The sequence below is a fragment of the Pelobates fuscus genome, chromosome 10, assembly GCF_036172605.1.
Source record: "Pelobates fuscus isolate aPelFus1 chromosome 10, aPelFus1.pri, whole genome shotgun sequence".
Lineage (NCBI taxonomy): Eukaryota > Metazoa > Chordata > Amphibia > Anura > Pelobatidae > Pelobates > Pelobates fuscus.
In genome coordinates this window covers 119474509-119546597 of record NC_086326.1, presented here as the reverse complement: position 1 = coordinate 119546597, position 72089 = coordinate 119474509, and the positions used below count along the sequence as shown (strand labels likewise).

Here is a 72089-nt window from a genome sequence, read left to right as displayed (position 1 = left end):
AGCCACCAGGGATGGCGGGTGTCGAGGCGGCCGTTCTGAGATGAGGCGTCCGTGCTCCCGCTGCAGCTCTGAAGAGTCACTACGGTCTGCCGACGGAAAATAAACTCCCCCTGATCCCCTCCGGTCTCCAGCCTTGACAAAGAGCTATCCGCTCCCTCTTTTAACCAAAGGTTAAGGTAACTCATCGGAGGAAACATTCTGCCTATATGCCCTCACAAGGTTGCTGTTGCCGCTTCCCACGTGGCAAATGCTGCTCCTTTGACCAAAGATTTATATTTTTCTCTACTTTTGTCTATTCACATACCTTGAATGGAAATTCACACTATCAATGTGTAACTAAACCCCACTAATATCAGCCAAATTACTTCATACATCTTATTTTGTGGGGGAGAACGAGCAGCTGTATATTCTTATACATACTCATATTTTTTATATATATATTTTTGTGTGCCAATTTATATATCTACAGGGTAATTGTATACCACTGTGCAATTCCAAGTGCAATTTTAAGTTTGCCTATACAATCATAATCAAAGAGTAACCAAACATACTGGTGTGCAACTTCAATTCGGATTTATTTTCTTCTCAATATGGCGTCAAGAAAACCTAATGATACCAAGACCTCATCAAGAAAAGATAAAAAAGATCTTTCTCAAGACAAATCAATGAACATTTATTTTTCACCTCAACAGAATAAAAACTCTAAATCGATAGTGAATGACACAGACACTAGTCTTGATATTCCTGAGGCTGAGGGCAGAAAATTCGTTGAAACAGATCAAGTTACGCTCCCTATACTACAAACTACCCTCAGAGCGAATTTGGATGAAATAAAGACTGAATTAGCTACGACCGCAGCAGCAATTAAAACAGAAATTAAACAAGAAATAAATGCTCTTGCTGCTAATATGCACAGAATAGAGGATCAACTCAAAGCAATGGATTTTCAAGTTAAAAGTCTTATGCAAGAAAGTACGAACGCTCAAATTAAGATTTCGGCATTAGAACTTAAAATAATTGACTTGGAAGATCGCAGTCGGCGCAGAAATCTACGCTTCAGGAATATACCTGAGAAAGACCCACAAGAAGACCTAAAAAAAACCTTGCTGGATTTCGTAGAAGTTTTGGGTATTGCGTTCGATCCACACGATCAAATAATAGATAGTTGTCATAGATTATCTAAACCTCACTCTATTCAGAAAAATCTTCCACGGGACATCATTGCCTGCTTTTTTTCATATGAATTTAAGGAATCTATTCTGCGGTCAGCCCGAACAAATCAAATTAACTCTGGCTGTTTTCAGAATGCACAGGTGTTTCGGGATCTCTCCTTTGAAACCAGACAGAAAAGGAAAACATTTAGTTCTGCAACCCAAATACTTAGATCTCACAATATAAGATACAGGTGGCTATACCCCTTGAAACTTTTGCTGACATATGAAGACAAAAGAGAGACTTTTGATACCAATATAGACTTGGTGGAATGGCTTAAGGGCAAGAAATTAATGCAGCAGCACCATTAAAGTGGTTAAGAACACAACGGCATATGGGGAGAAATGAAGTGCTACGCTGGGGAAGGGGGGGGGGGAAGGGGGGAGAGGGGAAAAGGGAAATAAGAAAAAAAAAGGGGCGGAAAGATAAGAGGGAAAAAAATAAAGGGAAAAAAAAGAAAAAAAAAAAAACGATGATAAAAGGCTTGTATGCAGAATTTATATAAGGAAGGGAAAGGTCTGAATTCTCTACTAGGGGTGTAATTAATATTTAGGGGAAAAAAAAAAAAACTCCCTTAAATAATCGCTCAATGGTATTATAAAATGGATAATGTCCCACCTCTTAAATACAATAGCCTATATATATAATAAGTGATATATTCACGGTATTTTGCTTTACTACCATTAGATAATATTGTACGATATGTTAACTTACCTATATTCACTATTATTAGAACGTCAAGGTTGACGGTTACACAAGGGATCAGATTATAAATGTTATCACAATTAGCCTTGGTCACTCAATATAGGGGGGACGATAAGGTGATTTGGGATTTTACTTTGCTTAAGATGATTCACTAGAGGAGAAGAAAAGTATGATCTAAAAGTTTGATGTAATATAGATTCACTTATTTATTTATTTATTATTTGTTTGTCTGTGCAGATTAATAATTACTCTGCTAAGTAGATTCACATTAGAAACTGTAAAAGGCACGGATAAAGCTAAGTTGTCACGGTATACAGGTTTATGTAAGTTGATACACATTAGCAACCCTATAAGCTATGTGCAAATTAAACTGCTATGGCCTATATATATTTAGACACGGTATTATATAATATAAACAACTGTTATATTCACTTAATTTTGTTTTACTACTATAAGATAACACTGCGTGAAAATATGAAAATGGGTAAAGGGAAAAGAACGTTAATTTGTCAACGTCTAATATCTATACGTATCACTATTTGGAAGTAAATATGGAAGGATGTCCATGGGGATAGATCAGATAGAAACTAGTTTGTGCACATTCTCATATAAACGTGCACAAATAATTGTTAAGGGCACAACGGTTTTACATTTGTATGACAATTTTATTTTTTCAACGGCAATGTTGGTGGGGATACACGAATTAAGGCAAAATAAGACAATTTTTTGAGTATGAAACTTATACCCATTGCTATTCACTGCTATCAAAAAGTGGGGGTAGACGGGTAAGGAGGCGATTAGATTATGAAGTTAATGAAACATGGCATGATTACTTAATAGCGATATATACTGGGGAGGTGATAAGTTGACTCTGGATTTGAGCTGGTCTAAGGGGGCCTAGCCGAATTAAGTAGCCCCATAGTAGAATTTTATAAATGTTATGGGTAAATTCTATCTCCCATGGCCTCTAACTTTGTTGTTGGAAATTATAACAGACTCAATCATACCCTTAGTCTGTACCGAATTTTTTTTTTCTCGCATAGAGATAACTGATATGCATATCTAATTTTTTCCCTTTTTACATTTAAATAATGACCCTGGCGGGTTAAGTGTATTGACACTAAAATACACAGAATACGATGGGTGGGACCAGTTCAGGGGTATCTTTCTCTCCCCGACTGAAATAGAAATAGTGGATGCAAGACTCTAAGAGGCTGTTGCTAGTTTTTTCTGGGAGGTTGCCCCTCTTGGTGTAGTGATACTACATTGTCTCTGTTAATTCCTAGTTCTACCTGAAATTTACAGTGTAAGAGAGAAAAGAGGGAGAAGGAGGAAACGGGAAGAACTAGGGAACTAGGTTCTTCTACACTTGTTACATGTTGTTTGTGGATATTGGACCAATCTTGATCCAATTTTTTTATCATGGGTGTTATATTTTTGTATTCGAGTTGTTTTTTTTGTTTTTATTTTAGAGCATATGATACTTTGGAGAAATTCTTGATGATGGTAGTTGTTCAATTCTTTGACTTTAGACGTTTGGACCAAGGACATCAAATACTTTTGAAAACTTTCTATAAAAGATATGATTAAGTTTATGTCGTTAAATGCACAAGGCTTAAATACAAATAGAAAGAGGAGAAGATTGTATGCCTCTCTAGCTGAACATAATATACAACTGGCATTCATACAAGAAACCCATTGGCTAAAGGATTGTACCCAGAAATGGGGAGGGGACAAGTTTCCCACCATTGTTCATGCTTCATTAACGAATAACAAAAAAAGAGGAGTTGCAGTTATCTTCAATAGTAATATCAATGTGGAAATTAAGTATATCGAATTGGATACAGAAGCTAGATTTATAATTATTGTCTGTGCCATTGATAATACGGTTTATACTTTAGTCAATGTGTATTTGCCGAATGTAGATCCCATGGCCAAATTTTTGTCAATAATGAAGCAAGTCGATAAAGTGCACAAAGGCCATCTAATTATAGCTGGGGACTTCAATTGTGTGAGCGATCCGAAAATGGATAAGTTGTATACATTTGGCACTTTAATTGATAAAAGAACTATTAAGCAGGCTAAAAAACTCCATATTATTTGCAAACAATACAATCTGCATGATATATGGAGAATATTACATCCAACCGATAAAGACTACTCTCACCAATCTTGTGTACATGGATCTTATTCAAGGATTGATTTTTGTCTATTAGATCAAAATTCGATCCCTCTATGCAACACAAGTGAAATTAAAGATAGTATCTGGTCAGATCATAGTTTTATATTAATGGAGCTTGGAAATAAATCTCCCCCAGTCCGAAATACCTGGAGGCTGAACAATGCTCTTATTAATGATCCAAAGAGCAAGGAGGAACTAACCCAATTATTAAAATATTTTTGGCAGGAGAACAGCTCCTCTGATACATCTCCAGCAAACAATTGGTGTACACATAAATCAGTCATGCGAGGATATCTAATTAAATTAGCCCACATTATGAAGATTAAAACTGGAAAGACTTTAAGTGATTTGTATATCGAGTTTTATAATTTATCGAAATTAAATAAACAGAATCCCTCTGTAGAAATTAAAACTAAGTTAAAAGGGTTACAAAAACAAATAAATTTAAAGGTTGAACAGAAAATTACAACAAATATTCACAAATTAAAACGAAATAATTACCATACGGGGAATAGAGCAAATAAAAATCTGTCTAAACGATTGCAAAATCATAATGCAAAAAATAGAGTCGAACAATTGACCGACGGTCAAAAGGTTTATTCGACCCCTTCTTCAATAGGGGAAAGATTTAACCAATTCTATGAGGATTTGTATAATTTAAAACTGTCCCCTAAGGTTAATGATATTAAAAAATATTTACTTGATACGCAAATACCAAAAGTTACTTACCAGGATTTATTAAATTTAAATAAAACCATTTCGGAGGACGAAGTTCTGTTTCAAATAAATAGATTATCCATTAATAAAACTCCGGGCCCGGATGGTTTTATAAATTTATATTATAAACATATGCAGTTATTACTGACTAAACCTCTAACGGATATGTTTAATCAAATAGCCATAAACGAGTCCTTTCCAACTGAACTACTTCAAGCAAATATCATTCCAATACTAAAACAAAATAAAATTAGCACCGATTCTAGTAATTATAGACCTATAGCGTTAATTAATGTAGACATGAAGCTATACGCGGCTATAATCGCGGAGAGAATCAAGTCCATAATTACGACCCTGATCCATCCGGATCAGATTGGGTTTGTACCGGGTAGGTTAGCATCCAGCAATACTAGGAGAATAATAGACATTGTAGATTTGGCCAATAAAGATCAGTTGCCCCTCCTGGCCCTGTCTTTAGATGCTGAAAAAGCATTTGACAGGGTCGGGTGGGGCTACTTAGCTGAAGTTCTCACTGCTTTCGGGCTTACAGGCTGGATACACAAGGCCATAATGGCTTTGTATTCCGCCCCTTCTGCACGCACTGTGGGCCCTAATATTACCGCAGGGTGGTTTGCTCTTAAAAATGGTACGCGTCAAGGGTGTCCACTCTCCCCCTTGTTGTATATTCTGTCCATTGAGCCTTTGGCTATTAATATTAGGAACAATCCACGGATTAGAGGTGTCCAAATGGATACTCTGGATGTTAAAATATCTCTTTATGCGGATGATGCGTTACTTACGCTCTCCGCTCCAGAGTCGTCTTTGAAATCTTTAATGTCTGAAATTGACAGATACTCCACTATTTCAAACTTCAAATTAAATGTTAACAAATCCACAGTAATGTTCATGAATATGAGCAGTGAACAAGTCACTACCTTAGCCGACACTTACAAATTCATATGGACAGATCTAGAAATAAACTATTTGGGACTAGTCATAACTGCTAACCCGGCTGGAATAATGGAGAGGAATATACTGATTTTTATTCGTAACATGAATCTTAAACTTAAAAAATTGAGAAATCTAGAAACCTCATGGCAAGGCAAAATCAATATTATTAACTCATATATTTTACCTAAATGGCTATACTTGTTCTCCATGATTCCACTTAAAGTCCCTGTACCCTGGTTAGCAATGATTCAATCAAGTTTTAATAATTTTATCTGGAATTATAAAAAAAACAGAATCACCCAAAAGATCCTAACCAAAAAGTTGAGCAATGGTGGTCTAAACTTCCCTAGCATTGTATATAGTTACCAAGCGAATATTATTAGGCATATTTACCTTCTCCAGGATCCTAAACAGGTTTCTGAGCCCTGGTATATTATAGAATCCAAAGTGGCGCATTTGGATAAATTACAACATTCTATGTGGACAACTACAAGGATTTCCCTTAAAAATTCTCCTCTAACCAGATCGTTGATATTATCTCAGATTTTGGAAGAATGGCTTCACATTAAGAAAAAACTAGGCATAAATAATTCTATACCTAAAACATGTACGCTTGATATATTGGAAATTCTGATAGAAGACTTCTCGTTAAAGTACTGGAATAATGTTGATAAACTAAGGATTGCAGATATTATGCAGGGAGATAAGATCGTACCTTTTCAAATCATAATAGATACTCGTCATATTCCACGCGGAGAAATCTTTACTTATCTTCGCTTAAAAAATTTCATCCATAAAAACGTTATTAAATCATCTAATATATTTGCAAAGAAATTGGAGTTTATTTTTCGAAGTCAATCTATCAGAAAGATTTCGTCTGTTGCAGCGTCCTTGTTGGAGCTGCTCAAAGAATCCCCTTACAGATTGATCAAAACGTGGGAACTAGAATTAGATTTGCAAATTTCTGTAGAAGAGTGGAATTCCTCTCTAACTCTGGTAAACAAATATATACATTGCCTTAATCTGTCTGAGTGCCATTTTAAAGTTTTATATAGATGGTACTATACTCCAGCCAGACTGGCCAGAATATATGATTCTACTGATCCAACGTGTTGGAGATGTGGAAGTCAGCCAGGTACTTATATACATATATGGTGGACCTGTCCTGCCGTTAAATATTTATGGTCATGGGCTTTTAATATCTTTACAGCTATGACGACAAATAGAATTGAGGAGAATGCCGCTTCGGCCCTCTTACATCTAAACCTGATTTTCAATTCCCAGAAGGACGTCTGTTTTGCCATTCATTGCCTAGTCGCTGTTAAAATCATTATTGCGAGACATTGGAAATCATCAAAGCCGTTTGATAAGCGGCTACGGATCGATCAGATCATGTTTCAAATGTCAATGGAATATGCGCTGATCAACAATTCGACTTTTATGTCGAAGAAGGAACAATGGTACAAAGAATGGTTAAAAAAATATAAGGGCATATTTGGACATTCTTCTATCTAGACAGTTTGTTATATTTGTATTTTATTGTGATATATTTGTTGGCTTTACTAAGGGAAAAATCAAATAGATTTTAAAATAGATGTGGAGCTATACAGACTAACCTTGGAAAATAAAAATAATTGATTATGTGCTCTAAATTATGTGCTCTAAAATTTGGTGACGGTTTTTGTTTTTTATTTCTGTTATTTATGCTGGTTCCTAGGGGATCGTTGTGATAATATCTTTCTGTATAATCTCAAATAATGTGTAATAATTTATTCAAATATTTATCTGTTTGTAACATTATATATGAATCGAATCTCTTAGGCCCAACATAATTGTCTTTTATTGTGAAAAAGGAAAATGTTTCAATAAAAATTTATTAAAAAAAAAAAAAGAAGAAAAGGGTTAGCGATCTTCATAAATAGAACATGTGAGTGACTAAAAAATACATGAATAAAATCAGTGATAAAATAAATGGCAATAGGGAAAAAAGTATGTTTGTTAAAAGAATAATTGGCAAGTGTCATCTTTCAAAAGTAGAGCATTTAAAAAATACATAAGATAGATAATATTGTGGGAAACTTGTAATGAATACATAAATAAGAGTAAATAATTTTATGGAGAACTTTTAGCAGGAAAAAAGAGTATATAGTTAAATGAATAAATACTACATATCTTTTGAGGATAATATCTGGCCTCTTGTTCATATTTAATATTGATAAGGTCTTTAAATTCCATAGTCATATGGCTAGCTAATTAAATGACGGATATAAGGTGCAAATGTAAATAGTGTGATTCCTAAACTGAATCTAAGACATATTTAACCCCTTAACGCCGTTACGGCGTGCTATGCCGTCACGGGTTAAGTGGGCTTTAAAGCCGTTATGACGGCATAGCACGCCGTAACGGCTTGCAGCCCCAGGAGGTAAGTTATACTTACCTTCGCCGCGATCCGCTTCGGGAGGACTGCCTCACAGCCCAGGCAGCCCTCCCACGGCAAATGAGGCCCCCGGGGGCCATGTGATCGCTCTCAAAGAGCGATCACATGGCCCCCTATAGCTGGCTGTGGATCTGCCAGCAGGGGGACTGTTTGAAATATCAGACAGTCCCCCTGCTGGTGGGAAGTATAAAAAATAAATAAAAGACAAGTGTAAAAATAAATTAAATATATTTATATATATATATATAATATGTATATATATTATATATATAATATATATACATATTATATATATGTAACGTCATACAAAGTGTATTTTAATATTAATATAAGTATATATATTAATATTAAAATACACTTAGAATGACGTTACATATATATAATATGTATATATATTATATATATAATAGATGTACATATATATATTATATATAAATACGTATAATTAAAATAATAAATAAATTAAATAATAAAATAAATAAATAAAATATTGAAACAAAATTTAATATAAATTATATATGCATATGTAATTTCATTCTAACTGTATTTTGTTATTAATATATATATATCGGTAACAAAATACACTTAGAATGACATTCTATATATATCTATATATATATAAAATACAAATAACCGCAAATATATATATATAGATAAATACATATAATTACATAAAAGATTACATTAGTATACACGTAGAATTTAAATACCGTATATACTCGAGTATAAGACGAGTTTTTCAGCACATTTTTTGTGCTGAAAAACACTCACTCGTCTTATACTCGAGTCAGTTGTCTGTATTATGGCAATTTTCATTGCCATAATACAGACAAGGACCGGGGGCTGTCAAGAAGCTGTAACTTACCTTCACCGCAGCTCCTGTCAGCTCCCTTCTCTCTCCTCCGTCCATGCAGCTTCCTGACAGCCCCCCTCCTACAGCCCATCCACTGGACCACCAGGGAGTGAGAGCCCCCCTCCCTGGCCAGCTAACAAGCAGGGAGGGGGAACGAAAAAATAAATAAAAAAAATAATAATAATAAAAAAAATAATAATAAAAAAAATAATAACAACATTAAAAAAAAATATATATTACAATAATAATTAATAAAATGCCCACCCCCACCAATGCTCTGCACTCACACACACACACACTGCACTCACACACACTGCATTCATACACACACTCATACACACACTGCACTGCATTCATTATATACACACACTGCATTCATACACACACTGCATACACACTGCATTCATACACACACTGCATACACACTGCATTCATACATACACACACTGCACTCATACACACACTGCACTGCATTCATTATATACACACTGCACTCACACACTGCACTCATATACACACACTGCACTCATATACACACTGCACTCATATACACACACTGCATTCATACATACACACTGCACTCATACATACACACTGCATTCATTATATACGCACTGCACTCACACACTGCACTCATATACACACTGAACTGCATTCATTATATACACACTGCACTCACACACTGCACTCATACACACACTGCACTGCATTCATTATACACACACTGCACTCATACACACACTGCACTCATATACACACACTGCACTCATATACACGCACTGCACTCCATTCATTATATACACACTGCATTCATACACACACTGCATACACACACAGCATTCATATACACACTGCATTCATACACACACACACTGCATTCATTATATACACACACTGTAAATAAATATTAAATGAATATAATTTTTTTAGGATCTAATTTTATTTAGAAATTTACCAGTAGCTGCTGCATTTTCCACCCTAGTCTTATACTCGAGTCAATAAGTTTTCCCAGTTTTTTGGGGTAAAATTAGGGGCCTCGGCTTATATTCGGGTCGGCTTATACTCGAGTATATACGGTACCTATAAATGCATATATATTAAAATTCTACATGTATATTTAAATAATCTTTTAACGTAATTATGTGATTTGATTAATAAAATTTGATTGACATGCATGACAACACAGGGAGAAAGTGCAGAGAATTTAATTCGCAAGCACTATATTTGACCCTGTAACTCTCCAAGACACCATAAAACCTGTACATAGGGGGTACTGTTTTACTCGGGAGACTTCGCTGAACTCAAATATTCATGTTTCAAACTGGTAAATTGTATTACAACTATGATATTTTAAGTAAAAGTGACGTTTTTTGCATTTTTTACAAGCGAACTGCACTTTTATGGTCTATATTATTGTTGTAATATGTTTTACTGTTTTAAAACACTAATATTTGTGTTTAGTGAAGTCTCCCGAGAATAACAGTACCCCCCATGTACAGGTTTTATGGTGTTTTGGAACGTTAGAGAGTCACATATAAGGCTTGCATTTCATTTTTTTCACATTGAAATTTGCCAGATTGGTTATGTTGCCTTTGAGAGCGTATGGCAGCCCAGGAATGAGAATTACCCCCATGATGGCATACCATTTGCAAAAGTAGACAACCCGAGGTATTGCAAGTGGGGTATGTCCAGTCTTTCTTAGTAGCCACTTAGTCACAAACACTGGCCAAATATTCGTTTTTTGCTTTTTTCACACAAAAACAAATATGAACGCTAACTTTGGCCAGTGTTTGTGACTAAGTGGCTACTAAAAAAGACTAAACATACCCCACTTTCAATACCTTGGCTTGTCTACTTTTTCAAATGGTATGCCATTATGGGGGTAATTCTCATTCCTGGGCTACCACACCGTCTCAAAGGTAACATTACCAATCTGGCAAATTTCAATTTGAAAATGTAATGTTCTATATTTGACCCTGTAACTTTCCAAAACAACATAAAACCTGTTAATGGGGGATACTGTTGTACTCGTGAGACATCGCTGATTACAAATATGTGCATTTTTTTTGCAGTAAAACCTAACAGTATTATGACATTCACAGTTAAAATGTCAGACGGAAATGCAAATTTAAAAAAAAATCTTATTTTCTCACATTTTTTTTACTTTTATTCCTAATAAATGATGTTCCATATATGAATAGTTAATGATAGATTAAAGCCCTGTTTCTCCTGAACAAAAAATGATATATAATAAGTGTGGGTGCATATAATTTGAAAGAGGGGAACTACGGGTGAACAGACACATAGCGCAAATTCCAGTTTTTGTTTACGTTTTGTTTTGATCAGAACGTGCACTATTGACTCCGTCCTGAAGGGGTTAAAGAATGTAAAAACAATGCATGTAGGCATAAACATATATCCAGTGTTTATAAAAAATAAATTCTAACTATACCATTCTAACTATCCCACAGGCGTCTGGACTGAGCCATTTCCAAATGGCTCCCTCCTTTTATTCCACCTACCTCAATACCACCATCTTTTACCCTGAACCGAATCATTCCACCCATTTGTATGTATATGATTTTCTGTGATTTTTAGTGTGGATAGAGAGGTTACCACACGGGTGTTTGAGTGTTTTTGGTATCTATTTGGGTAACACGCTGTGACTCTGTACTTTTATTTCTATATATATATATATATATATATGTTATATCAAATTAAAGCCCTTTCTGTCCTTTAAAAAACAGTATATAATATGTGTCGGTGCAATAAATGAGAGAGATGCAAATTGCAGTTGAACGCAAACAGCAAGAAAATGCAAAAATTGCTTGTGTCATTAAGCGTAAGTCAAGCTTCTGAAGCTGTGTCCTTAAGGGGTTAAATCAGTATAAAAGAAACCAGTAAATAACATGAGGTATATCTTCCTAGCAACAGGAACAGCCAATCAGCATCCTCTTTGTAGCATAATAGGCAGTGTCCATTATACAACTTCCTCTTTCTTTGCTGCTACCTCAGTTAAGTGACACTGGGTCCCATGGTTCTTAACTGTGGGATCTTTTACTCTATTCATATCATTACTGTGGTTAATATAGTTATTACATTTTAATTATAATATTTTCATGTTTAGAAATATATTTAGTTACTTCATTTTAACTTAATTTGATGTATTTACTTCATTTGCTTCAGTTATTTGCTTTATTGTATATCCTTTGATAATTTCTTTCCCCTCTGACCTCCCTGGCCCCCAAGATTACAATCAATTGGGGCTCAGGGGCGTCTTTGAGGATCTTTATCCCCTGTAAAATGCTATTGTGCTGTTTTTTTTCTTTTGTTTTGTTTTTGTTTTTCCCCTTCATTTATCTGTGTGGCTGCTGCTCTGCCACCAACTGCCAGAAATCCAAGTTGGGGTTTAGTTATAGTGGCAGCCTGGCAGCTCCTGTGTTTTTATATTACAATTGCTATGTTTTCACTATTGGGAGTACTTTCATTTCTTTATCCTGTTAAGTTATTTTTTTACTTGAGGGTTACTCAACCCTTTCCTTTTGGTATTATTTTACTTTATTCATCCCCTTAGGTTTGTTTGTATATTTATGATGCGGTCTGACAGGATCTTTCTGGGTCTACAGCAAACATGCAGATTAATGTAGAAGCCTCTCCAGGTATCTCTGGAGATGAGGCTGAATTTCTGCTTTACTGATCCTGCTGACATGCAGGCTTTAATTGACACTTCCATGGCAAAAGCAATGACAAGGCCCTGGTGTCAGGCTGCAATGCCTCATATAAGGCTAAACACTCCTCCAAAACAATAGAGATGGACAGTACCATACCTGTCACAGATGGTGCGATTAATTTACCACCGCGCAAAAGAGCTACAAGTCGGGCAAAATCGACTAGACTTTGGAAAAGGGCAAAAGCCCAATTGAACTCTGAATCCAAGCTCAGTGATATTGAGGAGGAGTTCGGGATCGCAAGAAAGAGGAAGTTGTATACTGGACACTGCCTATTATGCTACAAAGAGGATGATGATTGGCTGTTCCTGTTGCTAGGAAGATATACCTCATGTTATTTACTGGTTTCTTTTATACTGATTTAATGTTATTTTTCTTTGCTGCTGAGGTAAATAAAGAAAGAGTGCAGCATAATACTCGCCTCCGTGTCATTAATAAAATCATGACTTTACGTCATGTTAATAGTAAAATCTGTAAATTATCAGTGACAAAATGTATCCCAAATATATCCCATAGATATGAAAAAATGTTTTCTTCTTTTCTCACACATATGATCACACTGTCATAATGTATCCAACATAAGTAATATAAATGAAAGAATATAACATAGTCATAGTATCAACCAATGCAATATCTCATTATAGTATCCAATATTAACAGACCCAACAAAGAAAACCGTGGAAGGCATACAGAATATAGATAATATATCCAGCACTTAACAGTTGCTGCCCTGAACCTATATATATATATATATATATAGGTACAGGGCAGCAACTGTTTTTTGTTTTTTTTATAGAGCATGTACTGTGTATATATATATATATATATATATATATACACAGTACATGCTCTATAAAAAAAAAAAAAAAACGGATTTCGAGAAAATTCTTCTGTAAATAATTAAATCCTCCAACAGATCTCCACTGGTTCTGTCCAATGGCGCATAAGTCGTCCAGATTCAATGAGTATCCATTTCTCCAGACATGTTATTATTATTATTATTATTGCCATTTATATAGCGCCAACAGATTCCGTAGCGCTTTACCATATTATGAGAGGGGGATTTAACTATAAATAGGACAATTACAAATAAAATTACGGGAATAATAGGTTGAAGAGGACCCTGCTCAATTGAGCTTACATTCTATAGGAGGTGGGGTGTAAAACACATTAGGACAGGGATTTGCAGTCAAATAAGGTGGGCTGCCCTTTAGGAGAGAGCAAGAGACAGGTATGTGAGGTAGAGGTTACTCTGGGAGGCCATAATCTTTCCTAAAGAGATGAGTTTTTAGGCACTTCTTAAAAGATGCAAGACTAGGGGAGAGTCTGATGGCGGTAGGCAGGCTATTCCATAGGAAGGGAGCCGCCCGCTAGAAATCCTGCAAGTGTGAGTTGGTCGTACGGGTGCGGACAACGGACAGGAGATGGTCATGGGCAGAGTGGAGAGACCGAGAAGGGACATACCTATGGATCTGTGTGGAGATATAAGAGGGGCTAGAGTTGTTCAGTGCTTTATAGGTGTGAGTTATTACCTTGAATTGACTCCTATAGCATACAGGAAGCCAATGTAAGGACTGGCTGAGGGGTGAGGTGTGAGAGAAACGACTAGAGAGGAAAATCAGTCTGGCAGCAGTGTTCATTATGGACTGTAGCGGTGCACTACGGCTTTTGGGAAGACCAATCAGGAGAGGGTTACAATAATCCATGCGGGAAATTACTAGAGCATGGACAAGCTCCTTGGTAGTATCTGGTGCAAGAAAGGGGCGGATGCGGGCTATGTTTTTAAGATGGAAACTACAGGATTTGACAACATGGTGGATGTGAGGCTCAAAGGTGAGGACAGAATCAAGTATGACACCAAGACAGCGCGCTAGCAAGGATGGACTGATGTGGGTACCACAAACTTGAAGGGAGAGCGAAAGAGGAGGATCAGTATTATGAGGAGGAAAGACAAGGAGCTCAGTTTTAGAGAGATTGAGTTTCAGAAAGCGGGAGGACATCCAGTCAGAGATGGAAGAAAGGCAAGCAGTGACACATTGCAGGACGGCAGGGGAGAGGTTCGGGGAGGAGAGATAAAACTGGGTGTCATCAGCGTACAGGTGGTAGTGGAATCCAAATGAGGTAATAAGTTTGCAAGAGAGGCAGTATAAAAAGAAAATAGATGGGGACCAAGGAAAGAGCCTTGGGGGACTCCAACCGGGACAGGACGAGGGGAGGAGGTATCATTAGAAAAAGAGACACTGAATGAGCGATGGGAGAGATAAGAGGAAAACCACAAGAGGACAGAGTCACAGAGACCAAGTGATTGAAGAGTTTGAAGAAGGAGAGCATGATCAACGGTGTCAAGAAGAATTAGTATGGAGTAGTGGCCTTTGGATTTAGCTACGATTAGGTCGTTAGTAACTTTGATAAGCACAGTCTCAGTAGAGTGGAGAGGGCGGAAGCCAGATTGAAGAGGGTCAAGGAGAGAGTTGGAATTGAGAAAATGAGACACTCGGGTAAAGACAAGTCTTTCCAGAAGCTTTGAGGAAAAAGGGAGCAGGGATATTGGACGATAGTTAGACGGGGTGGATGGATCGAAGGATGTTTTTTTTTAGTAAAGGTACTACCGTGGCATGTTTAAGGTCAGCAGGGACAATGCCAGAAGAGAGAGAGCAGTTGAAGATGTGTGTTAAGGGATGCACGAGACAAATGGAGAGAGATCTAATACGGTGAGTGGGACAAGATCGAGTGGGCAAGTGGTGGGGCGAGAGGAACAGAGAAGAGCAGCCACCTCTTGGTCAGTAGCCAGGGAGAATGTCTGAAGGGTGATCTATGTGTGGTTGAGAAACAGAATGGCAAGGAGGGGAGAATTATTTCCTTAGCTGTTCAATCTTGTCAGTAAAGTAACATGCAAAGTTATTAGCAGTAAGGTTAGTTTGGGGGGTGGCCACAGCAGGGCGAAGAAGAGAATTAAAGGTTTCAAAGAGATGCCTGGGATTGCAGGAGCATGAACTAATGTGAGAGGAAAAGAAGGACTGTTGGCAAGGGCAAGGGCTGCGCTGTATGAACACAATATGAATCTATAATGGAGAAAGTCTGACTGGGTGTGAGACTTCCTCTAGGAGCATTCAGCACAACGGGAGCATCTTTGCAGGTAGCGTGTTGAATGCCATGGTTGGAGGCGGGTCCTCCTCGAGGTACTTGTTTGGAGTGGTGCTGCAGCGTTCAAGGCAGAGGTGTTATATGCGGAGATGGCCAGTGAAGGACTGGAGAGGGAAGGATGGACAGCAGTTGTGAATCAATATCAGCTGCCAACTGCTGGAGATCAAGTCCCTCCTGAGTTGAGGGGGGTTAGGCTGAGGTTGTTGGGTGATGGGGTACACGAGAGCAAATGATAAGAGGTGGTGATCAGAGAGAGGAAATGGAGTGTTGCAGATATTAGATACTGTACATGCATAAGTGAAGATTAGGTCATGGGTGGGAGAATTAGCCCACTGGGATAGCCTGAGGGAGGAAGTAATTGAAAGTAGTTTAGAGGCTGCAGAGGTCCAACCACATCACAATGAGATCTATGAAAAAAAAACATAATAAAATCAATACTGATACAAACTATACACAGGCAGAGAAAAAAAAAACTAATTGCAACAACTAACCACAAGAAAGGAGAGAAATCTCTCTCTTCATTAAAGGCCTTTTGGGTACAGTCTGCAGTTCGTATATTCAGTGTAGCTCTCGCTGTTTCAGAAACATCTCCCTTGACCCTCCTCTTCTCGGGTGTTTAACTGATTGTAAGACCAGGCATCTTAATTGAGAAACAGTGAGTTTATTCTCTAAAAAATGTCGGGCCACAGGATATTGGATTTTATTGGTTCTTATGTGACTCTTGTGTTCCCTGATCCTGGTCATGAATTTCCTTATGGTCTTGCCCACATACGCTAGGCCACAGGGGCACTTAAGCATATAAACTACAAACTACCTTTTATTATTATAAAACTCACCAATCACACTTTTTGCCAGTCCTCGGGTGCACAAAATGATCACCAATAATCACTCCATTACAATTGATGCAGTGTCCACAGCGATACATCCCCGCTGGTGTCTTCATCCATAATCCATTTGTTTCACCTTGTGCATCTTCATCCACATTCTGCATCAAATGGTCATGGAAATTCTTGTGTCTCTTAAATGAAAACAAAGGTTTTTCATTAAAACATGTTCTCTTGGTGATCCTAACACTGAGCCCTAGCTTATTGGTTGCTGATGACCTTGACCAGGACTTATGTAATTGATGCCCATAAGGCAAATTGCTGTGTTGAGGGTGACACCTTCCATTGTTTTTCTGGGACTTACTTACTGCTAATCGGCCATACTGGTGTTTTGAGAGTGACCCTTCTAATATTACATGTGGACCTGCCCATATTTGGCTTTGTCCTTCCAAGTGGGTGGCCCAAGACATCTGGAACCTATGTGGTCTATTGCAAATAGATCTTTTCGCTTCTCGTTTGAATGCTCAACTTTCCCGTTTTTTCAGTTGGAGACCAGATCCGATAACACTGGCTATGAATGTTTTCTCCAAGGAATTACGAATTTTTTGCCCTTTGCACTGATTCCCTGTTGCCTTTCCATCGATATCACCAGCCCGACACCTGGTGATCGTGGCTCCTCTATCGCCGTCCCAACCATAGTTCTCTCCTCTTACGAAGAGGGTTATCGACCTTCCATCTCTCAAGTGCCTTCTTCAGAATCCAGGCGGTGTACCTCATCCCCTTGTTCTCCAAGGTCTCTTGCATCTCATAGTGTAGTCTATTTCAGGGAACCTTGGTCAGTCAAGGGAGTTTCGCAATCAACTCCCCAACTTATCAAGGGTGCACCCAACACGAGACAGGCTTATAGATCTGCTTGGAGCAGATGGCATAGTTGGTGCATGAAATTAAATTTAAATCCCATATCAGCTCCTTTTATGTCCGTCCTCCATTTTTCTGACTTCTATGATGAAGGTAAAGCCTATCGCACTGTGGACCTTACCGATCGTCCATTTCTGCTGGCCATCAAAGTTTCAATTTGACGCCTGTCGGTTGACATCCTGTCATATATTGACTTCTCTGAGGAATATGGTTTGCTCATCCACCCTTACCACGATACTCTGTCTTGTGGGACGTCTCTATTGTCTTTAATTTTTAATTTTTTTTTTCTTGCAGGAGGTTTTTCTGACGTACGAGCTCTTGAGGTGGTTGCTCATTCCTTTACTCCAGAAGGTGTCCTCTTTGACATTTCACGGAGGACAAAAACCTCCTCTAAAATCAATTTTACCCAGTTTTCCCTAATAGATCTCTCCTTTGCCCTGTTGCATACTAATGGGTGTGTGAACATCGTTCCACTACGTTACAGAATCCTTTGAAACAGGAACTCTTCGTCTCCTTCCAAAAGTCTCATCTTCCGGTGTCTACTCTAGCCTGGTGGGTCAAATACGTTATGTCTCTAGCAGGTATTGATACCTATGTGTCTGTGCCTCATTCGGTTCGATGGGCAATGGCTTCTAAGGCTTCCTCGATTGGTTGTCGCTTGGAGGATATTATGAGAGCGGCTGGTCTTCGGAGTCTACATTCCATGATTTCTACTTTAGACCTATTCAACACTTCACTGGAGACATAATTTCACAGCTTTGAACTAGCATAATAGGAGCCTCTGTGTCTTAATACAATTTACAGATTTTACTATTAACATGACGTAAAGTCATGATTTTATTAATGACACAGAGGCGAGTATTATCCCTCCCTCCCATCCCTGGAGGTTTGGTCTTCTCTGGGTAAGTTGACTTCATGGTAAATCTTTTTTGATTACTGGGTTTTATCCTTGTTAATGACAGTCAAGAGCTTAAGGTTTGACTAAACTGAATTTCATGTTATACAAATACAAAAAGAGAAGTCCTGCGCTTAAGCAGCAAGGACTACAACACACATCAGCCCCAATATATAGTAAAAACCAAAGAAAAGAAAATGTTACTTGCGCTTTCTCCTTAATCCCTATGTATATTTAGACAAATGGACCTTAATCCCTATGTATATTTAGACAAATGGAGGTGAATTTCATGTTATATATATATATATATATATATATATATATATATATATATATATATATATATATATATATGATATTCCATGTAATGCGAATTTATGCATAAATCCAGTTTTATACTTGGATATTACCATATTCTCCTTTCTCTTCCAGCTTGACTTCGAGATCCAGTTTAAGACTCGTATACCCTCTAATTGGAGCCCACTTTTTATTTGGATTTGTTGTCCTTGTTCGGGATCGCAAGAAAGAGGAAGTTGTATACTGGACACTGCCTATTATGCTACAAAGAGGATGATGATTGGCTGTTCCTGTTGCTAGGAAGATATACCTCATGTTATTTACTGGTTTCTTTTATACTGATTTAATGTTATTTTTCTTTGCTGCTGAGGTAAATAAAGAAAGAGTGCAGCATAATACTCGCCTCCGTGTCATTAATAAAATCATGACTTTACGTCATGTTAATAGTAAAATCTGTAAATTATCAGTGACAAAATGTATCCCAAATATATCCCATAGATATGAAAAAATGTTTTCTTCTTTTCTCACACATATGATCACACTGTCACAATGTATCCAACATAAGTAATATAAATGAAAGAATATAACATAGTCATAGAATCAACCAATGCAATATCTCATTATAGTATCCAATATTAACAGACCCAACAAAGAAAACCGTGGAAGGCATACAGAATATAGATAATATATCCAGCACTTAACAGTTGCTGCCCTGAACCTATATATATATATATATATATATATATATATATATATATATATAGGTACAGGGCAGCAACTGTTTTTTGTTTTTTTTTATAGAGCATGTACTGTGTATAAGAAAGAAGACACAACAACCAGTGAAAGAAAGTAAATGGATACAGTCTTGCACTAGAGTTGGTAGGGTTGCAGGGTATCAAGGCATAACCCAGTGAGTATAATATAGAAGCGAAGAGACTGAGAAAGGTATGACAAGAAATGTCCACCATATCATCAGTCCCTATACCCCAGGATAGACATGTTCATAATCATGGCTTCAAAAATTGCCAGTATAGAACATAGATGAAATATGTAAAATAATAAATTTTATTGACCCCTTCTAGGGAAGATAGTAAACACACAAAATGAATAATAAAAGTGTATATACATGAAAAAAGTGTAAAAGAAAATAGAAAATAGAAATCGTCTGTAGCATGACACACCTTGCTATCACAAAAATAAGTGACACAATCTCAACGGATAGCTGTCAATGTGTATATAATCGTAACAGTTACCCGATATGTATCACTAGAGTAGCAAGTGTAAAGAATGGAGCTTCTGTATAGCCACACACCTTTAAATTACAGAGATATTATAACAACATCTTTATGGCTGAACTGGCTTTCAGTGTGTATATTGTGAGAGCGTAACGATAACCCTGATTTGTATCACAAAAGTAGCAAAGAAGTTATACAAATCAGGGTTATCGTTACGCTCTCACAATATACACACTGAAAGCCAGTTCAGCCATAAAGATGTTGTTATAATATCTCTGTAATTTAAAGGTGTGTGGCTATACAGAAGCTCCATTCTTTACACTTGCTACTCTAGTGATACATATCGGGTAACTGTTACGATTATATACACATTGACAGCTATCCGTTGAGATTGTGTCACTTATTTTTGTGATAGCAAGGTGTGTCATGCTACAGACGATTTCTATTTTATATTTTCTTTTACACTTTTTTCATGTATATACACTTTTATTATTCATTTTGTGTGTTTACTATCTTCCCTAGAAGGGGTCAATAAAATTTATTATTTTACATATTTCATCTATGTTCTATACTGGCAATTTTTGAAGCCATGATTATGAACATGTCTATCCTGGGGTATAGGGACTGATGATAGGGTGGACATTTCTTGTCATACCTTTCTCAGTCTCTTCGCTTCTACATGTACTGTGTATATATATATATATATATATATATATATATACACAGTACATGCTCTATAAAAAAAAACAAAAAACGGATTTCGAGAAAATTCTTCTGTAAATAATTAAATCCTCCAACAGATCTCCACTGGTTCTGTCCAATGGCGCATAAGTCGTCCAGATTCAATGAGTATCCATTTCTCCAGACATGTTATTATTATTATTATTATTGCCATTTATATAGCGCCAACAGATTCCGTAGCGCTTTACCATATTATGAGAGGGGGATTTAACTATAAATAGGACAATTACAAATAAAATTACGGGAACAATAGGTTGAAGAGGACCCTGCTCAATTGAGCTTACATTCTATAGGAGGTGGGGTGTAAAACACATTAGGACAGGGATTTGCAGTCAAATAAGGTGGGCTGCCCTTTAGGAGAGAGCAAGAGACAGGTATGTGAGGTAGAGGTTACTCTAGGAGGCCATAATCTTTCCTAAAGAGATGAGTTTTTAGGCACTTCTTAAAAGATGCAAGACTAGGGGAGAGTCTGATGGCGGTAGGCAGGCTATTCCATAGGAAGGGAGCCGCCCGCTAGAAATCCTGCAAGTGTGAGTTGGTCGTACGGGTGCGGACAACGGACAGGAGATGGTCATGGGCAGAGTGGAGAGACCGAGAAGGGACATACCTATGGATCTGTGTGGAGATATAAGAGGGGCTAGAGTTGTTCAGTGCTTTATAGGTGTGAGTTATTACCTTGAATTGACTCCTATAGCATACAGGAAGCCAATGTAAGGACTGGCTGAGGGGTGAGGTGTGAGAGAAACGACTAGAGAGGAAAATCAGTCTGGCAGCAGTGTTCATTACGGACTGTAGCGGTGCACTACGGCTTTTGGGAAGACCAATCAGGAGAGGGTTACAATAATCCATGCGGGAAATTACTAGAGCATGGACAAGCTCCTTGGTAGTATCTGGTGCAAGAAAGGGGCGGATGCGGGCTATGTTTTTAAGATGGAAACTACAGGATTTGACAACATGGTGGATGTGAGGCTCAAAGGTGAGGACAGAATCAAGTATGACACCAAGACAGCGCGCTAGCAAGGATGGACTGATGTGGGTACCACAAACTTGAAGGGAGAGCGAAAGAGGAGGATCAGTATTAGGAGGAGGAAAGACAAGGAGCTCAGTTTTAGAGAGATTGAGTTTCAGAAAGCGGGAGGACATCCAGTCAGAGATGGAAGAAAGGCAAGCAGTGACACATTGCAGGACGGCAGGGGAGAGGTTCGGGGAGGAGAGATAAAACTGGGTGTCATCAGCGTACAGGTGGTAGTGGAATCCAAATGAGGTAATAAGTTTGCAAGAGAGGCAGTATAAAAAGAAAATAGATGGGGACCAAGGAAAGAGCCTTGGGGGACTCCAACCGGGACAGGACGAGGGGAGGAGGTATCATTAGAAAAAGAGACACTGAATGAGCGATGGGAGAGATAAGAGGAAAACCACAAGAGGACAGAGTCACAGAGACCAAGTGATTGAAGAGTTTGAAGAAGGAGAGCATGATCAACGGTGTCAAAGGCCGCTGTGAGGTCAAGAAGAATTAGTATGGAGTAGTGGCCTTTGGATTTAGCTGTGATTAGATCATTAGTAACTTTGATAAGCGCAGTCTCAGTAGAGTGGAGAGGGCGGAAACCAGATTGAAGAGGGTCAAGGAGAGAGTTGGAATTGAGAAAATGAGACACATGGGTAAAGACAAGTCTTTCCAGAAGCTTTGAGGAAAAAGGGAGCAGGGATATGGGACGATAGTTAGACGGGGTGGACGGATCGAGGGATGTTTTTTTAGTATAGGTACTACCGTGGCATGTTTAAGGTCAGCAGGGACAATGCCAGAAGAGAAAGAGCAGTTGAAGATGTGTGTTAAGGAAGGCACGAGACAAATGGAGAGAGATCTAATAAGGTGAGATGGGACAAGATCGAGTGGGCAAGTGGTGGGGCGAGAGGAACAGAGAAGAGCAGCCACCTCTTGGTCGGTAGCCAGGGAGAATGTCTGAAGGGTAGGAAAGGCATGATCTATGTGTGGTTGAGAAACAGAATGGCAAGGAGGGGAGAATTCTTTCCTTAGCTGTTCAATCTTGTCAGTAAAGTAACATGCAAAGTTATTAGCAGTAAGGTTAGTTTGGGGGGTGGCCACAGTAGGTCGAAGAAGAGAATTAAAGGTGTCAAAGAGACGCCTGGGATTGCAGGAGCATGAACTAATGTGAGAGGAAAAGTAGGACTGTTGGCAAGGGCAAGGGCTGCGCTGTATGAACACATTATGAATCTATAATGGAGAAAGTCTGACTGGGTGTGAGACTTCCTCCAGGAGCGTTCAGCACAACGGGAGCATCTTTGCAGGTAGCGTGTTGAATACCATGGTTGGGGGCGGTACCTCCTCGAGGTGCTTGTTTGGAGTGGTGCTGCAGCGTTCAAGGCAGAGGTGTTATATGTGGAGATGGCCAGTGAAGGACTGGAGAGGTAAGGATGGACAGCAGTTGTGAATCAATATCAGCTGACAACTGCTGGAGATCAAGAGAATTAAGGTCCCTCCTGAGTTTAGGGGGGTTAGGCTGAGGTTGTTGGGTGATGGGGTACACGAGAGCAAATGATAAGAGATGGTGATCAGAGAGAGGAAATGGAGTGTTGCAGATATTAGATACTGTACATGCATAAGTGAAGATTAGGTCAAGGGTATTGCCAGCTACATGGGTGGGAGAATTAGCCCACTGTGATAGCCTGAGGGAGGAAGTTATTGAAAGTAGTTTAGAGGCTGCAGAGGTCCAACCACATCACAATGAGATCTATAAAAAAAAAAACAATAATAAAATCAATACTGATACAAACTATACACAGGCAGAGAAAAAAAAAACTAATTGCGACAACTAACCACAAGAAAGGAGAGAAATCTCTCTCTTCATTAAAGGCCTTTTGGGTACAGTCTGCAGTTCGTATATTCAGTGTAGCTCTCGCTGTTTCAGAAACATCTCCCTTGACCCTCCTCTTCTCGGGTGTTTAACTGATTGTAAGACCATGCATCTTAATTGAGAAACAGTGAGTTTATTCTCTAAAAAATGTCGGGCCACAGGATATTGGATTTTATTGGTTCTAATGTGACTCTTGTGTTCCCTGATCCTGGTCATGAATTTCCTTATGGTCTTGCCCACATACGCTAGACCACAGGGGCACTTAAGCATATAAACTACAAACTAACTTTGATAATTATAAAACTCACCAATCACACTTTTTGCCAGTCCTCGGGTGCACAAAATGATCACCAATAATCACTCCATTACAATTGATGCAGTGTCCACAGCGATACATCCCCGCTGGTGTCTTCATCCATAATCCATTTGTTTCACCTTGTGCATCTTCATCCACATTCTGCATCAAATGGTCATGAAAATTCTTGTGTCTCTTAAATGAAAACAAAGGTTTTTCATTAAAACATGTTCTCTTGTTAATCCTAATACTGAACCCTAGCTTATTGGTTGCTGATGACCTTGACCAGGACTTATGTAATTGATGCCCATAAGGCAAATTGCTGTGTTGAGGGTGACACCTTCCATTGTTTTTCTGGGACTTACTTACTGCTAATCAGCCATACTGGTGTTTTGAGAGTGACCCTTCTAATATTACATGTGGACCTGCCCATATTTGGCTTTGTCCTTCCAAGTGGGTGGCCCACAACTGTGCATGCTGGGTGATTCCCAGTTTCCTCTAATCTGCCCTTAACCCTGGATTCTGTATCTTTTTCAGTTGTATTTGCAAAATGGCAAAAATAAATGGATTTCAATGTGCCTGCAGGCTTCCAAACTTGGCTGTGGTCAACCATGGCTGATTCCTTTTCTAAAGCACTGGCTTTGGTCCAGAGTGATGTGCCTCTCTCTGCCCTCTCCCTGGATGCTCTCCCACCCCCCATCCAGACAAAGAGATTTGGATTCTGATTGGTACCACCACTTCCTGGAGGGGGGTTCCAGTTGCACAGTGCCTCAGCATACAAGTGGAAGGTCCCTTGAAAGGTGGTTAAATCTGATTTATGCTGCCCACTTTCAATGTTCTCTCATGCATCCTGAGGAGGACAGTTTCTCTGAGGATCCAGATTGAGATGTTGTGGTTGAAGCTCTGGTACTCAATCTCCCAGGGGAGAGGCAGCCTCTGACCACCACAACTCCAAGTTTGCGCAGTTGACAGTATAGGGGAGATCCCACTCGGACCAACCCTCTACTTTGAAAGTAGAAGGAGTGGTGCAGCGTCTAAAGTGTCCTTAAAAATATATATATATATATAAAAACAGGGAAAAAAAATAAAAAGTGTCGCAGATGCGCCTCTAGTGGCTGTCCGGAAGACAGCCACTAGAGTCTGGCTTAACCCCAAATGTAAACATAGCAGTCCCTAGAGGGACCTGGCACCCAGACCACCTCATTGAGCTAAAGTGGTCTGGATGACTATAGTGTCCCTTTAAGTAGCCTTGTAAAAAGTAAAATTGTATTTTTGTTTTTGTGTGTGCACTGTTCCTTTAACTGTATTTAGTATTAACATCTAGCCAGTTACAGAATCTTCAGCTGACATTTTTTATTTTTCCCCTTCACAAATTTAGAAATTTGTAAGAGTATATACTCACCTAGAGACTAGATAATGTGTGCTAATATTAGCTCACTTACTATCCACCAGAACATCCAGAACCTTATGTGGTGTCTAAGTGGCCTCCAAGCCATCTGTGTTTTAATCCCGCCCTACCTTCCTACAAGGTCACTGGGGGTAGTAATGTGGCCAACACTGAGGCTGATTAGACTTATCTAACCTTCTGTTTTCCAGACTTTCTTTCTGTTGCACTCTTCTTATGGTTTCCTTGCTTTCGTCTCACTTTTCTCTTAGTCATTTCTCTTTTCTCCTGCTTAACCCTATTATGGTCTTCTTTATTCTTGAATTTTCCTATTATGCTTCTCTCATCTTTACTTTCACTAGTTATCCTCACAAGTAACACTCCACTATTCTGATGTTTTCTTCTTAAACATGTTTATGCCTACACATTTGTAACATATCTTTTTCTTTAAGGTCATATGTTTTATGTGGGTATTCTTGCTTCAAACTCCCATGTAATAAGCTCAGCTTGTAGTCAGATTGTAGCCAACAATTTAGCATTTTTTTTTCAGTTTCTACTTTTATATCACAGGGTGACACTTTCTTACTTTCTTTTGTGTAGGGTCGATGCTTTAGACCAGGGGTCCTCAAACTCCGGCCCCCCAGATGCTGCGGAACTACAAATCCCTTGATTCTCTGGCTATCTATGTAATTCAAAGAATTATGGGAGTTGTAGTTCAGCAACATCTGGGGGGGGGGGCGGAGTTTGAGGACCCCTGCTTTAGACCATGGATTTCTCAGTAATGATTTGGATTAATGCATCATCATATTTACTTTTATTAGTTTACACTGGCACTCTACCAAGTAAACCTCTTTGTCTTTTGTCCCATTGTTTTTCTAGGTTTGGCAAAATTCAATTTGTGTTAACATTTGTTTTATTACAATGCTTTATATTTCTACTCTTACTACTCTTATATAGGCTCTCTACTTATAAAAAGTCATTTGGGGTAATTTAAGCCTTGGTAGTATTTCAGACTAAACACTTGAGACTGCAGATTTTTCCTGAGAAATGTCAATACTTAAACTGATCAATATAATATTATTGAATACAAATAATGTAAACTTGCACAAGACTGGACAATGATGTTTGTGCAACTTTTAAAACATATTAAAATAGTTCAACATCATGGACATTTTGCAATTTTCTTCTCTGGAAGATGTTGAAAGTACACCCAGGAAGCACGTGTAAACAATTACCAGTGATATAAATAAAGTGCTATTTTCAACAGTTTCTCTCAGCTATACAACTCTCTCCCATATGAAGAGAAACAGGGAGAAGCAAACGGTTAGGAGGCAATTTAGGAGACTCAGATATCACACCCAAGGCCAGTCCCCTATAAGGTCTTAGGTGCGAGAGTTTTCCGGAAGCAAAGGACATTCCCTTACCATATGGTCTCTCCTACCACAGTATAGGCAGAGTCTGTCCCTTCTCCTAAGTAATTTTTCAGTATCCGAGAGTTTGGCAACCCCTAATTGCATGAGTTCCTCCTCCGATACTTTAACACTCTCAGGTTTATCAACTCTGGGGTTAATAGGTGTAACCAAACGTCTATTCCTGTTTTTAGTATAGAGCCTGTCACGAATCCTATTATCTATATCAATGAGGTAGTCAATAAGGTCCTCTAATGGAATAGGAAACTCCCTTGCCGCTACCTCATCCAATATAGGGTCAGATAAACCTTCCATGAACGCAGTAGTTAACCCATTATTGGTCCAATCTACCTGTGAAGCAAGGGTACGAAACTGAATAGCATAATCAGCCACAGACCTAAAACTCTGTTTAAATCTCATTAATGCTCTTGCGGCATTCTTTGACCTATTTGTTGTGTCAAAAGTTCTACGAAAAGCCATAAGAAAACTATTGAAATTATGCACCATAGGTCCATTGGCCTCCCAAATAGGATTTGCCCACTCAAGTGCTTTGTCAGTAAGTTGATGCATCAAAAACCCCACTTTAGACCTATCAGTGGGAAAGGAACGTGGATACATCTCAAAGTAGAATTCGATTTGATTAATGAAACCTCTGCATGTCTTAGCTTCCCCTCCATACCTGGGAGGGGGTGTTAAATGGGGCGAAGTATTAGGTGAATTGGATACTTCGGGAAGAAGAGGTGTAGGAGGGTTAGGTGAGGTTGCAGGAATAGTTCTAGACAAGAGCGTCTGGAGAGCCTGAGCTATCTGATCCATACGGTGATCCTGCTCTACAAACCTTGCCTCATGAGAAGCCATTTGCTGAGCCAAATCTGTGGGGTCCAAGGCCCTATCGTAATGTAACGAATATATACCCCAACTCGCAGATTCAACTCGACAAAAGACAACACAGAGGAGAGATACGTCTACCGGACCTTAGAATGGCCGGACTCAACGTATATGAGAGGAGACAGAGTCAGGAACGATCCGAGGTCAAGGGCACAGAGAGACAGCGTAAACTAAGACTAGCCGGTGTCTGGTACACAGTAAACAGCAAGCCGGCAAACAAAACAGATAAGGATAAAGAGATAACGTATTCAGAAACAAAGCCAAGGTCAATACGGAGGAACACAACTGAACACAACAAGCGCTAAAGGGAACTGAAACAGAAACCACGATAGGGCAGGGAGTAAAAGAGGTAAGTTTAAATAGCTTCTAAACTAATGTGATTGGCTCCTGTCATATCCACACCCCCGAAAGGTAACTGTATGGGGAGTGTGGCATGACAGGGGCCAATGGGAGCCTTTCGACAATTTAGGCTCCCACTGTCTCTTTAAGAGCACGCCCGAGACCCGCGGCGCGCTCTTAGATTCAGGCGGGACACGTGACCGCTTCTCGCGGTCACTGCCCGCCTTCCTATTGAAGCCGTTGGATGAGCCACGCGCGGCTTGTGCAGAAGGACCGCGCGCGGCTCGAAGAGAGGACCGCGACCGGCCCCTGGATAAGGTAAGTAACGCTACAGGGTGCTGCTGAATAGTCAAATGTGTTGGGATCAGAGCCTTTAATAAAGATAAAAGCTAGATGTTGGTAGTCATGCAGGTGTGTATTTTCCACGAGGCTAACAAGGCATTTGCCCTGTTAGCCTCTTTCATAGTGGGCCCAAAAGCTGTCCGGCTGGCCACCTCAGGGCCCCCTTATGCTTTGAAATGCTTCCAGAGTGGCAGGGGTGAGTGGGCGCGAGGGAGCCCTCTGAGCTTTTCCTGCTCAGTTCCCTTGCGCCCCGCAGAGATGCTGGGAGTCGGGATATGACATCAACCGGCTCCCAGCATCATTGAGCTGCGCGCAAGGGAGCTGAGCAGGAGGATTAAAGCTCCCTCGCTGCTACCACTGAACGCCTGCATGCCCTGCAGCCCAGAAAATCTGGCCTGGCTGGTGAGCCAGCCACCAGCCCATCCAGCCCAGAAGCCAGCCACCAGCCCATCCAGCCACCAGCCCAGCAGCCAGGCCAGCCACCAGCTACCAACCCAGCCAGGCCAGCCACCAGCCCAGCAGCCCAGCCAGCCAGCCACCAACCAGGCCAGCCAGACCAGCAGCTAGGCACCAGCCCAGCCAGACAAGCAGCCAGCCACCAGCCCGTCCAGCCCACCAGCCAGACCTGCAGCCAGCCACCAGCCTAGCCAGCCCACCAGCCAAAGCAGCAGCCAGCCACCAGCCAGGCCAGCCAGACCAGCAGCCAGCCACCAGCCCAGCCAGACCAGCTGCCAGCCACAAGCCCAGCCAGCCCACCAGCCAAACCAGCAGCCAGCCTCCAGCCAGGCCAGCCAGACCAGCAGCCAGCCACCAGCCCAGCCAGACCAGCTGCCAGCCACCAGCCCAGCCAGACCACCAAAAGCAAGCCACCAGCCCAGCTAGCCACCAGCCAGACCAGCAGCCAGCTACCAGCCCAGCCAGTTCAAATTTATATCTTAAAAATATCTATAATACTTGTAAGTGTGTGAATGTGTCAGTATCAGGGTGTCTGTCAGTCAGTGAGTGTGTGTGTGTCTGTCAGTGAGTGTGTGTGTGTCTTTCAGTGAATATGTGTGTGCGTGCGTGTGTGCGTGCGTGTGTGTGTTTGTCAGTGAATGCGTGTGTGTCTGTCAGTGAATGTGTGCGTGTCTGTCACTGTGTGTTCGAGTGTGTGTGTGTGTGTCTGTCAGTGTATGTCTATGAGTGAGTATGTATCTGCTATTAAGTGTGTGTGTATGTCAGTGAACGTGTGTGTCAGTTAGTGAATGTATGTCACTGTTTGTGAATCTGAGAGTGTCTGCCTGTCAGTGAATGGGTGTGTCAGAGTGTGTCTGTCAGTCAAACTGCGTGTTTGTCTTAAACAGGTAGGGGCGGGGCAAATTTAGATTGGGGGCTGCCTGAGTTTTGGCATGCCTAGGGCAGCACATATCCAAAATACACCACTGCATCTTAGTTATATGTTTAAGTTTTTAACTATATCAGTGTACCCCAGTGCTTGGAAGCCCTAATATTTTGGAACTTTAAGTTAAGTATGACATAGGATTTAATAAAATGCCTAGATAAAAAAAAAAGTGGGATCGAAAACTGTTAACTTGCTACATTCATTTGTTGCTTGAACCTAGAGTCTAAACCTTTAGCATAGTTATAAAGTTTATTCTACTTAAAGGTCATATGCACACACCGGGCTTTCTACCCACATACCCACAGAAGCACCTGAGACCTACGGAACTATAGGGCACTTAGCCCTTCTCTTCATATAAAGGTTGGACTATTAATTTTATTTTAATTTTTATTTATTTTTTCTTATTTTTATTTGTATCTATTTTTTCCAGTATTTTAAAATATAAGTTTGCACTTTGAATTCTATCATCACAATACCAGCAATTGACCTTCTTTAAATAATGTTTCATTAAGTAATTTGTATTCTTTATATAATTATCTACGTGATAAAATAAATTCAATAAAAGTGTTTATTTTAAAATGTATGTGTAAGAATTTTATGTTTGCGATTTCTCTTCTACTTACTATTGGTTTTACCAAGGGTTATTCCCTTCTAAAGCCTGCAACATAGAAGCTTGCTGCATTTTCTAGATGTTACTGTGCTTTGGATACATGTAGAATAGTTTAGTTTTCATTGTCTCCATTAGGTGTATATTTATACTCATGTCCCATATAATATTCTAGAACCTAATACCTAGTGTTTTTTTAGCTTCTTACTTTTAGGAAACTATTTGGTGAGATTTAAATTTTGCTTAAATGTGTTACCTGTTAAAAAATGGTTTGACTACTTACATTGGTGAACACCAGGGCATTATATTTGTTGTAATGGTTATGGTGATTCGAGTATTCCCTTAAATTATAAAATTATGACACTTTCTGTCAGGGTACCTGTTTAAACCCAGTGTCAATCTTGTACACTTTACATCACTGCACTTCATTCCAGCACCAAAACTCTCAGATGGCTATCCTTCTCAGGCCAAAGTGATGCCATGCGGCAAGCCAGTGTCAATATTTATGCTAGGCGATCATTTTCAAACCAAAGTGTCTCTGTGCATTGTTTCTGAAAGTTAATCTTCCGCACATAGAAGAGACACCGTGAGTCATTTGAGCATTAAAAGTGGCATGGGGCATTGTGTCCAAGCTCGATTTATACCGAATAATGGTGCAGGCCCATGATGTTTTGATGTATTTAATCTTAGCCCACCATGAGGTCTGTTCCCTGACGTGGTCTCACGTAGCCTGTTTTTTTTTTTTTTGCCATAGTGTGTTTATACTGTGTTAGTTGTTTCTGAAATTTTGACCCTGGTTTGTTTATTGACTATTCGGATCCCTCTAATCCCAACTTGATATAGTCTCATGGTCTTGTTGTCTTTTTGTATCCCTTGATCTCAGCCTGTCCTTTGATAATTCTTGCTCTTGTTTATAACGTTAAGCCAGGCCACCTCAAAGGACTGGTAATATGTTATTTTACATAGCTTTCCTAGATTTAAGTGTTGGGACTCCTTAGCAGCGCTGACACTTTCTTCCTAATACTTTCTTTTAGCATTAAAGCTTTCATGTTCTATTTCATAGAAGCGTGTTTTAAATTTATAGAAAATCAAAAAGCCAGAAACTCGAAATAATTTGCTATCCATTAGAATAACATATAGTAAACCATAAAAGTAGAACAAAAGGAAATGTTTTTTTTAACTTCTTAGAAGTCTCTGCCTCCTCCCTCACCAACTTTTCAAAATGTTTTTCCTCTCTCTTCATCATTCCCCTCTCAATCTTCCACCCATTGTCCTTCTTTCTATTCTTCCCCATTTCATTCAATTCATTGAAAAATACCTCCAACTGGAAAACTTTCCCTCCATCTTTCAACCTTGTAATTCTACAAAGTTCGTCCACACTTTTGTTAACATTTATTACATTACGCAGCTTCTGATTGGGATCTTACTACATTTTCACTTTTGTATTTAAACACTATTTCAATGAACTTTGAATACTACTACTAATATAATAAAATAAATATTATAACAAAAGTAGTTATTATCCAGAGACCATGGCTCAAAATCTAAAGTCCTATGCTACTAGGTAGGCCTAGAAATTACTCACCGATGCAAGGGTCCATAGCTCACTAACCAGCTGTGAATATTTACTCTCCAGGGCTGAATTTTACAGCAAGACAGGAGGTTTTAGACTTGCTCTACCTTCTTTACTGACACATCAAACAGCAAAGAAACAGTTAATTAACACAATTATTTTTTTAAAATATACTAATTAGCATAAAAATGTTACATAAAAAAACCCTAACAAGACCTTCCCACTTCCTCTTTCTTTGCTGCTGCCTAAGGATGAGTAGTCTCCATTTCAGAGTGTTTCAGCTCTAGCCTTGTATATGTTTTTAGCTGGTTCAGTAGTTATCTTTTTGGGGTGTTCTGATCTTGGGGTGCTTGTGCTGGGTTTGCTTTGTTGTGGTTGTGTTTTGTTCTGCTTGTTTTATAACTACAACATAGTATGGAGAGATCATGTAATTAAATATGTATAACTAGGTGCTAATACTCCAAAGCACTCCCTCAATTGCCCAAACAAAATCCAATATATCAAAAAAGAGATAGAAGTCTAGATTTGCTCCTAAGAGATACACATAAATGCTTTATTAAACCACAATAGGTATAACAAACAAGAAGCAAAAAAAAATCAATAAAGCAAAAAATTAAAGTGACAACAATAAGGCAAATAAATTAAACAATGGCAATTACCACAATTTACACAAGCCTATTCTGGCAGAAACACGAGCCCCTAATACCCCAAATTTTCAGCACCTCCTGGCTGCCTTTCTCAAGGGTGTTTGTATCATGGCTTAGCAGTATCTGTTTAAATATCCCACATCCATTAACACTACATGGTAAAAAAACCACTAACATATAAAGTACTAACCATCATAATGAATGACTGCACATGCAGGATGTAATAATGCATCCAAAATATATCTCATATACATGACGAAAAACTAATTACACATATAGTCACCATGTGTAGATACAATGTATCTCTCATATGGCATATAACCAAAGAAATCCTTCTATACTACAATTATCAGTGACAAAATGTATCCCAAATATATCCCATAGATATGAAAAAAAATATTCTTCTTTTCTCACACATATGATCACACTGTCACAATGTATCCAACATAAGTAATATAAATGAAAGAATATAACATAGTCATAGTATGAACCAATGCAATATCTCATTATAGTATCCAATATTAACAGACCCAACAAAGAAAACCGTGGAAGGCATACAGAATATAGATAATATATCCAGCACTTAACAGTTGCTGCCCTGAACCTATATATATTATTATATATAATAATATATATAGGTTCAGGGCAGCAACTGTTTTTTTTTTTTATCGAGCATGTACTGTATATATATATATATATATATATATATATATATATATATATAATATACACAGTACATGCTCTATTAAAAAATAATTTTCTCTAAATCCGTTTTTTTTATAGAGCATGTACTGTGTATATATATACACAGTACATGCTCTATTAAAAAAAGAAAAAAAAATGGATTTAGAGAAAATTCTTCTGTAAATAATTAAATCCTCCAACAGATCTCCACTGGTTCTGTCCAATGGCGCATAAGTCGTCCAGATTCAATGAGTATCCATTTCTCCAGACATTTTATTATTGCCATTTATATAGCGCCAACAGATTCCGTAGCGCTTTACCATATTATGAGAGGGGGATTTAACCATAAATAGGACAATTACAAATAAACTTACGGGAACAATAGGTTGAAGAGGACCCTGCTCAATCGAGCTTACATTCTATAGGAGGTGGGGTGTAAAACACATTAGGACAGGAATTTGCAGTCAAATAAGGTGGGCTGCCCTTTAGGAGAGAGCAAGAGCCAGATATGTGAGGCAGAGGTTACTCTGGGAGGTTATAAGCTTTCCTAAAGAGATGAGTTTTTAGGCACTTCTTAAAAGATGCAAGACTAGGGGAGAGTCTGATGGTGGTAGGCAGGCTATTCCATAGGAAGGCAGCCGCCCGCTAGAAATCCTGCAAGCGTGAGTTGGTCGTACAGGTGCGGACAACGGACAGGAGATGGTCATGGGCAGAGCGGAGAGACCGAGAAGGGACATACCTATGGATCTAAGAGGGGCTAGAGTTGTTCAGTGCTTTATAGGTGTGAGTTATTACCTTGAATTGACTCCTATAGCATACAGGAAGCCAATGTAAGGACTGGCTGAGGGGTGAGGTGTGAGAGAAACGACTAGAGAGGAAAATCAGTCTGGCAGCATCGTTCATTACGGACTGTAGCGGTGCACTACGGCTTTTGGGAAGACCAATCAGGAGAGGGTTACAATAATCCATGCGGGAAATTACTAGAGCATGGACAAGCTCCTTGGTAGTATCTGGTGCAAGAAAGGGGCGGATGCGGGCTATGTTTTTAAGATGGAAACTACAGGATTTGACAACATGGTGGATGTGAGGCTCAAAGGTGAGGACAGAATCAAGTATGACACCAAGACAGCGCGCTAGCAAGGATGGACTGATGTGGGTACCACAAACTTGAAGAGAGAGTGAAAGAGGAGGATCAGTATTAGGAGGAGGAAAGACAAGGAGCTCAGTTTTAGAGAGATTGAGTTTCAGAAAGCGGGAGGACATCCAGTCAGAGATGGAAGAAAGGCAAGCAGTGACACATTGCAGGACGGCAGGGGAGCGGTTCGGGGAGGAGAGATAAAACTGGGTGTCATCAGTGTACAGGTGGTAGTGGAATCCAAATGAGGTAATAAGTTTGCAAGAGAGGCAGTATAAAAAGAAAATAGATGGGGACCAAGGAAAGAGCCTTGGGGGACTCCAACCGGGACAGGACGAGGGGAGGAGGTATCATTAGAAAAAGAGACACTCACGTAGACGCATAATGCTCACCTACGGTGACTTAGAGATGTTTGGCACACTTGGTTACCCAACCCCCTCATCCAATGAACCGCAGCTACATCCATTTTGAATCTAAGCACCATGACAATTACCAGTGGCAACCTCATATGTAGTTAAACCCAGAGGGACACACAAATGTTTTATCAAAAGCCTAACCAAGGTTCACATTTCCTAGGACCTGCGTGTCCACCACTGTTGGGGGCCTGCGTGCTCCAATTCCAATCTATATTTTATAGCACATGTTGTGCTTTGTTTCTGCCAATCTTAACGAGACCTGCGAGTCTCGACTTGAATGTTGAAAATGTTACAGCTTTTGGGACCTGAGAGTCTCACATTGAATATAAACATGACAATAAAAATATATTTACAAAAAAAAAAAAAAAAAGAAAAAGAGACACTGAATGAGCGATGGGAGAGATAAGAGGAAAACCACAAGAGGACAGAGTCACAGAGACCAAGTGATTGAAGAGTTTGAAGAAGGAGAGCATGATCAACGGTGTCAAGAAGAATTAGTATGGAGTAGTGGCCTTTGGATTTAGCTACGATTAGGTCGTTAGTAACTTTGATAAGCACAGTCTCAGTAGAGTGGAGAGGGCGGAAGCCAGATTGAAGAGGGTCAAGGAGAGAGTTGGAATTGAGAAAATGAGACACTCGGGTAAAGACAAGTCTTTCCAGAAGCTTTGAGGAAAAAGGGAGCAGGGATATTGGACGATAGTTAGACGGGGTGGATGGATCGAAGGATGTTTTTTTTTAGTAAAGGTACTACCGTGGCATGTTTAAGGTCAGCAGGGACAATGCCAGAAGAGAGAGAGCAGTTGAAGATGTGTGTTAAGGGATGCACGAGACAAATGGAGAGAGATCTAATACGGTGAGTGGGACAAGATCGAGTGGGCAAGTGGTGGGGCGAGAGGAACAGAGAAGAGCAGCCACCTCTTGGTCAGTAGCCAGGGAGAATGTCTGAAGGGTGATCTATGTGTGGTTGAGAAACAGAATGGCAAGGAGGGGAGAATTATTTCCTTAGCTGTTCAATCTTGTCAGTAAAGTAACATGCAAAGTTATTAGCAGTAAGGTTAGTTTGGGGGGTGGCCACAGCAGGGCGAAGAAGAGAATTAAAGGTTTCAAAGAGATGCCTGGGATTGCAGGAGCATGAACTAATGTGAGAGGAAAAGAAGGACTGTTGGCAAGGGCAAGGGCTGCGCTGTATGAACACAATATGAATCTATAATGGAGAAAGTCTGACTGGGTGTGAGACTTCCTCTAGGAGCATTCAGCACAACGGGAGCATCTTTGCAGGTAGCGTGTTGAATGCCATGGTTGGAGGTGGGTCCTCCTCGAGGTACTTGTTTGGAGTGGTGCGGCAGGGTTCAAGGCAGAGGTGTTAGATGCGGAGATGGCCAGTGAAGGACTGGAGAGGGAAGGATGGACAGCAGTTGTGAATCAATATCAGCTGCCAACTGCTGGAGATCAAGTCCCTCCTGAGTTGAGGGGGGTTAGGCTGAGGTTGTTGGGTGATGGGGTACACGAGAGCAAATGATAAGAGGTGGTGATCAGAGAGAGGAAATGGAGTGTTGCAGATATTAGATACTGTACATGCATAAGTGAAGATTAGGTCATGGGTGGGAGAATTAGCCCACTGGGATAGCCTGAGGGAGGAAGTAATTGAAAGTAGTTTAGAGGCTGCAGAGGTCCAACCACATCACAATGAGATCTATGAAAAAAAAACATAATAAAATCAATACTGATACAAACTATACACAGGCAGAGAAAAAAAAAACTAATTGCAACAACTAACCACAAGAAAGGAGAGAAATCTCTCTCTTCATTAAAGGCCTTTTGGGTACAGTCTGCAGTTCGTATATTCAGTGTAGCTCTCGCTGTTTCAGAAACATCTCCCTTGACCCTCCTCTTCTCGGGTGTTTAACTGATTGTAAGACCAGGCATCTTAATTGAGAAACAGTGAGTTTATTCTCTAAAAAATGTCGGGCCACAGGATATTGGATTTTATTGGTTCTTATGTGACTCTTGTGTTCCCTGATCCTGGTCATGAATTTCCTTATGGTCTTGCCCACATACGCTAGGCCACAGGGGCACTTAAGCATATAAACTACAAACTACCTTTTATTATTATAAAACTCACCAATCACACTTTTTGCCAGTCCTCGGGTGCACAAAATGATCACCAATAATCACTCCATTACAATTGATGCAGTGTCCACAGCGATACATCCCCGCTGGTGTCTTCATCCATAATCCATTTGTTTCACCTTGTGCATCTTCATCCACATTCTGCATCAAATGGTCATGGAAATTCTTGTGTCTCTTAAATGAAAACAAAGGTTTTTCATTAAAACATGTTCTCTTGGTGATCCTAACACTGAGCCCTAGCTTATTGGTTGCTGATGACCTTGACCAGGACTTATGTAATTGATGCCCATAAGGCAAATTGCTGTGTTGAGGGTGACACCTTCCATTGTTTTTCTGGGACTTACTTACTGCTAATCGGCCATACTGGTGTTTTGAGAGTGACCCTTCTAATATTACATGTGGACCTGCCCATATTTGGCTTTGTCCTTCCAAGTGGGTGGCCCACAACTGTGCATGCTGGGTGATTCCTGGTTTCCTCTAATCTGCCCTTAACTCTGGATTCTGTATCTTTTTCAGTTGTATTTGCAAAATGGCAAAAATAAATGGATTTCAATGTGCCTGCAGGCTTCCAAACTTGGCTGTGGTCAACCATGGCTGATTCCTTTTCTAAAGCACTGGCTTTGGTCCAGAGTGATGTGCCTCTCTCTGCCCTCTCCCTGGATGCTCTCCCACCCCCCATCCAGACAAAGAGATTTGGATTCTGATTGGTACCACCACTTCCTGGAGGGGGGTTCCAGTTGCACAGTGCCTCAGCATACAAGTGGAAGGTCCCTTGAAAGGTGGTTAAATCTGATTTATGCTGCCCACTTTCAATGTTCTCTCATGCATCCTGAGGAGGACAGTTTCTCTGAGGATCCAGATTGAGATGTTGTGGTTGAAGCTCTGGTACTCAATCTTCCAGGGGAGAGGCAGCCTCTGACCACCACAACTGCAAGTTTGCGCAGTTGACAGTAGAGGGGAGATCCCACTCGGACCAACCCTCTACTTTGAAAGTAGAAGGAGTGGTGCAGCGTCTAAAGTGTCCTTAAAAATATATATATATAAAAACAGGGGGAAAAAAAAGAAAAAGTGTCGCAGATGCGCCTCTAGTGGCTGTCCGGAAGACAGCCACTAGAGTCTGGCTTAACCCCAAATGTAAACATAGCAGTTTAACCCTAGAGGGACCTGGCACCCAGACCACCTCATTGAGCTAAAGTGGTCTGGATGACTATAGTCCCTTTAAGTAACCTTGTAAAAAGTAAAATTGTATTTTTGTTTTTGTGTGTGCACTGTTCCTTTAACTGTATTTAGTATTAACATCTAGCCAGTTACAGAATCTTCAGCTGACATTTTTTATTTTTCCCCTTCACAAATTTAGAAATTTGTAAGAGTATATACTCACCTAGAGACTAGATAATGTGTGCTAATATTAGCTCACTTACTATCCACCAGAACATCCAGAACCTTATGTGGTGTCTAAGTGGCCTCCAAGCCATCTGTGTTTTAATCCCGCCCTACCTTCCTACAAGGTCACTGGGGGTAGTAATGTGGCCAACACTGAGGCTGATTAGACTTATCTAACTTTCTGTTTTCCAGAATTTCTTTCTGTTGCACTCTTCTTATGGTTTCCTTGCTTTCGTCTCACTTTTCTCTTAGTCATTTCTCTTTTCTCCTGCTTAACCCTATTATGGTCTTCTTTATTCTTGAATTTTCCTATTATGCTTCTCTCAGCTTTACTTTCACTAGTTATCCTCACAAGTAACACTCCACTATTCTGATGTTTTCTTCTTAAACATGTTTATGCCTACACATTTGTAACATATCTTTTTCTTTAAGGTCATATGTTTTATGTGGGTATTCTTGCTTCAAACTCCCATGTAATAAGCTCAGCTTGTAGTCAGATTGTAGCCAACAATTTAGCATTTTTTTTTCAGTTTCTACTTTTATATCACAGGGTGACACTTTCTTACTTTCTTTTGTGTAGGGTCGATGCTTTAGACCAGGGGTCCTCAAACTCCGGCCCCCCAGATGCTGCGGAACTACAAATCCCTTGATTCTCTGGCTATCTATGTAATTCAAAGAATCATGGGAGTTGTAGTTCAGCAACATCTGGGGGGGGGGGGAGGGGGCCGGAGTTTGAGGACCCCTGCTTTAGACCATGGATTTCTCAGTAATGATTTGGATTAATGCATCATCATATTTACTTTTATTAGTTTACACTGGCACTCTACCAAGTAAACCTCTTTGTCTTTTGTCCCATTGTTTTGCCTGTGGTTCTAGGTTTGGCAAAATTCAATTTGTGTTAACATTTGTTTTATTACAATGCTTTATATTTCTACTCTTTCTACTCTTATATAGGCTCTCTACTTATAAAAAGTTTTTTGGGGTAATTTAAGCCTTGGTAGTATTTCAGATTAACCACTTGAGACTGCAGATTTTTCCTGAGAAATGTCAATACTTATACTGATCAATATGATATTATTGAATACAAATAATGTAAACTTGCACAAGACTGGACAATGATGATTGTGCAACTTTTAAAACATATTAAAATAGTTCAACATCATGGACATTTTGCAATTTTCTTCTCTGGAAGATGTTGAAAGTACACCCAGGAAGCACGTGTAAACAATTACCAGTGATATAAATAAAGTGCTATTTTCAACAGTTTCTCTCAAAGGTGCCCCAATTTTGTTCATATGTCAAACGGTTTTACTTTCTAACTCAGTTGAAAAGGTATGCTATTTTTTGAATTTCATTCTGCATTCTATTTTTTAAATGATTTGTTTGTAAGTGATAACAAATTCTAATGTCCTATCCAGTTCTTAATTGATTTTTATTCTATATTAATATATTATTGACATTACATACGATCTGCTCTAAAAACAAAATAATAAATAGCTGGATGAAAAAAATATTACCCTTCATCCAGTCTCCATGAATCTAGATATTCATGTCCAATTTTTTGCAATCTATTTATAGATTCTAGTCAACTGTTTTTATTGATTTTTTATTTCAAAATCTTAAATCCATCTAAATGTTCATAATTCAACAGCAAAATTATTATAGGTAATAAATAATTTCACACATGGCATAACAATCTTAATGCTAGAGCTTCTAATATTTTTCCTCATTGCAGGTGGACGCAGAGAAACATGTTTCCTTTTTTCAGGTTCTTCACATATTGGATTGTTCTTCAGTTATCATATTCTGCAGTTTCTGAAAATCCACTATTTTGCCAGGTGGTGCAAGGTCCTCAAGGTCCTCCTGGCAGAGATGGAATGGATGGGGAGAAGGGATTGAAAGGTGACCCAGGTAAGTCAATTTAGTAAATGATTTTTAGGGAAATTACTTTTTGCATTTCAACACATTGCACACAGTAATTAAAGGAGACAATAAGATGTCTATCTGAAATGATCATTTTTTATATATATTTGGCTAAATCTGTAATTAGGCATATATACAACTAATTTTATGTGTCATGTGCAATGTTAGGAGACATGAAAATGTAATGTGTGTATTTCATAGTAATAGAGAATTATCAATATTATTATTTATAGTGACAGCATATTCGTTGTTGCTTTGTAATATGAATATAAAATACTTTTTGAGAAGTTGTTGAACAGAAACAGCCTTCCAATCCAGAAGGTATAAAAATCAGAAGACAGAAAGAGCAATATATCCAAAGTGGAAAACCAATACCTACATCTAAGTAAACATGAAAAAATGGAACGTGTGAGTTAATTGAATAGTGGAAACCAAAGATAGTCTTGTAAGCATGAGTTCTAGAATTCAGAGTGTACAGAGGATAAACATTTGCCCGTGATTGGTACACATTTATTATTTTTATGTGATAACATTTGAGTATCTTGGTCATTTTTATTAGCATTTTTTTAAATCTTAGAATGGTAACTCAAAAGTAGCTGTTCATTTTTTAAAAAAATTTTTTTTTTTAATTCTAAACATTTTGCCTAACAGTTCAAACCTAAAATTAAGTCAAGGGATTAATAACACGGAATAATCTAAAAACAGATTTGTGCATTTAAACAGGCATGTGGCTGCATAAACTCTGACATGAAGTATCTATACATGTCTAGCTGGTATAGATAAGAAAAATATCATGTCTATGTTAATATGTTGCTGCTAAATAGGCAATTAAGATCAAAGATACAAGCTAGATTTTAGTCATGCATGTTGCCATCCATTTGTTTAAGTTCTCAACTATATCAGTGTGCCCAAGTTCTTGGAAGCCATACTATGTTGGAAATTTAAGAATATAAAGAGACAAAATTGAATTAAATGCCTAAATGAGAAAGTGGGATCAAATACTCTTTACCTGCACCTTCAGCATAGTAAAAAGTTATAAAGTTTGTTCTACTTAGGGGTTATGCTTGTATTATTATTTACTGTTGATTTTCAGCTGAACTATAACTCGAAGAGATTCTGGGGATATGGCAAGCACAGGTAAATGGAGATTCTCTCTACCTTTAAAGAGAAGAAAAGGGATAATGCGTGCTTCTGTGATTTTTAGAGGGGCTTGTTTGTGGTGGAGAAGTGAAAGAAAATTGGAAAGGAGGGTGATTACTTATACTTACATATACTCTTATACATACTTAAGAGTGATACGTGTTCATTGGTTAATAGGTGTAGATAGTTTGTGCATTTCATTCTAATTTTGGGCAATCAGCAGATTGTCTGAATCCTGTAACTCTGAAGAATCGTGAAACAAACTAAATCAACAATTAACAAGCGGTTTTGTTTGTTTCGGGATTTGGAGTTCCAGTTGTCGTGCCAAAAATGAAACGATTACTTATGGGGAAAAATGACTGATGGCTAGGGGACAGCCACTAAATATTTATTTTATCACAGATTAAATGACAAATAGATGGGCAAAAAGAGAAGCCTCAAAAAATAAATTAAAAAATCTAAAGTTTTGAACATATATTTGTACATATAATAAATATATATATAGTAAATAGAAAAAGGGGATGCACTCTTCGGTCTTTATGAGAAAATCAATAGTATTTAATGTGTCAAAATGTTTACATATATCTGATCGACGTTTCGACCTATTCAGGTCTTCCTCAAAATACTATTGATTTTCTCATAAAGACCGAAGAGTGCATCCCCTTTTTCTATTTACCATATATATTCAGCGTGGAATTGCACCAGGGCATGCAGTTGGCGTATATAACATTTGAAAGGGTGAGTGCCATTATACTTTTATATATAAATATATTATTTATTTTTTATATGCACAAAAATATAGTTTTTTTTTGCGACTTCTCCTTTATATATATATAGTTATTTATTTTTTTAGCTGCTCCTTTTTTGCTTTGATTGGTCATTTCTTGTCACTTGACCTGTGAACAAAATGGCATGAAAATGTGGGGAATGTTTGTCCAAACCAAAATGCCACATGGATGAATCCCAAATTGACTGAACCAAAAACAGCTGTATGCAAAATTGACTCTGGTTGCATTTTTTTCCCATTTAGAAGTCTAATATTTACCTTCTGGAAGCTCTCTGCTGTGCCAGGTGGTGCAGGGCTTAGCTCATTGGCTGAGAGTAATTAGCTCTCAGCAAACATATTCAGCTCTCTAGTAGAAGTAGCGCAGGCAGGGGTAAGAAAGCACATTGTTCTAAAACAGTTTGACTGCTTCCAATGAGGGGGCATTGGGGCTCATCTGGCACTATAACCACTACAAATAACACTAGTGTTTATAGCGTAGGAGTGTACCTTTAACTTTTCCCCAATTTTTTGACATGTAATTTATTCTATTTTAGCATCTTGTCAGTTTTCACGAACCGACTTGGTGGCATCGTATCACAGTGCTATGTTTAAAACCACAGAGTTATTCAGTATGATCCACTGTACTACAAAATAATATTTCATAGTTTGATTCCATGTTCACCTATTGTTGTCCATATAGTGTAGATAGAATGTTTATTACTCTTCTAATCACTTTTATTCATAAAAAATAACCCACAGATGTGTAATTTGAAAAGAATAGAGCAAGCTATGCTTGAGTATGGGTTAGTTGTATAGTTTCATGCAATTTTACTAATCAATGCAGCAGTAATTAAGATGGGGAAGGGACAAAAATAGCAAAAACTGTGCAAGGAGAAAAATGATGCATTAATTCTCCAGAAACATTACTCATACCATATTTTGGCTACATTCAAATGATGAGTTTACTGGATGAAAGCAATCATTTAACTAGATGAATTAACTGGATAATCGTATTTAGGTCAACCAGGACCAACAGGAGCTCAAGGATTAAAAGGGGCAATTGGTCTCCAAGGCAAAGCCGGACCTCAAGGTCAAAAAGGAATCGAAGGTGACAAAGGTATTAATGGCATACAAGGTAAGGAATAATAATGCTATATTGAATAGTAAAATCATGTAAACTGTCTTTATTCAGTTTAATGTAAAATAACAAATTTAAGTAGTGTTTGTGTAATAGAAGATATGTTCATACATATGAAAGATTTACATTATCTTCTTAAATATTGATGTCTTGCTCAGTAAAGGTCTACTTGCATTAAGTTGACATTCAATTTGCACAATACCTAATGAAATGAAATTTAACTAATCAACGTGCATTGATCCACTCTCATCACTGTCTTCTGTACAAGGGACAGCTACATCAAGTACATTTTAGATTTTTGAAACAATATTTAAATACAAATTTGAATTTAAAAAAATAAATACACACACATGGTACCCACTTGATATATGTTCCAGTGGTCAGGTGATAAACTAGTAAATATTATATAGTTTAGAAAACATGGACCTAAACCTTTGGTTAAAAACCCCAGTCCCTGTGGTGAAGTGGATTTTAGGGTCTCACATCTGTTATAATAGCTCACTCCCTCCCAATGCCATGGGATACTGCATTGCAAAATTTAGACCACTTACTCCAACCACACTTCACTTTTCCTTTATCTAGGAAAATGTTGTTGTTTTTTTAGGTATTGTTTTTGCGAAGATACAAGCCATACAAAGCACAAGTGAAAGCTAAGAATGCTAGCTTTCTATAGCATTATTTCTTATACAACACTTTTTGTATATTTCCTGGAGAGCTCAGTAAAAAAGAATAGTATATAAAAAAAATACAATAGAAAATGAACCATGTCCTCATCTTATGGTAGTTGAGCTAGTTGGAATAAAGACAGAAATGTTGTCAAAATACCAAATTTAGGAAGGCAAATTATGTCAGTGACATAGGAACAGAGATAAACAAATGGTGTGTGGTGTTTAGCAGCATTAAAAAGTTTCTTCACCACTACGTGTTGTACACACATGATAACATCTTGAGGCACTCATAGTTGGCAGGTAGAAGGTCTGAAAACATAATACAGTCCAAAAAGTGTTTGACGCTTAGCCATAAAAGGGGTTGAAACAAGCACTACGCACACTGGGGAAGTTCTCCCAAATCAATGGAATGTGGTGTGCCTGTTACGATCAGATTATGCTGCCTCACTTTATCCTCAAGTTGTTCCACCTTTGTAGTAAAAAAGGACACAGTTTTGCTTAAAGGGACATGCGTCACTTTTATTATTATTTTAAACCAGCAAGCAAACACTTTTAGCAAATAAACAAACCAAAAATTAAACAAAACATTTTTAATATTTATAAACTTATTATAAACTTAGTCACATTGCATTGTTGGTCATGCCTTTCAGCCAGGGCCGGTGCAAGGATTTTTGCCGCCCTAGGCAAAAGTAACGTTTGCCGCCCTCCCCCCCGTGACATCACAATGCCCCACCCATATGACCTGCCATGTTAACTAGCGCTAGTGCTGCAGTGCCGCCGTGTTTACATTAAAAGGCCTGCAGGGACAGGCTATAGACACCAGAACCACTACATTAAGCTGCAGTGGTTCTGGGGACTATAGTGTTTCTTGAATGTGAGGTAAATTAGAGATTAGTGTCACGAATAATATCCTAGATTGCCTACTTACAAGCAGATAAGGATGATGATGGGCTCTAGCTGCAGTCTGGCTCCACTGGTCTGGTGTAGAACAGGATCTCTGGAGGCTGTTTGTAACTGTGGTCACAAAAATCAATGTTCTGGGAGAACGGGAAGCAGCTCCATTTTTTGGGGGCCCTTTACACAGCTCAAGGTCTGGGTCCCAGGGTCCACCTTCATGTTCCACCAATGAGTTTGTTCACAGGGGGTGGAGTGTGTAGGGGACGTCCTGATATGTGTGTAAGGAATGCATTGTGTGAATCTGTGTTTGTATGTGTAAGGGCTGCAAGGTGTGTTTCTGTGTATGTAAGGGATGAAGTGTGTGAGTCTGTAAGGGGTGCTTTGAGTGTGTGTAAGGGGTGCATTGAGTGTGTGTAAGGAATGCATTGTGTGTTTCTGTGTGTGTAAGGGATGCATTGTGTGTAAGGGTTGCATTGCGTGTGTGTAATGCATTGTGTGTGTAATGCATTGTGTGTTTTTCTGTGTGCAAGGGGTTCATTGTCTTTGTGTGTAAGGGGTGCATTGTGTATGATTGTGTGTGTGTGATGGATGTCAATCTCTCCCCCCTCCCTTGTCACTCTCTTCTCCCCCCCTCCCTTGTTACTTTCATTCCCCCTCCCTGCCCTGTCACTCCCCCCTCCCTGTCAATTTCTCTCTCCCCGTCAATTCCCCACCCTGTCAATGTCTTCCACCCCTCCCTGTTAGTCCCCCCAGTTAGTTTCTTCCCCTACCTCCCTGTTAGTTTCTTCCCCGCCTCCCTGTTAGTTTCTTCCCCCCTCCCTGTTAGTTTATTTTCCCCCCTCCCTGTTAGTTTCTTCCCCCTCTCCCTGTTAGTTTCTTTCCCCCCACCTACCTGTTAGTTTCTTCCCCCTCCCTCCCTCCTCCCTGTTTCTTTCTTACCCCTCCCTCCCTGTTTCTTTCTTCCCCCTCCCTCCCTCCCTCCCTGTTAATTTCTTCCCCCTCCCTCCCTCCCTCCCTGTTTCTTTCTTACCCCTCCCTCCCTCCCTGTTTCTTTCTTCCCCCCTCCCTCCCTCCCTGTTTCTTTCTTCCCCTTCCCTGTTTCTTTCTTCCCTCTCCCTCCCCTACCTGTGTTGTAGCGTGGCCGAGCTCTGTATGGTCCGCGGGTACAGGGAGCTTTTGTTTCCTGTACCCGGCCGGACTAACAAGAAGTGAACACTCAGTGTGCACTTCCTGTTAGTCCGGCCGGGTACAGGAGACAGATGCTCCCTGTACCGGCGGACCATACAGAGCTCGGCCACGCTACAGTGAGGGAGTGACAGGAGGGAGCGCTGAGCGCTTCCCTCCTGTCAGCCCCTCTCCTCATGCTGCGCCCGGGCGGTGCGCCCTCATGGACGCACCAGCCCGGGCAAAGCTGCAGCCGCCTGAGGCTCTCTGCAGAGCGCTCGGGCAGCTGCAGCATGAGGGGGGCCGGCGCTCCTGCCTAGCCCGCCTTACAGGTAGCGCCGGCCCTGCTTTCAGCTAGAGAAGTTTCTTCAACCTTTACTCCACTTTACCTCTGAACCACTCATCTCAGTTTCAGACCAGTCCACTAATGACAGAAACAGGGCATCACTTTTTTCTACATGGTTTGTTAAAATGAAATGTTATATTTTATGTAATTTGTTTTCTCAATAAGTAACCTAATTTAAATGGTATAACCCCAATATATTATAGTAAAATTATTAAATAGTATTTTTCTAAATATTCAATTTTATATTATACTAATCATGATTTGTTGTTGAACTGTTCTAATACTTTTTATATCATATAAGGCATAAAGGGAGAAAAGGGATCACCTGGAGTTGCAGGAATACAAGGTGCTAAAGGTGCTTCAGGGGATCCTGGAATCCAGGGGAGTGCTGGGGCCAAGGGCGAGAAAGGTGACATAGGTAAATAACACAATTTTAAGCTGCAATATTATGAGTAAGTAAAGATTACTAAATACATACATTCATTATCACGGTGCCAGTTATCTGAAGGTTATTTGTAAAGATTGATGTAATATGTTAAAATTATAAATATGTAAAAAAATAAATAAAAAGGTGAATGGTATCAAATAATAAAATATAATATAACATAGTTGTCTAGAAATTACATGATAAAGTGTACAGCAGATCATAGACAGACAGACGATACAGAGCTGATACTTGAGGCGGTGCATTACATCCTCTAACCCTGCATTACTGCTGCTAACCCCCCCCCCCCATTACATCTTCTAACCCCACTTCAGCTCCTATCCCCCACTACCATCTCTAACTTTCCACTACACATCCTATCCCACATAGCTGCACTCTACCCCTCTACATCCCCTATCTCCCATCACAACTCCAATCACCCACTACAGTCTCTAATGGAAAGGTGAGTTGTTGCTATAGAAACTCGCATGTCTGGACTGGACATTTGTAAATTGGAGGAGTTAATAAAGATGACCAAATGTTTGCATCCAGGTGTCTGTGACCCTAGGATTGGCTAGATCTTGGATAGATAGATAGATAGATATATAGACAGACAGACAGATGTATACAGCAGGTTCAGAAGGGTAAGCTTAGTGTGACAGAGTCCAAAACGATTTTTCTAGGAAATTAAGTTTTTCATGTTACGGCTAAGCCATGTTCTTCTTTAAAAAATCTAGCATCATAATATGGAATTAGTGTATTTTTTTTTCTCCAATTTGACAATTTTTTGACAATTTTTATTGTTTTGATTTCCTTTTTTTTCCTTATAAAAAGGAATCAAAGAAGGGTGTTGTGGGATACAGAAATTAAGAGGGGTAGGGGTAAGTGCAGTGTTAACAATTTCAATTTGAAGGGGGCGGAGTACACGGGGTACACTGCCCCCTTCAATTTGAATGGGGCGGTGTACCCCCCAGCTATCTACACTCATTGACCGCACCCTCCACTGTGTCGGTTAGTAGGGAGGTGTTCAGTCTCCATGGGCTCCTATGCTTGAAGTCATACTGGTCTTTTAGTACTAGAGTGACTGGAGCGGGATCCGACCATGTGATCGGTCCTATGTCAAATTTTTCGACTTGGTCTAGGGCAGGGCCCCACATGAGGAGCCCATCTATTCTAAAATAGGATTTATGTACTGCAGAAAAATGTGTGTATGTTTGTTCGCTTGCATGTGTAATTTTCAAGACGTCATAATAATGATGTGTGTTTAGAAGGTTTTGGAGGCCTCACCATTGTCTCTTTAGAGGTTGGTAGCTTGCGCTGCGCCGTGATAAGGTCGTGTCTAGCTTTGGGTTTATTATCTGATTAAAGTCCCCACCTATCACGGTAATGGCCTGGTGGATTGGGGACAATTTGTTAAAGATAGTGTACAAGAATTGTTTTTGCTTTGTATTTGGGGCATACATGTTTGCAATCGTGTACAAGATGTTATTGAACAGTTCTATGATTATCACGTATCTGCCATTCGGGTCAGTTTCTTGATGTTGTAAGGAAAAGGCAATGTGTTTGCTAATTAGTATAGAAGCTCCCTTGGACTTAGGTGGAGAGGTGGCATGGTATTGGAATGGGTAGTCTGCAAGCCAACTCTATTTGTAATCATTGGTCCTGTAATGTGTTTCTTGCAGACATACCACGTCTGCTCCCAGGGATTTCAACTCTCTGCCCAATATGTGCCTCTTGACTGGAATATTCACTCCTCTAAAATTTAATGAGCAGATTTTCATGGAGGGTTACAGTGGGCAGATTTGTTATTGAAGGAATGTTGCTGATAATATATGCATGCGGAGAACACTCCTCCCAGCTTTGACAAGCAGAGTGTGTTATCCTGTTTCTGTCTGGTATGTAACCCCTTGCTTGCACTGTGTGGGTTGCTGTGTGAGTAACCCAGTCTCCCACACCCACTTTTTTCCCGTGTGTTTTAAATTAGGTGAGCCGCCCACTCGGCTCAGAATATCAGGTATGGGAGAGGAAGTGAACAGAATGTAGCCTTCATGGCTGGCGAAGGGCAATAACCGTGGGTGCTGGGAAAGGGGTGACAGAATAGGTAAGTACAGGGTCGTCAATAATATGAATAGGATCCTGGGCAAAGCATTTTCTTGGCCCCCCCAATTACACCCAATCACACTTTTCACCCCAATGCAGTGGGGGAACTAAAGTAGAGATATTCAAAACATACTTACACAGACATACTGACACATACACACACAGAAAGACATATTGACACACACACACATACATACAGACTTACTGACATATACTAACAGAAATACTTAAACACAGACACATACACTGACAGACATATTGACACACACAGACAGACTGACACGCCGACACACATTCTAACATACTAACAAACACACACACTAACACAAACAGACATACTGACATGGAGGGTGGTTTCCCTGGGGTCCAGTGGCAGGCTGAGGCAGTTGGGAGTTATCTTCTGGAACTCCCCTCCTCCCTGCCTTCATCCTCCCATGCGGCTCTGATCTCTGGTGGGAGGAGACTTCCTCCCAGCCGGCTGCCAAAGAGGAAGCAGATCAGTATTAGCTGGGTATTTAAGCACTGCCTCGCCGTGGGAACTTTGTCAGTACGTTGTTTCCTGTATCCTGTTTCCTAAGACTGACTTGGCTTGTGACCCCTGCTTTTGGATTATTCGTTATTGCCTGTTTGCTGCCTGCCCTGACTTTTGGAACCATGTCTGACTACTCTTTTGGTTTTGCCCTTGTCTGTACCGTGTATTGGAAACACCTTTCTTGCACAGCCCCCGTGCACAGATTCACAGTCCTGGTGGTTTCTAACCTTATCACCTTGGATTGTGTTTATCTGCAAGGCTGAGCATAAATCTTTGCCTACCTGACTCCCCACTAAGGTAAGCCATGACTGAATGAATTGACCATCATGGAGTTCACAGAAATGTGTAAGCTGGCCCAGATGGTTTCGGAGCTGCAGCGAGAAGTTCAATTTCGTAAAGGAACAGTACACCCAGTCCCAGAACCTGCTTATCCTGAGCCGTTTGTCATTATGCCTGAGGAATTTTATGGTAGCCGTACATCCTTCCAGCACTTTAAGGTGGACTGCGAATTGTTGTTTGCCTTGAAGCCTCAGACTTATGCTAACGACTTATTAATGGTCAGAGCAGCTATCAACCTCCTGTCTGGACGGATCAGAACATGGGCACACCAGATGTTGCAGGCTAAGAGTCCTGTCCTTGACAGTTGGGATTCCTTCATGACTGCTATGGACTAACAGTGCAAGACCTCAAGTAAAACCACTGTGCCAAAACCTGCACCACGTCCCCGAGGATCCCAGATTGCTAACAGGGGTAACCAGCACCAACACTACATCCCCGTGTTGCCTTCTTATCATCCAGTTCCTAGGAAAACTCCAGAGGTATCCTATGCTCCACTTGACCCTGAGGAACCTATGGAAATAGGACTCGTCCACTGCAAAGTGACATGTGAAGAAAGAGACCAGAGGAGAAGCCATGGCCTATGTTTCTACTGTGGAGAAAAAGAGCATTTTATCACACTTTGCCCTATTCGTCCTCCTAGGCCTCCAGCTCTCCGACTGGCTACTACTGTTCTTCGTGCTGTGTACGCTGCATGCCAGCCTAAAAAGCTTCAAAGAAGCCGTCATTCCTGCCCATGCTTGACCTCCCTGAGAAACTCTCCATCTCCTGCTCCAAAGAAGTCTGCACGTCCTCCTGAAGACACTCCTGTCTGTTCAAAGGAGATCTACCTGTGGATTGTACCAATGCATCCAATGGTACCAAAGTCCGCATAACAGATCTGGAAATGTTCGAAAAGGCATTGAAAGCCACAAACCTATAGAGCCCCATGCTCTGGAGACTTCGATTACAAGGACTATCTAAGTGATAATGACGATGAGTTGTACTACTAATGAAGAGCCTGTTCACTGCCAGAAGGCATTCTTAAAGTGGGGGTCCTGTCACAGTTCTCACAGTGACATCCAGACGTGATTACCCCAGAAGTGCCCAACAGGGGATTTGAACCTGAGAACTTTGTGGTCCTGGGCCTTCATTCTACCTTTGAGCCACAGCAGTTTTGTTTATTTCAAGCTATTCCAGTCCTGTTCATAGTGGTGTGTCTGCAGCACTAGGGGGCTGGACTTCACCAGTGGCTCTCACCTGCCTATCTAAGCCCATCTGAAGCAGATCAGTATTAGCTGGGTATTTAAGCACTGCCTCGCCCTGGGAACTTTTTCAGTTTGTTGTTTCCTAAGACTGACTTGGTTTGTGACCACTGCTTTTGGATTATTCGTTATTGCCTGTTTGCTGCCTGCCCTGACTTTTGGAACCATGTCTGACTACTCTTCTCGATTTGCCCTTGTCTGTACCGTGTATTGGAAACATCTTTCTTGCACAGCCCCTGTGCACAGATTCACAGTCCTGGTGGTTTCTAACCTTCTCACCTTGGATTGTTTATCTGCAAGAGTGAGCATAAATCTCCCTACTGGACTCCCAACTACAGTAAGCCATGATCGTTGTGGTATGAGGTGGTAACCAGTCAAATTACACTGAGTGCCCTCTGTCTTGTGATAGACTGTGTGCAGTTCAATAGCATTTGAATACATGTATATGGTACATCATACAGCTAACATCAATTTCAAAAACACAGTGGTGTATTTCTCCCTCTACTCCCACAGTTTGTCTCCTGGTAACCCAAATCAGGTGTCAGAAAGCAGTGCCCTGTTTTTAACATAAGCTGCTTGTAGGGGGTCTCCCAACACACTGGGGGTGTTTTTGCACCTGCCTTTAGTCAAGCGTTTTGGTTTGAAGTTTCCTGGCACCCCAGCGTGTCAGGTTACCATTTGTGTTAAGAGGGAGGTTGGCCCCTGAAACAGGTGTAAACAGGAGCCAACATACACCTGAGCTAGCACTCAGTGGTCAATTTAGTAGCAAATTGGATATCCACGGTATGCTCCCTTTCTGTTATTATTAACAATATGTAACAGTTTTTCTATTTTGTTTTCTTTTTTGACTTTTTTTCATTTGTTTAACAGATAACCAAGGGTACCCTTCAGCTAACTGTGTCAGGAGGCATCCTGAATAGCACTGTAATAGTGTGTGTGCCTAATTTGGAGCTAAGCATGACCAGCTTGGCATCTGTCAGAATGTGACATATTGGCGTGTATCATTATATGAATATTAGTACTACAAGTAGGTTAGCTAATCTGCAGAATTTCAGTGTGCTTCAGCAGAAGCAGAGAGCTCTGAACAATATTATCATGTTGGTGTATAAAGTGATGGGTGAGGTGTTATCCTTGTTGTGAGCAGGCATAATTGTGGCGAAACCGACCTCGCCACGTGTCCTTGGAGGGGGCTGCCTGCCTGCCTCTTGCCTTTGGACTATGGACCAGACTTTATGTGAATGTGTTAACCCAGATAGCTATACCATGGAGCCTATTCATATAATGAAAGACTTTAGCTCCATGGCAATTGTACTGTGTGAATAGGATCTGCGCGCTATTCGGTAGTTTTGTGCGCTCAGATCCCAGCTATCTGGGGATATGTGAAATGTCTCTGTGTTATGGGTAAAAAGTAACTTTCTGTATTTTATGTCTTTTACTGTCTTTCTGTAACCATGTGGGTAATGGAGTCTGCTTCTAGCCCTGGATAATTGGATTACTTTCCTCTTTGTCTCCAGGATAGAGGCCTATGTAAAACCTGTCTAAACCGGTTTGCCATGCAGCTAGTAAGGGACAAAAGATACTTTTAGTAACTTTTGAACCCCTGGTCGGATTCATGCCATTTTTTAATATGTTGTTCCCCTGAATGGATTGATTGTGGATATGTATTATTATGTGAATGTGATGTATGGTTTTAGAGTTATGAAAGTTGTGTAAAAAGTATATTTTAAACTGTATGAATAATGGGATTATGTGTCACACTAAGGGGAGGGGATGTGTGGGTTGCACCCGTGATGCTATTGGTTATTTTATGCCTCCCCCTGGGTGTGGCCTGTATGTGTGAGATGGAAATAAAAGCCAGGCTGGATGTGCCAGTCCAGAGTTCCTGTTTAACCCTCAAAGTGAAGTGTCGTCTCATTATTGGGGGAGGATTTATTGTATGCTGTTCCAGTTTGACTGCTAGGAGTGCAAGCCTATTCGTATGGTTCCTATTCAACTGTCTACAGCATTCAGAGGCTTGAGAGCATTCATATGCTTCTCTGATTCAGTGGTTGTGGTGTCTGCCAGAGTGCTTGGAGTCCTCAGGAAACGCTAGGAGCATCCTTTAACGGAGGTACCCAGTCGGGGTGCCAGGCGATCTGTTACAATAATATATGCTGTAAAGTTCATTTGTGTCTGTCACTGAGGTCGCTGAGCCTTCCTTCACTCCAAGTGGATTGTCTTGGGTCCGGGTGGCTGTTTGGTGGGCCCTTGGATTTCTATGCCCCAGTTCTGTAGTATGCGGGCACCTTCTTCAGGAGTCTGTGTGACTTTGACTTTGCCTTCTCTATTGATTAGCAGTTTGATGGGGTATCCCCACTTGTAGCTGACATGGTGGGCTTGCAGTTGTTCTGTTTCAACATGGAGGCTGAGATGTCTGCAAATACCGCTATTCCTTTATATTGTTCTGGCAGGGTATTCCGGGTCCTGCAGGCCCGCAGCACACTTTCCTTAGCGTGGTAGTGCATGCGGAGAAGGACATCCCTGCAGGTGTCTGGTGGCAGGAACTTAAGTCTTGCAGTCCTGTGGATATGGTTCAAGAGGAGTATATCTTGGGGTAAGTCCGGCTCCAGTTTTTTTAATAGACCTGAAGGCTGTCTTGGGTGACTGACTCGGTATTCCCCGTATGCAGAGGTTGTTCCGTCGAGAGTGGTTCTCGAGGTCTGCAAGTTTGGTATCTTGGATTTCCATCTGTTCCATGATGCCACTTTGCTTGCGAGGTTCGTTGTGCGCGGTGACAATTTCTGCCATTTTGTCCTCAATGGTGGAGGTCCTTGTGCCAATTTTCTGCAGCTCCTTGCGGGGATCACCCACAGTGGTGTCGAGGCATGCCAAAAGCTTCACCAACATCTCGTTGAGCATTCTTTGAATAACCACCTGAGTTAGGCTTTCATCTGCATCCGGAGACGTGGGGCCTTGTTCTGTGCTGTCCTCGCCGCCATCTTGGCTCAATTCTTGGTAAGTCAGGTTTTTTCGACTGCCCAGCTCTGAAGGGCAAAAAAAACTCTGCCTGTACTTTTACACACAGGCCCACCTAATAAATGTGCATGGCAAGTGCCAAATGCTAGCAGGTTATTCTGGTGTGCATGAATCAGAGGCTGTCTTTCCCTTCAGTTCTTTCTTTCTCTGCTGATCCTGCATTATAGCTTTCCTTCACAAGCATTCAATCTCGGGCTGTGACTCCTTGTTCATGTAATGCTAGCTTTGCAACTGCCCTAAACTGATTCTAGGGTCTAATGTGATTATGTAAACCTCTGCTAACTTCGATACTTCAGACTCCCCAACTTTCCGACATTGATCTACATCCCCATGCATTTTTTAAAACCTTTTTTTGTTTTTTATCAATTCTTTATTTATATTTTTTCTCTATTTTTTTTTAACTCATTGGAAAGCGTGGGGAGAGTACAGAAGAAAGAAGGGGTATCAACAATTACATGCACAATTTTGCAGTGTTACATTTGGTTTCACGTACAGCAGCTTGTAGTTACACAATCTATTGCAGGATCTCCCCAGTGATTGGGGATATCTGTTGTGCCCCACATAGCGTATTCACATCGGGCCTGCACCACCATTGGTGGGAGGGCCTGTCTTGGTTTGCCAGGTGCAGGGAGGTTCCCATGCTGTAAATGTGCCTAGTAGCCTGTTGTAGTGTGGGTACACTCTTTGAGCCTATTGGTGTGCCTGTGGTGCGTTTATAGGCACGTTCCCACTCAAGTTTTATGTGGTGAACAGATTTGCTTGTTCCGCGTGTTTTTAGGTCCAATGTGTTGGGCTTTGCTTCTCTAGTATCTCCTTTTGTAAGGCGTGGGATTGAGCCTGTGTTGGTTGAGGTTCTAGTGTTTGTTTTTTTTAGACCTTAATGTTATGAATTGTGCTAGCTTTTGTTCTTCGTTTCGGTCTTGGTAGTGTGCGCAGTTTTGTGGGGTGAGGGGGGTAGTAGCTCTTTGTGGTTCCTTTGCGGTGGGTGAGTTGTGCTGAGGGGGTCAGCCCCTCTTATCGTGGCCCGGGGGGGGTGGTTGAGGGGGGAAAGGGGGGTTTGGAGGGGGCGGGTACGAGTTAGAAAGAGAGAAGGAAAGAAGGATGGGAGAGGAGGAGAAAGAGAGAGAGAGAGAGAGAGAGAGAAAAAGGGGGGTGAGGGTTACCTGTGCATTTTAAAAAACTTTTAAATGTCTTCTGTTCATGTTTGCCCTTGCAATACCACTCCTAACCCTATTTGAAGTTTTATGTTGCAAGATATGTGCCTCTCCATGGTTGGATTCCTGCACTGCGAAAAAAGAGCCTGCCATTAGTAATTAAGTCAAAAGTACATAAAAATATATACCAACTTGACAACATACATATAAACTTTTATGTGATATGATAAAAAATCTACAGTGAACAAACAAAAAATAGATTTAATAACCCTCAATGGAATATATGCAAGCACAACATAAATTATATTCAGTACCTAAAGAGCAAGACAAAAAACAACAGTGTATTCTGTAAAACACATTACATAAGAGAACAAAAGGGGAATTCCACTCACATGATAGATAAACAAGATAAAATAGTTAAAAGGAAAATTAAGAATTTGATATAACTAGTTTCAAATGTCACTATCCATAAAATAGTTTGGTTCACAAGGTATGAGTGACTAGTAAGATCCAATAAAGATATACAGGGAGTGCAGAATTATTAGGCAAGTTGTATTTTTGAGGATTAATTTTTTTATTGAACAACAACCATGTTCTCAATGAACCCAAAAAACAAATTAATATCAAAGCTGAATATTTTTGGAAGTAGTTTTTAGTTTGTTTTTAGTTATAGCTATTTTAGGGGGATATCTGTGTGTGCAGGTGACTATTACTGTGCATAATTATTAGGCAACTTAACAAAAAACAAATATATACCCATTTCAATTATTAATTTTTACCAGTGAAACCAATATAACATCTCAACATTCACAAATATACATTTCTGACATTCAAAAACATAACAAAAACAAATCAGTGACCAATATAGCCACCTTTCTTTGCAAGGACACTCAAAAGCCTGCCATCCATGAATTCTGTCAGTGTTTTGATCTGTTCACCATCAACATTGCGTGCAGCAGCAACCACAGCCTCCCAGACACTGTTCAGAGAGGTGTACTGTTTTCCCTCCTTGTAAATCTAACATTTGATGATGGACCACAGGTTCTCAATGGGGTTCAGATCAGGTGAACAAGGAGGCCATGTCATTAGATTTTCTTCTTTTATACCCTTTCTTGCCAGCCACGCTGTGGAGTACTTGGACGTGTGTGATGGAGCATTGTCCTGCATGAAAATCATGTTTTTCTTGAAGGATGCAGTCTTCTTCCTGTACCACTGCTTGAAGAAGGTGTCTTCCAGAAACTGGGAGTTGAGCTTGACTCCATCCTCAACCCGAAAAGGCCCCACAAGCTCATCTTTGATGATACCAGCCCAAACCAGTACTCCACCTCCACCTTGCTGGCGTCTGAGTCGGACTGGAGCTCTCTGCCCTTTACCAATCCATCCATCTGGCCCATGAAGACTCACTCTCATTTCATCAGTCCATAAAACCTTAGAAAAATCAGTCTTGAGATATTTCTTGGCCCAGTCTTGACGTTTCAGCTTGTGTGTCTTGTTCAGTGGTGGTCGTCTTTCAGCCTTTCTTACCTTGGCCATGTCTCTGAGTATTGCACACCTTGTGCTTTCAGGCACTCCAGTGATGTTGCAGCTCTGAAATATGGCCAAACTGGTGGCAAGTGGCATCTTGGCAGCTGCACGCTTGACTTTTCTCAGTTCATGGGCAGTTATTTTGCGCCTTGGTGTTTCCACACGCTTCTTGCGACCCTGTTGACTATTTTGAATGAAACGCTTGATTGTTCAATGATCACGCTTCAGAAGCTTTGCAATTTTAAGAGTGCTGCATCCCTCTGCAAGATATCTCACTATTTTTGACTTTTCTGAGCCTGTCAAGTCCTTCTTTTGACCCATTTTGCCAAAGGAAAGGAAGTTGCCTAATAATTATGCACACCTGATATAGGGTGTTGATGTCATTAGACCACACCCCTTCTCATTACAGAGATGCACATCACCTAATATGCTTAATTGGTAGTAGGCTTTCGAGCCTATACAGCTTGGAGTAAGACAATATGCATAAAGAGGATGATGTGGTTAAAATACTCATTTGCCTAATAATTCTGCACACAGTGTATAGTTATGTGAGTGCTCCAATAAAACAAATTGGATATAGTGTAACACCACTCCAGCAACGAAAAAGTTAATTAGACAGATAAAATCTACCCAACGCCCTGAGTTTGATAATAAACAAAAGAGATCCATGCTATTATAGAAAAAAAAAATTGGGATCCACAGTACAAGTCCTATATTTAAAAAGGATTCACAATCCTTGCCTGGACATTATAGACATGTCAGATTAACTTCTGTGGCTGGGAGAGTATTTGAAAGTTTATTAAGGGATAATATTTAGGAATTTATTGAGAACATTGTCAGCAAAAATCAGCATGGTTTTATGAAACATGGGTCATGTCAAACTAACCTAATTGCATTCTACGAAGAAGTTAGTAGAAGTATAGATCAGGGTGTTGCATTGGATGTGATCTACTTGGATTTTGCCAAGGCAGTTCCACACAATAGACTAGTGTTCAAACTCAAAGAAATTGGTCTGGATGCAAATTCTTGTTTGGTAGAACACTTAAAAATAGAGTACAGAGTTGTCATTATTAGTAAAAAAAAATTTGTATCCTCAAAAATGGAAACAATTTTTTTTCCCCAACATTTTTGCAATAAAAACGTGTGCATAATAAGCTTAGGAAAAACAATTCAAACTAATTTATTTATGTGTCTTGATTTATAGAGTACATAATATGTATAGGATTTCAGCTTATTTTGAAAGTTAAAGGTCACTCAATACAAGGACTAATTTTTTTTTTTTGTAATGTGAAACAATTTTAGAAGTTGTTGTTTTTGTCTTGTAAGTTTAGTAGCCATCACAGAAAACAAAATTGCAACGCAAAAGTACATATTTATATAAAGTAGACATCACAGGCTATTTTACACAGAGGATAGAGCAGTGCTAGACAAACTGAATACACTGGAATAGGAGGCAGCACAGGCATCTCTCGCGCCTTAGTTGCCATGCGGTTGCCGCCATTTTGGGAGCGGGTTCTCGCCGGCGCCGCGGCACTCCGATGGGTCATAGGATGGGGACCGGGATCACCCCCACTGGCCCAGAGGGGGGGGAAGAACAGGGCCAGACCAACCTAGCTTTGCGGTTTTGCCTTACCGCTGGTGGGCAGGATAGCTAGGCAGCGGCCGTCCACCCCGCTCACTGCCCGAGCGGTCTTCATCGCTTACAGCTAAGATCGCCTCCCCGAGGGACTAGAACCTCAAGCCTCTCCCCGGGACCAGGGTTGCCTCTTGCACTGGGGTGCTGTTATTGGTCGGTTAGTGAGTATTTAGCCGGTGTTTAGGGCCGAAAACTGGAGGAGTTTTCCGGAGCTACTCCACTGTGCGTCCGCTCAGCATGGCGGTCTGGCCCCGCTACCGGGAGATATATTATTTACTACTCACAAATGGTTCACTCTAAGCACATACTTATCTTCTGCTTGTTCATCGTTTGCTTGTTATGCTGACATATTTTAGTCATCTTTATTATATCAATTATCTTAAGTATAAAAAGGATCACGTCACTCCGAATACACGTTTTACCAGACGTAATGTCCTCTGTTCTTTTCCTTTTTATTTCATTCTGTATCATAATTTAGATTTGCTGCATAAAAGATTTAAAAGGCACACGTAGGAATACTTTCTTAATTTTACCCGTGGACTATTCTGAATTAAAAATATCATGACGCTTAAACTTACAGGGCTATTCACTAAAGTGAGAATTCAAACGGAATTTCCAATTTAAGGCCAAAATAGCAAAACTGGAAACATTTCATAGTCAGCAGTGCTTTGGACTTGGATTTGAAATGATCTTTGAATTGATCTTGAATTCTCATTTTAATAATTAACCCTGTTAGTATAGTTGTAAAAATAGGGGGCAGCCTAATGTTAGTAAATAATGGATAGGGGCAACAGCTGACTGTCTCATCTCCACAATGTATTAGTAATTGTGTTTAGCTAATTTTATTTAAAAAAATGTATACTAAATAAAATTAGATGGGTTTTCATAGCATATTAGAATTTTAGATAAAAGTTAAAAAAAAAAAAAATTGGTTGTGGCAAGCTATATATCACAGATCTCATCCAACAAGAGAACATAACACTAGATGTAAAATGTACAAACCAATTGTCTGCCTTCCACATGTCTGTACTTGAACAAAGAATATGTAAAAAAAATATATATAGTTTTTCTATTTTGATAAATGCTGTGTGTACTGTACATATTAATGTTTTTTATTTCATTAACATTTCTGTTATCCATTATTTTTATTTTTTTTTGTAGATACTAGAATGGCAGAAAAGCAATTGCTTCTAGAAAATAAAATAGCTGTTTTGGAAAAAAGCCTGATTTTTCTAAGGAAAAGTAAGTTGTAACAAGATTTATACATTACATTGCTTTTTTTTAAGACATTTGGCAAAGCAGTGGGACTGTTAATGGGAAACCAAATTATCAAAATGACAAATACGAGATTATAGAACACCAACTCAAACACTAAGCTGTATTGTTTAATATAATACTAATTTGTTACTGACTACCATTTCACTAGTTTATCCAGTTAAGTTTAGTGTACCCAGTTGTACTCCTTTATTGGTGACTCCTCCATAGCAGAATGTATTTTATGTCTTAAGACTTTGCTATCTGCAATTGTAATAGACCACAAGGTCTTTGAGAATGTGATCATGTTATACAACATATGAAATATCTGTTTTAAAACAGTTTGAACTCCAGGATTATTTAACATTACTTCTTGTAGTCTTGACATTACACTAAGACAAAATCCTACCACGTGAGTCCATGTGTAGCCAATCTCTACCCTTAGCAAAAGAAAACTACTCTACCTTTCCCTTATAAGAAAAATATAGTTTGGCTTAATTTCAGTAATTCCAAATTTAGTTTTTCTTTAAAATTCTTTAAATATAAATTCAAATGACCAGAAATTTTCATTATTTCCAATAGGGCACTGTTTAGTAGATAGGTTCCCTAATTTAGTACCTTGATGTGGGCATCCTTAGCTTGGATGCCAATTTAGGGCACCGTTTAGTAGACGTTCACTCATTTGTACCTTGATGTGGGGATCCCCTACCAAGGATGCCAAATTAGGGCACTGTTTACTTCATGACTCCTTAACATGGTACTTTTTATGTGGCATTACCTATTTAACCCCTTAGTGACCAGGCCATTTTTCAATTTTATTACCATTAAGGACCAGGGCTCTTTTTACATTTCTGCAGTGGTTGTGTTTAGATGTAATTTGCCTCTGACACATTTACTGTACCCATACATATTATATACCATTTTTCTCGCTATTAAATGTTCATTCTAAACATACCATTATTTTCATCATATCATATAATTTACTAGAATAAAAAAAAGTAAAATATGATAAAAAAACAAACAAAAAAAACACAACTGGCCATCGTGCACCCATGTCCCAGTTGGAACATGTCTGAAGCCGGCCAATGTAATTCACCTCCGTCAAACTGTATGTTTTTGAAAAGTACACACCCTAGGGCATTTCACATGGTGGCATTTCAACACTTTACATGCACTAATTCTACCACCAGTCTCTGTCAAACGTTTTTGTGGTGTTATTTTTCACTCACACATTCTACTTTGTGCATAGATTCTAAGCTCCTGTTAGGTGTTACTGCCAAAGGACACCCCAATATGTACTTGGCATCATCTCCCGAGTACAGCGATAACACTCATGCATACGTTTGTTGGGTTCACTGGGGGGGTGCAAAGCAAAATGTCTGATATGCGTTTTTCAAATTTTACATATCTTGTTTGTCTATCTTCCTTTTGAGGGCCTTATCAGATATCCCAATGTATTTTCTTGCCATGAGCATGCATATATTTGAAAAGTTTACACCCCACAGTAGTTGAAGAACGTGTGTGGAGGTAACTGTTCAATCCTCAATTTTACACACGCACACCGCTTTTTGACTGTGATTTAGGAGAGCCCGTTGTTGGTTATTGCAAGAAAACATCCCGGGTTGTTTTCTGCGAGGCCTCCTAAGGACACCCATGCCCCCCATGCACGGGGTAAATGTAACAACCCCCTAGACCCCCCCCCCCCCCCCCAAAAAGACACCAAAAAAAAAAAAACTGAACGGCAAATATTACAAAATAAATAAAAAATGGGCCAGTTTAGGAAGGCGTAATATGCCGTCTAGCTTCACTGCCCTTGCCTATTTAGGCGGCAATGTAGCAGCCAGGAATCTTCTGACAAAATGAGGTAAGTCCGTGTGGCCCAGGGCCTCAGGCATCCCTTTAACCTTGAGGTTATATCGCTGCCGCTGGTCTTCGAGGGCATCAACTCTGTCCACGGTAGCTTTCTGGTGCCAGCGAAGCTCCACCTTGGAGAGCCTGGTGTTATGTTCACTGTGGGAGGCCTCCAGGAGGGTGAGCTTTGCATTTGCGCCGTAAACTGCTCTCTGGAATTGGGCCATATCACCCACTATATTAGATCGGAGCTCCGTCAGCATCTTCATCAGCGATGCAGTGACTGGTTCTCTATCCTCTGTCGGAGGAAGCTGGGATTCCGTTGGCATACCGGGAGCATTCCTCTATGCAAGTTCCAGGAGATTCTCCGAGGAGCACGAGGAGCCCCCATCAAGGTGCGCCATGCTGTTCCATGCGGCCCTCTGGGAGCTGCGGAACAGTTCACAGATGTCCCGGGCTGGCAAACCCTTATCTGATCTAGGTTTTTTATTTTTTCTGCCCATGACAGTGTACCCAGGTGGGCGAGTGCCTGATCTTTGTGGTTTTATGCGTTTTTCTCCCCTTTGGTACAGTTTTTAGGTAGATCTTTTACAGAGCTCCGGGAAGACTGTCAGGTCGACAGTTTAACTCCACCCATTTATATATATTTTTGTTATGTCTTTTAAAGCTTCATCCAAACAGGATTTAAAAAATCTTACAATATTTCTCTCTTGCTGTTGAACAGGTGAGTTTTGAGGGTATAGCAATAAGCATTCTGGATTCGTTTTTTTCCATGTTATCCCCATTTTCTGAAGGGGAAAAAAAAGTTGAAAGCTTGTTTTTTCATACTGCAGTGCAGCAAATTTGCCGTGTAAGGATACAAAATTAGGGAACTATATACTAAACAGCTCTTAGGTGAACCCTATGAAAAAAATGCCCTTTTCTTGATTTTGCTGTTTCAGTTGATTAACAGTAGTCCCTAATTTGCTATCTTTATAAATGCAAATTTATCAAACATTTTCATCTCAGTTCGTTCACATTTGTTTTCTGTAATTTCAGAAGCTGCTGAATTAGGAGGGTTCCAAATTCTTAAATTCTGACGAATTCTGATGAAATTCTATTTGGCCAATAGCAAATGCACATGTCTACTAGTTATTAGTAATACGATCAACTAAGCAAATAAGTATATAAGGAGGATCTGTGCCAAAACTCAGTAGTACGGTGACCCAGCAGCAATCACTGAAAACCCTCTAAGGCCAAAGACAGAATAACCAATATTCCAAACAGGTTTCATCTAATACAATTGTCTAAACCGACAATCCCCACAATATGCAATATATATCAAATAATAAAAGAGACCAAGTCTTCGTGTAATAAGTTTGATCATTACATTGATCATCTGATCCTCAGAGAACATTCAGTAGAAAAATTATAAACTGCAACAGCAGAGGTGGGATAATCCCAACCAAAGATATGGTGTCCAACATACTAGGTGAGGCACATCCCAGTATAGCCAGAAAAATGTAGTAAACAAATATACTACAATGCCCAAGATGCTCTGAAGTCAGAGACTGGAAATACTTTTGATAGCATGTGGAGGAACATCAGTCTCTAACTTGTGAGCATCTTGGGAATTATAGTATATTTTCATGTTATAGGCTCTTCACTACGTTGCTTTACTTTTCGTGGTTATATCATATAATGCATCACCCAGTCATATCCTGGTAAGGATTATACCACCTTTGCTGTTTACAGTGAGTGAATTCACCTACATACACATGTTCCCAACTTCTTCACTCCACAATAACCAGTCAATAATATTAAATGGAAACTTATGAGATCATTTGTGATGCTGCTCCTTTTTCACTGCAGGACAACAAGACATCTGGTGCGGCAGCGCAGTGTTAAAGTCGGAAGGCAGTGATGTGTTGAAATACAATATCCCTGCCCCCTCCACCGACTACCCCATATCTGAGCCCTAAAATACCTGTAGAGCACAATAAATGATCTACTAAGGCCATGCTACGTGGTAATGCAAAGAGAAAGAAATATGTATATCTGTGAGGGAGCTGTGCAGGCTTTGATCTGATAAAGCACTCAGTTTAAAAACCCTTGGCAATGCAGTCTGGTTAGGGGAGATATATTCATCTCATAAACTAGACCACTAAGCACCACAGGTCCCCATGTAAGACCTTGTGCTGTACCAGGCCTTGTAACAGGTACTGCCTTTGCCAACCTTAGAGCTTTTTCTTTTTATTGTCCGGAGGGAAGATTGATGATCTCCCTCACCAGCCCTCTGCCTGCCGGAGAGGATTGGGCAGAGAGCGCTTCAGTTATGCACATTCCCCAGGTGCAGATACTGAGCACTTCTTGTGCATTCTCGACATTCAGAGCATTGCTATAGATTACCACGGCAATGCTCTGATACTATTAGTGCAGCATCTGGTGCAAAACTTAAATGCAGGCACTAGACCTGATCCTCAGGCACTAGACCGCCAGGGGATCAGTATCCCCATCTTCATGGACAAAGGTATGCAATTTTAATTTATTTGAAGAAGTACAAATTTATAAATAAAAAAATCAAAACATGAAATTTCTTTCCTACACCCTTCTTTAAAGCCCTATGTTATACACTACATCCCTATCCTACCCAGCACTATGTTCCCTATACACAATACATCCCTATCCTTCCCCACAGTATGTTTCCCATATACACTACATCAGTATCCCACACCATACTATGTTCCATAAACACACTACATAACCTACACCCTAATATACTTATTTTTTTCATATTGTTCTTATATTTTGTGAGTGTCAAAAACATACAAAATATAAAAACGACAAGACGACAAACATATAATACAAAGTACAATTCAATCCTAGGTGGGTGATGCCATGTGGATTTTATTACGTAATTTCAATTTGTTTTGGGAGCTTAATATAAGTTAATAAAAGTCATATTTCGGGGATACATTTCTTGTAAATTATTTCTTATCTTGCACATTTATTTTATCAAGTCACGCCTGTGAATACACCCTAATTTAAAGCCCTACACTACATCCATACCCCACACTCTATTGTCACCACTTACTTCTTTACTAAACAGTAATTTTAAGTCTCACAGAATGTAATAGTTTTATTTAAAAACACCTCACCTAGGCAAAAAATAATAGGGGTTTAGTTACATTATATGATCATATATTGCATAAGCCTGCCACACCGTCAATGTACCCCATTCTTGGCAGGTCCTACTCAAGCAGCCTAATGCTTGCTCTTATGAGATTAATCTACTTACATGGGAAATACTTCCTTACTGGGACTCTCTGCAAGTCAAGGCTAAATAGGGTAGAGATTGTAATAGTTTAATTTAAAAAACACCTCACCCAGGCATAAAATATTGGGGGTTTAGTTACAGTATATGATTATACATTGCATAAGCCTGCCACAACATCAATGTACCTCATTCACATTGTGGCAGGCTGCAACTTAACCCCTATTTTTGCCTTGGTGAGGTGTTTTTAAATTAAACTATTACATTTTGTGAGACTTGAAATCACTGTTTAGTGAATGAGCGAGTGTGCTGGATTGTGTATTTTGTATGTTATGTTATATATTTTGTGTGTATGTGTGTGGATGTGTTATTATGCCTATAATTACAATTGCATTAATATACAATGTGGAAATGCATAATATGCCTAGAAATTACATTAATGCATAATATAGGGGTAGGCAACCTACGGCACTAGTGCCATGCATGGCACTCGAGGTGTCTTTGCACGGCACTCAAGGCTGCTAGAGCCAAACAGGCTCTGGCCTATCAGGAGTCCCAGTAAAACTTCAGATATCTGCTAATCCGAAAAGGTGAAGGTCAATCCTAAATTTATGCATTGCAGCATGTAGAGGTAGTGATTCCAGATCACTTACTCCCAACACTTGTGAATAGGAATCCACACTGTAGTAGAGCAGCTTGCAGTTGCTGTTGCAGTTCCTATCCTTGACATGTACCTGGCCGGCCTAGTCCCCACTGGAAGTCACCCACACTGCTAGATATACAAAGAAATGCAGAATAACCCCCCCCCCCCCCCGATAGAAATAATACGGACAGCCCACACACAAACATACACACAATCCACACAAATGAACCACTAACAATCCACATACATGCACACAACCCCCAAACAGCCCCCACACACGACCAAACACACACTGTGACATATCCATCCACACACACACAATTCCACAAGCAGCCCCCATACACAGCCCACATTCATATGTATCATACACAATACCATAAACTACTCATGAACATATACAATATAATAGCTCATATACGCAGGACCGTCTTATTGCGGGGCAAACTGGCCAGCTGCACCGTGAGCCCTGCTGGCCTCAACTATTTCTAACCCTCTGGCCGGTAATCCGCACACTAAGGAGGCCCACCGGGTGGCCCATGCACAAAGGACCACCCGGTGGGCTTCTGTCAGCAGGGGCACGGACGCACGCTGAGGCGCTTTAACAGCGCGAGCGGGCCCCTTGCTTTTCGGCAGCAGGCTGGGAGGAAGTGACGGCCGCGCATCACTTTGTCCCACAAGAGGAGCATGTGGGAAAGAAGAGTAGGCAGATTGGAGGGGGGGGCTGGCCGAGAGCGCTAGACCCCAACTCCCAACGCCTTTCAGCCACCAACTGGAGGGTGGGTTTTAAAGTGTATGTCTGTGTCAGAATGTCTGTCAGTGTGTGTGTGTGTGTGTGTGTGTGTCATCTGTGTGTGTCAGTATGTTTGTGTGTCAGTATGTCTTTGTATATCAGCATATCTGTGTGTGTGTGTGTGTGTGTGTGTGTGCGCGCGCATTTCGGTGTGTGTGTGTGTGTGTGTGTGTGTGTATATGTGCATACATCTCAGCATTCACACACTAACACTACACACAAATACACCCCTGCATTCAAATTTCAACACTACGTACAAACACATGTTTGTGTTACACACCAAAATTATATGTAAATACACCCCTGCATTCAAAAACCAACACTACACAAGCACATGCTTGCAATCACACCAACACTACATACAAACATATTCCATACAAAAACCTGTTTACGTTCAAACACACAAACAGCTTAGTGCTAAATACAGACCTGCAAACATGGGTAAATGGTAGAGCCCCAACTGTCAATGCATTCTGGAGTTGCACGACAGATGGGGATCTACCTTTTAACCACCCGTGCAACAGGGAGACCCCCAAAAATTCTTGCACCTCTCTACTTTAGGTCTGCCACTGCGTTGAGGTGGAGGACGTGATTGCATGCCTGGGGAGGGGGGACGGGGTCCAGGGGGCCCCAAGAAAATGCTTTGCCCAAGGTCCAGTCACTATTAAAGACGACCCTGCATATACGCATAAAAACAACGATACAAAGCAATTACAGTAAAAATAACAAGCAGAATACGGCAGCATACACAGCTCAATTTAAAAAAAATAGGACCGGCACGCTACGGGACATCACAATCCTATATCGGCACAGTGCTGCTAAAAGGTTGCCTACCCCTGGCATAATACCTATGTAATAGACACTTAGCAATTTTTACACGGTGGAAAGTTTTGAACGAGGAATGGTGGCCATGGAGGCATGCTGTACATTTTTTGTCACACGGTGCCTAAACGCCTAAGGCTTGCCCCATTGTAGCTAGACAAGGCTGTTCACTAATTCACCCTACAAGGTGAAAATTGTAAAGGGCCATTTGCACCTATATATTTGCCATGTATAGCAGCAAGAATAACAAACATATATAATCAGATTTTACATAGGTTACTTTATAGCTCTCTGATAGAATTTCTATAAATGGGAATTCCTGGTATCTCAATCATTTTTGAAAGGTGATTTCTCTAGAATGTAAGATGATAAAGTTCATTTATGTAAAACTGTGTGAAACGTTTTAATCCAATTACTCTTCAATTTTTAGCTGTCCAGTCTTCTGTAAAAGGAGTGAAGGTACTTGGAGACAAAGTGTACATACCAACAGATTTCGATGAAGATTATTCCACAAGTCGAGCTGTTTGTGAAGTTCTTGGTGGAACTTTACCCACACCAATGAATAGAGATGAATATAATATTATCATACAATATGCAAAAGAATTGAAAAAGTATATTTTTTTAGGCATTAATGATATTAAAGAAGAAGGTGTATTTGTGTATCTCAATGGGAAACAAATAAATTATAGTTATTGGGGTCCGGAAGAGCCCAATGGCAAAAGAAAAGAAAATTGTGTTGAAATAAGAGCAACTCACAATGGATGGATTGACATTAACTGTGCAAACAAAAATAGAGTTGTATGTGAATATTAAATGTGTATTTTATAGTAAAAGATCATATCTGAGCTCTTTAATATGTCAATTAACTCTTTGAGGACCGGACTGTTTTGGCCATGTTGTACGTTAAGGACCAGAGCAGTTTTAACACTTTTGTGGTGTTTGTGTTTAGCTGTAATCTTCTTCTCTCTCATTTACTGTTCCCATACAAATTATATATTGGGTTTTTTTTTCAGGTCAAGAAGGACTTTCTTTACATACCATTATTTGTATCATGTCATCTAATTTACTTTTAAAACAATAAAATATGGTGCAAAATTAAAATAAAACATGTTTTTTTTTTTTTACTTTTACTTGAAAAATATTTTACTTATCTACAAAAGCTAATGAGAAAAAAACTGCTAAATAGATTCCATATGTGTTGTCCTAAGTTTAAAAACACCCAGTGTCTACAGGCTTTTATTTTTTATTTTTTTGCAAGGTATAGGGCTATAAGTACAAATATGACATTGCTGTTTCAAAATATATATTTTTAAAATGTATCAATAGTAACATTGTAACACTGTTACCTGTCATAACTCTCTGAATCACACCTCACATGTACACATTTTTTTTAAAAGTAGACGACCCAGGGTATTCAATATGGGGTATGTCCAGGCTTTTTTAATAGCCACTTAGTCACAAACACTGGCCAACGTTAGCATTCCTATTTCAGAAAGGAATGAAGAGGTTATGGTCATGGACTAACCAGCACCAATACCTCAAAGAAGTATACAGGAGGTATTGAGGGGCATAACCCCAGAACATAAATATGAAAATAGCGATCGTATGTGGGTGGAACTCCCTCACATACGAAATACCTCCTAAAGTAAAATTACATATACATGGTATAAACCTTTATTAAGCCGAAGAGGAAACAAAATAAATAAATAAAATAAACCACCAAGTCAATACACACCCAAAACGTTTATAAACATTGATACAGTGAGAAATACGGTGATACAACTTAAAAGCCTGGGTAGATCCTAAATACCGCAATTTAGTATACAGGGTCTAATATAGCGAATAGTAGTAATCCTTATATGGATCAAGTAAAAATATGGGGACCACTGTATAAATGGTATGTTTATATTTATGTCTGGAACCTACAGAATATGCAGAGACTACAATTACATACTATGAATACGTCATAGATACCCAAAGTTTACTAGTGAGATAATAAATAGGCAGTATAGGGGGATAGCTGTAATGGTGTGAACGGAGCAAGTCAGGGCTATGTTGCAATGAATTTCCTGGTAACCCACAGGGCAGTGTCAGCCCAAAATAGCATCTAGGGGGTTCCTGTCCAATACAAGTCTCCCAATAGAGAGTATAGGAAGATTTTAAGTGGCAGACTGGTGTAGCAGATGAGCGCTAATATCCAAGAATGCTCACTATGGTTAATCTCCCAGTAAAAATAAATATATGGAGACTACAGAGACAAACATAACACAGCAGACATGCCAACAAAATAAGGACTGCTCACATAAGAACCGCTACTATAGCCTTCCTATATTCTTACTTGGGAGGGTAGTAATATATATATTTTTATGAGTAGTCCTTATTTTGTTGGCATGTGCAAGGGCCATATAGTGATGGCTAGACGAATGGGTAAGAGCATCTCCAAAATGGCAAGTCTTGTGAGGTGTTTCCGGTATGCAGTGGTTAGTCAGTTACCAAATGTGCTGCACGAAAGGACAACCGGTGACCTGGCACCTGGCATCAGAGTCATGGGTGCTCAAAGCTCATTGATGCAGTAGGGGAGCACACAGATGCACTACTGTAGCTCAAACCACTGAAAAACGTAATACTGGTCATGAAAGAAAGTTGTCACAGCCTGCTTCATATGTGTCACGTATTTTGCACATAAAAATGTGACTAATGGCATTTACTGTTCTGACAGGAAAAGTTTTGCCAAGCAGCAATCAATCCACAGGAGGGTTTGTGCTGAGCAGCAATTCTGCAAATAGGAACCTGGTAACTGCCTTTGGGGTCAAAGGCCATTTACAACCAATCGGAACCACAGGTGGGGTATTTAGGCCCAGTTCTCCTATTGCTCAGTGCCCCGTATTGGTTTTCCTTGTGGTTGTCCAAGAGCGCGTTATTGATTCAGGTTTTTCTGGTTATTTGGCTTTGGCATTGTTTTTGACTTCCCTGTATTCTGGTTCTTCCTTATTGTTGTGTCTCTTTCGGTGTCCCTTGACCTCGGCTATTCCTGACTATTCTTTGGTACGTTAGTCCGGCCATTCTAAGGTCCAGTATACGTTACTAGTGATGTACCGAACGGTTCGATGGCAAATAGTTCCTGGCGAACATAGCGTGTTCGCGTTCTCCACAGCGGGCGAACATATGCGCGGTTCGATCTGCCCCCTATTCGTCATCATTGAGTAAACTTTTACCCTGTGCCTCACAGTCAGCAGACACATTCCAGCCAATCAGCAGCAGACCCTCCCTCCCAGACCCTCCCACCGCCTGTACAGCATCCATTTTAGATTCATTCTGAAGCTGCATTCTTAGTGAGAGGAGGGAAAGTGTAGCTGCTGCTGATTTGATAGGGAAATCGATAGCTAGACTAGTGTATTCAGTGTCCACTACAGTCCTGAAGGACTCATCTGATCTCTGCTGTAAGGACAGCACCCCAAAAAGCCCTTTTTAGGGCTAGAACATCAGTTTGCTCTACTCTGCCAACCTCTGCCACTGCACAGTGCCACTCATATCTGGTGTCACAATAGCTTGCATTTAAAAACAAAAAACTTTTTTGACTGTTATAGATTGAATAGCAGTTAGTTGTCTTCAAGCGTGTGTGTCAGGCTTTGTCAGAGCCTAACCGCCAGCATCCGCTACCCTAAGACTTCCGGGTAGACGGAGCGCGGCCACTCCCCCTCCTCTGACGCGGTCGTTCCCAGGATACATAGGGAGACCGCGCCAACGCCAAAGGGCTGGATTAATTTGAAAGCCTCCCGCGAACTTCAAACTCTAAAGAACAATTGTATTTACCTCTACTGTGTACCGGACCCGGACTGTTTAACATTGACCCCCCTTCTCCTCTCCTCGACCACGGACTTGCCTTTAGAATACTCTTTTGTCTGCAGCTACCTTATCCAATCTGGGAACAACTTTCACAGAACCTGGACTACCACCCCTACAAAGCTAAGTAGTACTCATCGTCCTAACCAGGATTATAACTGCTTGCATTTCTGCTTACACTCTATTGCCTCTACCTCACTAATTATTCTGCTGCCTATTTACTAATTCTAATTTGGAAGCTCCTCTCTGCTATGGACTAAATATTGCTTAAAACTAAACTACTGCGAATCCTGCTGCTGTTTATCTTCTGCCAAAGAATTAAAGATACGGTACAAGTACTGAATAAACCTTTATTTCAATTGTTACCATTTAATTCACATTATCAGTTATCTGCAGTTGTGTTCCATATTGTTAATAAGTGAGCATAACAGATTAATCCAGCCTTTTGTAATGGATCCAGCAGATCTCACTTCTGAAATCACTAGATTGAACCAAAGAGTGGATACGCTTACCCAAGGCATGCAAGATCTACAGATCACCAATGAACGGATCCTTACTTATGTAAGGGACTTGCAAACACATACTCCTCATACTGTTACACACTCGGCTAGTGACCCTGCTGTCTCCAACCCCGAAAAGTTTTCTGGAGATCGGTCCCAATACAGGGAGTTTCTCAATTCCTGCAAATTATTAATTGCTTTAAAACCTAGATCTTATCCCACTGAAGGATCTAAGGTTTGTTCCGTTATTTCTTTTCTAAGAGGTGAACCCATGGCCTGGGCTCACTCCTTTTTGGAGAACGATGACCCCATCTTAGACTCCCTGGATGAATTCTTTGAAGCCATGTCTCTTCTTTATGAAGATCCCAATAAACAAGTGACTGCAGATCTAACCATCAGAACTCTGCATCAAAGAAACAGACCCGTAGAAGATTACATTGCTGAATTTAAAAGATGGGCACCAGAAACCCAATGGAATGACATAACCCTACGCAACCAATTCCGTATCGGGTTATCTGAAGCTGTCAAAGATGAACTCTCCAGAACTGAACTACCTACTACACTAAATACTCTGATCCAACTTTCAATCAGCATTGACAGACGACTTAGGGAAAGAAAAGCAGAGAAATCTCTCTCTAGTTCCCTATGGAAAAAACCCTTCACTCCGTCAAGGGCACCTGAGAAACCGATAACTCCTACAGAACCTATGGACATAGGGGTGGTAAGAAGTCCTCTTACTCCAGAAGAGAGAACCAGAAGAAGACAACTGAACCTTTGTATGTACTGTGCTTCACAAGAACA

At 40.1% G+C, this 72089-nt stretch overlaps 1 protein-coding gene across 1 annotated transcript; it reads left to right on the top strand.

Annotated features, from left to right (window-relative positions):
- The first annotated feature begins 14572 nt into the window (after window positions 1-14572).
- Window positions 14573-67790, top strand: LOC134574793 (collagen alpha-1(XXVII) chain-like). Its single transcript, XM_063433865.1, has 10 exons — window positions 14573-14618; window positions 17966-18125; window positions 28781-29325; window positions 30732-30829; window positions 39590-39657; window positions 40061-40236; window positions 43173-43289; window positions 46669-46785; window positions 59494-59574; window positions 67376-67790. Exons 1-10 carry the CDS (start codon window positions 14573-14575, stop codon window positions 67756-67758), a joined length of 1791 nt encoding a protein of 596 aa, XP_063289935.1. The 3' UTR covers window positions 67759-67790.
- Window positions 67791-72089: the final 4299 nt, after the last annotated feature.

Excerpts from the sequence above, each read along its gene's own strand:
- LOC134574793 (XM_063433865.1), top strand. The coding sequence starts at position 14,573 with ATGGAAACTACAGGATTTGACAACATGGTGGATGTGAGGCTCAAAG. Across the intron at positions 46,786-59,493 it reads GGGCGAGAAAGGTGACATAG|ATACTAGAATGGCAGAAAAG; the intron begins GTAAATAACACA and ends TTTTTTTTGTAG. Across the intron at positions 59,575-67,375 it reads CCTGATTTTTCTAAGGAAAA|CTGTCCAGTCTTCTGTAAAA; the intron begins GTAAGTTGTAAC and ends TTCAATTTTTAG.